Raw genomic sequence first — 72,089 nt, 5'->3', positions numbered from 1 at the left:
CTCTTCGGTGACCATATTTAATCCATGCAATGGCTCGTAGCAACAATTTAAAATCACCTCCCACCACAACAGCATCTTCAGGGTGAATATCAATGGCTTCCTCCAACTGGGTAATAATAATTGATTCCTTTGAAGGGTCTCTGGGTCTTATATATATGTTAAACAAGTAAAGCTTGTGTTTGTTAGAAAATTCAAGTCTAAGACCCAGGATATTATCAGAGGCAGTAGGAATAATGACTATGGAGGCATTGATTTTATTTATTATGCAAATTGTAAGGCCTCCAGATGGCCGTCCTCTAGCTGGTTGATACGCCTCTAGACTGAATGTCCTATAGCCACATTTGAATAATGGTTGCACTGCCCAGGATTCTTGGAAAAGGCAGATATCAAAAAAGTCAACATAAGTCTGCCGGTCCGGTTCTTGCAATTTCCTTGCAAGACCGGCTATGTTCCAAGATACCATCCTAAGATGTGTGTGAGAAGTTGGCCTGATGTATGATGTCCACAATTCTGTGGGCACCTTGTATCAGTCCAAACAATCCCTTATGGTGGTGATTGTAAGTCAACCTTAAAAAGACAAGCTATCCTAGGGGTAGCATGGACTAAGCAACCTTCAGGCTTAACTCAAGAGGGTATGTGAAGCCAGCTGTTTTACCATATGCAATCCTGTAATATCAAATGAAAGGACACCACACAAGTTATATATTATAAAAATATATGTATTTATTCTCAGAATAATCCCCTGTACTCTTTATGAGTATAGAAGCACAAGCGTTTAAACAAAAGCACAATATAACATATGAAAGTTGCACGTTTATGGATGAGGCCGGTGGCCACTCAAACCATATATCGAAAAAGTGGTATAAGTATCACTAATCGAACAGTGGTAAGGCCTAGGGCCTTGGGAATTGCTGGGACTACACTGGACTAACAGCAGTTAGGACGGGAGTAGCCCGCGGGATTCGGGTGCAGCGCTAAAAGCACACGCATGCACCAATTCAAAGTCAATGGTGCGTAAAAGTTATCGAGTTACAGTTTTAAGAGTCTTCCGACTGGACTAGAAATACAAAACTTTAGACTTAGACACTAGAGGCGTAAACCACTACAGGAGTACTGGCGTTCAAGAGTTACCTCACCCACAGGATGCGGGTACACAGGTGCCAAAGCGTGTTGGGTTTTGTTGTGTAGATCTATGGAGCCTGGAGATGAAGATGCTGCAGGCGGCCAGAAGAGAATTGTCCTGTGTGATCCAAGGGTGGGTCGAAGATGTAGAGTACCTGAAAGCAGAGGGGACAGAGTCTGGGTCACTAGCCAGTGACCAGGAAGGAACCAGGCGATGTTGGACGCAATTAGGTAGTTGACATGAAGCTTGTCTCCGCTGCCACGTGGACTCTGGGGCACTGAGGATGTCCAGGAGTGGATCTCGAGCTGTCCCACAAAAACTCTCGCTGTCGGCGGTGTCGGCTTCCAGATCGGAGTTAATAAGCCTTGGCAAGGGCAACCCACGCAGGATTCAAAGATCGCTTCTTACTCGGACCAGCAAGGTCAGAGCGGGTGCTCCTTTTCAGGGGAGCGAGTGTCATGAAATGCATTCATCTACGCTTGCATGTACATGCAAGCGTAGTTTTCCCACTCAAAAAACCCACCCCTGTCCCGTGCAACCAGCACGCCAATGTGAATGTTAATGTATATTTGTAGAGTATTCGTATAATGTGTTCAAGGGTATGTGATAATTGAAGTGCATAAAGGAACTGTGTTTTCGACCTTTTCATTATGTCATGAATATTTGCATTTACCAAGAGTTGTTGGAGTATTTATAATTCTGTTGCCGATTCTTTAAAATAATGTTTTGGAGATTTAGGAATGCTTCGCTTGGTCTGGCTTGCCTGGGAGCGAGAGCGGGGAGAGAGGACAGCTCGGGGCAAAGTCGGGTTTTCATCTTCAACGCGCACTCTGAAAAACGGTGCGCGCTGAAGAAAAACGGCACGCAGTCATTTGGCGCATGATGCGTCAACGTTCTCTGGGTGTGGCTGGGTGTGGCCTTCCTATAAATAGCCACACCCAATGTAGATCGGCGCTTTGCCTTCTATCATCGCCCATCAAGGATCCACGCAGCTGCAGACGATTCAAAGACGACGATCAACACAGCAACGCTGAAGGTCATCTTTCTTCTGCAGTCATCTGAAAAAGAAGGAAAGACAATGATAAGCTAAGTTACTGGCTTTTCTTTTTTATTTGTTTTATTCTGGCGCCCAACGCAAGCAAGACATCGGTCTACCATAGAATCAAGACTTACCTGAACATTGTCAAGAATTTAAAGACTGTAGAAAACCTCGCAGAAAGAGCGTATTTACAAGAACTGTTGGAAAAGACTTTTAAAGACTTTGAGAAGTATCAGAGTTAAACTAAATGTCATTATTGTTTGCAAAACTTGTTTTTATGTTATATTGTTCATAATAGAAAGTGAAGGAGAAGAACAACTTGGTGATCATTCAGAGTAAGTGAGAGGAGAAGTTTAGAAGGCTCAGTGTAATGCAAATATTATAGAAAAGAAACTCATACTCCCTTTTCACACATTTCCCTTTTAGAGAACTTTCACTGGTTAAAGTTACCTACTGCACCATCAAGATACCTCGTCAAGACTTCACCCTTCACGACGACAACACGGACGCGACGCTGCTTACTATTCAGTCGCAGGTAGGCTTTCTTTCAGGAACAGTGACAAATCTTTAGAAGCACACTAGGGGGTAATTCATTAGAAATACAGGAAATAGTTTTTACAAAGGTTTTCTTATTGCTTCGCAGGTCGACAATCAAGGAACCAGGTAGCGTCCACGATCCGGCCTACCTCCCTGATTTCTATTTAATTACCTCAGTGTAATTTAACAATCACTAGGTGTTGCCTAGAATTTGGGGAAGTTGGTCCATAACGTCTCTGCGAAAACCCACATCAAGCAACCTACAGGTAAGGGTGCTTGTAACCTTGTCAGAAGGCAAAGCCCACGACGATATTTTCGCCCAGACGTTATGGATCCTTCCATTGCAAGTTCTTTGCAAGACATCACAACCTTATTAACAGCTATTCAAGCCGAAAACGTAGCCCTTCGTAGAGATATCACTGATATTCAAAGCAATATGCAATCCAGTTCAGGAGCGTGGGGGTTTACTCCAACGCAGAAGTCAGTGTTGAAACCAGCCACGTTTCAGCCAGGGTTCCAAACCTTGCATTCAGATTCCAGTTCTTCCACCACTCCTACTCAAATTCAGGTAGTGACGCCAGTGGCAATTCCTCTAGCACCACCCGAGCGATTTTTGGGAGATAACAATAAGTTCTCAATCTTTTTAAATCAATGCCATTTGCATTTTATAGCGAAACCAACAGCTTTCCCAGATGACTCTTCTAAAGTGGCCTTCATCCTCTCCTATTTAGGGGGGGACGCAGCCCTTTGGTCAGTGCCAATTGTAGAGCGAGATGACCCGATTCTTTATAACCTTAGACTTTTCAAGAACACTATGAAAAAGTTATTTGCCAAACATGTCTTTGTTCAGTCCGCAGACCATGAGCTATTACACCTCAAGCAAGGGTCTTCGGACTTATTGCATTACATCTCTCAATTCAATAGACTCGTTATTGAGGCCCGTTGGCCTGAAGAAAAGAGAGTTTCCATATTTTACAAAGGGCTTAGAGATGAGTTAAAAGATATGGTAACGCAAATCCTAGACCCACCTGATACCATCGAAGACTTCATAGATCTAGTAGTAAGACTGAACCATCGGTTATTGGAACGTAGAGGGGAGCGTGGTAGAGCTGAAACAAAAGTGTTTTCTTTTAAAGAAAGATTCAATAGTGTTAAAACAGAAAACATATCTAAGTTGGACTCAGGGGTAGAACCTATGCAGATAGGAACTATCAAAGGCCCTTTGAGTAAGGAAGAGAAGGACAAAAGGAGAAAGTTGAACCAATGCTTATATTGCGGCAAATCAGGGCATTTCGTCAAGGAATGTCCAGTTCGCCCAAATAAACCCAAAGGCAGGAATTCTGAGGTAGCTTTAGTACAGCAGTCGGAAAACTAGCGGGCTCGACTAATCAAGAGGTCAGATTGTCGAGTGAGTTATCTAGCTTGGCCTCAATTACCCCAGAGATAGTTTCTCATCATCTTAGCATTAAAGTTACCTTACAATCTGAGACAGAAAAGGGAAAAGAATGGACTGTAGACGCATTGATCGACTCAGGGGCTACAGGCAATTTCATAGATACCATGTTTTTGAAGGAATTGGATTTTAAAACCAAGGCCAAACAGCATCCGGAGGTGGTCAAGGCTGTAGATGGTAAAGAGTTGTCATCCGGTTTAATCCAATTTCACACCGAAACCCTTGTGATGACCTGTTTGCTTAAACACAAAGAGAATATCACTTTTGACATTATAGACGCCCCCCAATTTCGCTTAATTTTAGGCATACCTTGGTTAGTTAAGCATAACCCTAAGATTGATTGGGTGGAAAGAACTCTGCAATTTGACTCTGAGCATTGTTTATCTTCTTGTTTGACAACATCAGATTCCAAAGTATTAATTCCAGGAAATAATTTCCCCTTGACATCAAAGAGCATACTATTACTAGAAGGAATCCCTAAGGAATATTCAGACCTCCATGATGTGTTTGACAAAAAGAGGGCCAACACTCTTCCACCCCACCGGGATTTCGACTGTCGTATAGATTTAGTGCCAGGGGCTACCTTGCCATGTAGTAGAATATATGCTCTTACTGAAAAAGAAAACGAACATTTAAGAGAGTATCTAGATGAATACCTGGCCAATGGGTTTATCCGACATTCTAAATCCCCTGTATCCTCCCCCCTCTTTTTTATTCCAAAAAAGGGAGGTGAGTTGAGAACATGCATCGATTATAGAGCCTTAAACAATGTTACCATCAAAAATAGGTATCCGCTTCCTCTGATCCCGACACTTTTAGATCAATTAAAAGATGCCACCATATACACTAAATTAGACTTGCGAGGAGCTTATCATTTGGTGAGAGTCCGCAGCGGGGACGAATGGAAAACAGCGTTCCGTACTAAATTTGGTTTGTACGAGTATCAGGTCATGCCATTCGGACTCTGTAATGCTCCAGCAGCTTTTCAATTTTTCATAAATGAGGTTTTGAGGGATTTTTTGGATATCTGTTGCATTGTGTACATAGATGACATTCTCATCTATTCTAAGAATTCCACAGAGCATGTACAGCAAGTGAGAGCTATTCTTCGAAAACTACTTGACAATTCCTTGTACATTAAGCTGGAAAAAAGTGTTTTCCATACCACTAAAGTAGACTTTTTGGGATACGTCCTAAGTCCAGATGGCATTGAGATGGATCCTAAGAAAATCCAGGCAATTTTAGATTGGACCAGCCCCTCTTCAGTCAAACAGATACAAAGTTTCTTGGGGTTTGCTAATTTCTATAGGCGCTTCATATGTAATTTTTCGCATGTGATAACCCCAATCACTAAATTGCTAAAGAAAAATGCAAAGTTTGACTGGAATAAAGAAGCTGAAGAAGCCTTTCAAAATCTGAAGAAATATTTCACCTCAGCTTCGGTGTTAATGCACCCTGACCCTTCCAATCCATTTATTGTAGAAGCGGATGCTTCCCAGTTTGCTATTGGAGGTATTTTGTCTCAAAGGCACAAGGAAACTGGTCAGATGCATCCAATCGCATACTATTCAAGGAAATTAACTCCCACCGAGCAAAATTATGCCATAGCTGACAAGGAGTTGTTAGCCATAAAAGCAGTCTTCGAAGAATGGCGTCATTACTTGTTAGGAGCAAGACATCCCATAACAATCTACACGGATCACAGAAATCTGCAATTCCTGCGTTCTGTGAAAGCTCTTACTGCTAGACAGTTGAGATGGACGTTATTTTTTAATGATTACAATTTTGTAATAACCTATCGTCCTGGGAAAGAAAATCTAAAGGCAGATGCGCTTTCACGTTTAGGGATAGTTGATGAGAAAGAGAGTTCTCTTGAAGAAGCTCAAGCTGTTCTACCTGATGGATGCTTCAGGGTGGGAGTAGTGATTACTGATGTAGTAGAAAACATAAAACAAGGTCTTCAGGAAAAAACCTTTCAAGAATGGAAAGTTATGTATCCTTTAATGCAAGTCAAAGAAGGGTTATTGTATATGAGTGAACAAATTTTTGTACCTACACAGGAACTACAAAATAAAGTTATACAGTTTCATCATGATGCTTTAATGTGTGCACATCCTGGAGTTGCTAAAACTAGTCAGTTAATCAAGAGAAAGTTTTGGTGGCCCACTTTGTTAAAAGATGTAAAAGCTTATGTAGAGACTTGTGTAATTTGTACTCAACAGAAAACGCAAAATCAGACTCCCAGTGGTCTTCTGCTTCCTCTACCAATTTCGCCACAACCATGGCACACGATATCGCTAGACTTTGTTGTGGAACTTCCTGAGACCAAAGAGGGGTATAACACTATTTTGACAGTGGTTGACCATTTTTCTCGAATGGCTCATTTTATCCCGTTAAAAGGTATCCCGTCCGCAAGAGAATTGACTCAAATCTTTTCAAAAGAAATAATTAGATTGCATGGAATTCCCTCTGTAATCATTTCTGACAGGGGCCCACAGTTTGTCTCTCATTTTTGGCAAAATCTAGGAGAAACTTTGAACATGGACATTCGCATGTCCTCTGGTTACCATCCTCAAACAGATGGTTTAACTGAAAGAACAAATCAGACCATAGAGCAATTTCTAAGATGTGCTTTAGCGGAAGATGAAAGAGATTGGTCAGATTTACTGTGGGTATTAGAATTTGCTTTCAATAACTTAGACAATGCTTCCACCAGTCTTTCACCTTTCTTTTGTACTTATGGTTTCCATCCTAAAAACATCCCAGAAAAAGTACATGTCCCTTCTGATATGCCGTCTTTGGAAGAACATATTGCTAAATTAGTTCAAGTACAAGATCTGGCCCAATACCATTTAGCTCAAGCAAAAGAAGGCCAAAAAGAAACAGCAGATTTACATAGAAGACCGTCACCTAAGTATTCTATCGGAGACAAGGTTTGGTTATCCACAAAGAACTTGCGGATGTCAATTTGTAAAAAATTACGTCCCAAATTCATTGGCCCATTTTTGGTAAAAAAGATTATAAACCCTGTCAGTATTAAACTCACTTTACCTAAGAGATATAAATTTCATTCGGTGTTTCACGTGTCATTGATCAAACCTTGTAATCCCATGACTAGGTTTAAAAAGAATCCACCACCAATATTGGTTGATGGTGTCCCAGAATTTGAAGTTCAAAGGATTGTGGATGCAAAGAGGGTTCGAGGGAAATTATTCTATCTAATACATTGGAAAGGATATGGTCCTGAGGAACGAACATGGGAACCTCTTTCTAATGTTCAACATTCAGCTCGACTACTCAGAAATTTTCATCTTCGTTATCCAAATAAGCCAAAACCAGTTCCACAGATTTTGGGAGGACTCTTGAGAGGGGAGTACTGTCATGAAATGCATTCATCTACGCTTGCATGTACATGCAAGCGTAGTTTTCCCACTCAAAAAACCCACCCCTGTCCCGTGCAACCAGCACGCCAATGTGAATGTTAATGTATATTTGTAGAGTATTCGTATAATGTGTTCAAGGGTATGTGATAATTGAAGTGCATAAAGGAACTGTGTTTTCGACCTTTTCATTATGTCATGAATATTTGCATTTACCAAGAGTTGTTGGAGTATTTATAATTCTGTTGCCGATTCTTTAAAATAATGTTTTGGAGATTTAGGAATGCTTCGCTTGGTCTGGCTTGCCTGGGAGCGAGAGCGGGGAGAGAGGACAGCTCGGGGCAAAGTCGGGTTTTCATCTTCAACGCGCACGCTGAAAAACGGTGCGCGCTGAAGAAAAACGGCACGCAGTCATTTGGCGCATGATGCGTCAACGTTCTCTGGGTGTGGCTGGGTGTGGCCTTCTTATAAATAGCCACACCCAATGTAGATCGGCGCTTTGCCTTCTATCATCGCCCATCAAGGATCCACGCAGCTGCAGACGATTCAAAGACGACGATCAACACAGCAACGCTGAAGGTCATCTTTCTTCTGCAGTCATCTGAAAAAGAAGGAAAGACAATGATAAGCTAAGTTACTGGCTTTTCTTTTTTATTTGTTTTACTCTGGCGCCCAACGCAAGCAAGACATCGGTCTACCATAGAATCAAGACTTACTTGAACATTGTCAAGAATTTAAAGACTGTAGAAAACCTCGCAGAAAGAGCGTATTTACAAGAACTGTTGGAAAAGACTTTTAAAGACTTTGAGAAGTATCAGAGTTAAACTAAATGTCATTATTGTTTGCAAAACTTGTTTTTATGTTATATTGTTCATAATAGGAAGTGAAGGAGAAGAACAACTTGGTGATCATTCAGAGTAAGTGAGAGGAGAAGTTTAGAAGGCTCAGTGTAATGCAAATATTATAGAAAAGAAACTCATACTCCCTTTTCACACATTTCCCTTTTAGAGAACTTTCACTGGTTAAAGTTACCTACTGCACCATCAAGATACCTCGTCAAGACTTCACCCTTCACGACGACAACACGGACGCGACGCTGCCTACTATTCAGTCGCAGGTAGGCTTTCTTTCAAGAACAGTGACAAATCTTTAGAAGCACACTAGGGGGTAATTCATTAGAAATACAGGAAATAGTTTTTACAAAGGTTTTCTTATTGCTTCGCAGGTCGACAATCAAGGAACCAGGTAGCGTCCACGATCCGGCCTACCTCCCTGATTTCTATTTAATTACCTCAGTGTAATTTAACAATCACTAGGTGTTGCCTAGAATTTGGGGAAGTTGGTCCATAACGTCTCTGCGAAAACCCACATCAAGCAACCTACAGGTAAGGGTGCTTGTAACCTTGTCAGCGAGGACCAGTCTGGAGCAACCAGACTAGCAGAGCAAATTCAAAGGTTCGTCGGTACTGGGGCCGCTAGCCAACGGGCAAGCGACCAGACCAACGCGTCGAGCAGGAAAATGCAAAAGGTCCCCACGCAGCACTCGGGGAGTGTGGAGGGGAGAGCTTTGGTACAAAAGCTGCTCGGGGCTGGGGCTTTTCAAACCCCAATGCAAAGCATCAAGGAAGCCTTGGGAGCTGCACGGTCAGCACTTTGTAGTTTTTCCAAGATGGCCGGCCCCACGCTTCAGGTCACCTCCACGGGTCTCCGATTCGCTGGCACTGTGGATCAGGCTGTTGGAAAGCAGGAAAGCTGGGTCTTGTTGATCTCTGTTGCTCGAGTTTTGGCGGGAACTGCAACAAAGCAAATGGTGAGACGCTGGATGGTGCCTGTTTGCACAGGGTGGTCACTCCTTCACCACAAGGGAGATTCTTCAGTCTTCTACGTCGAGTAGGATGTCAAAGAGTCCAGAGTTTTGTTTCATAAGTTTCAGTCAGGATAATCTGATGTGCATGGGCACAGCTCCTACCTTTATTCTCAATCAAGGGGCTGGATTACCTGCTAGGTCCCTCCTATGGGTGGAACCCAGGAAGGGGGTGGTTACACCCCTTTCCCTTTGTCCAGTTTCAAACCATAGCTGGGGCTGGAGTGCCCCAGCACCGGTTTGAACCGGACTATGCATGGGAAGCCTTGTGCTCCCAGGCAGTGTCTAGTTGCATTCAACCCTCCCTGCTACAATCCACTATCTCCTGTCTGGGGTGGTGTAACACCTCCCTGCGACAGGATATCTATTGTCCAGGCCTCCCCTGCCGGAGTTTCGGTCAGCAGTAGGAGGTCAGACTTGTGTCTGTGGCAGCAGCATCCATTTTGTGATGCTGAGGCTCTGGTTAGGATTAACCGCGTTTTAAGTAAAGTAACATGTCTTCTCCCTCTAGAAGGGTGAAATGCTACCCCCATCGCCAAAACTGGCGAGGGGGTAGTATTCCAAAGTGTGTGACACCTTACATGACATGTTTTGATAAAGCCAAACCAAAGTTAGCAATAACCACGAGGATTATAATGCACTTGAGAGTATATGGTATGGCAATATCCTGGAACAGCAGTAAGGAAATGGTTCGGACCTCTGCAGACAGGCTCACCTCATGCTAGAGCAGCATCTCACATAAAACCAAGCACTCTGGCTCCAGGATTGTTAAGGCCTGCCATAGGAGTGACTGATAGGTATATATGTGTCCAGATATAGGTTTAGATACAGGTATACTATATCTAAGCAAGAGGTGATTACACCACCTTGCCCCAGCTGAGTGATCAGCCAGTTGTGTCGATTTGGATAGCCAGCCAGGGGTGGCAAAAGATAAGCTGCAGCCCCTGGTAGGTCTTGGATGCACCTATGCCCTGGGTACCTATAGTACACTGTACAGGGGCTGATACGGTGATCCAAGCCAATTAGTTATGCACCTAGGGTACATGGAGTCCATTTTAAGGAGAGAGCAGATAGCCTGGGGCCCTGATTAGCAGGGTCGCAGGCCAACTAAGTCAAAAACCAGCTAAACACTAGGCAAAAAATCTGGGGTAACCATAGTCAGGTATCCACCTTCCTACATAACACCCCCCCCCCCAAACGAAAGGAGATAAGGCTATCCTTAGCCAGGTAAGCCTATATTGCCTAAGTGGCCATATAAGGAAGTACCTGCATTAGCATGGTTACCCCCTGTCTCATGGTCCACTAAGCAATCCCTCACCCTAGGGGTATCAGAGGGTCTCCACCATAGGGAATCACTACCTGTGGTGTGTTTTGGCAAAGTAAAAGGCTGGTGTCGAGATGGAGTACTGAAGTGAGGCTCCACTAATGTAGGGCTCAGCTTCCGCCAATCATCTTCCACCATGTGTGCCTTTCTTTCCTTGACTGAGTTGCACTGTGCTCTCAGGGTCAACCTCTGGCTGCCTACAGCTGGAGGCTGGGTCCCTTTTGTTGGCTTACTGGAGGGACAGGTCAGGTTTGGGGCTTTTAGGCCCCAGGTTTGGCTGTGCCTAACAGTGTCCATCTGGGGAGGTCCCTAACTAGTTGTAAGGGGGATCCCTCAGGAATTTTAAAAGTTTTCACCTTGCTAGGGCTGCTAAGTTTGGTGCCCCTAATCTGCTGATGGGGGTGTTTTATTGGACAGGGGCCCCTTTGGGGTCCACCAGCCTCCTTGACCTCTGCAGCCCTGGACTGACTGAGGCAGGGTAGAGAGGGGCAGATTACCTGCTCCAGACTGGGTCCCACCTTGGAAGGGTCCACTGACATCAGGGGCTCTGCCAGGCTAGGCCTGACTACCTCTGGGGCAGTTTCTTCACAAGGGGTAAGATCAGTTCCCTGAGGAGGCTGATCCTTTCCTAATGTCTGGTGGGAGGGAGATTTCTCTTCCTCCTCAATGCTCTCTGTTTGTGTGGAGTGATCCATAGTTTCAGGCTTCACAACACATGAATCAGTTTGAGTTTGGGCTGTGGCTGTGGCCATCACAGCCCCACCACCCTTTTCAGGAAGGGACTCAGTTTGGGTATGGGCTGTTACCATAACAGCTCTACTAACTTGTTCAGGAAAATAATCTGTTTGAGATGGGGCTGAGACTAGCACAGCCCTACCAACCTTTTCATGAAGGACATCTTGGATTGGGGCTGTGGCCATCGCAGCCCCACTAACCTTTCCATGGAGATTTACCATTTTAGAATGGGTTTCCTGTTCAACCTCAGCCCAGGCTGAGATTTCCAAATCATTCCCAAGTATACAATCTACAGGCAGGTTTGCTGACACTGCCACTCTCTTTGGGCCAGTGACACTTCCCCAGCTGAGATTTACTACTGCCATGGGATGATTGGTTTGTATTCCATCAATATTGGTCACCTGGTATGTGGCACCAGGTAAAAGTTGCCTTGAGGGGACTAGATTCTCAGTCACCATAGTGATGCTAGCCCCTGTGTCTCTATAGGCCTCAACTTTCTGACCATTGATGTGGGGCTCCTGCCTGTACTTGCTCAAAGTGTTTGGGCAAGCAGTAAAGTTTGCAAACCCCATGCCATTTTCACAGACAAGAGTAGCTGTAGTAGGGGACCTGGCTATGCCAGAGCCCACCTGAGCTCCAAAAGTAAACCCAGCCAAATTCTTGAGGGTGCTCCCACCACCTGGGGGATTGCTACTAGTAGTAACAGGAGGTATTGGAGTGTTACTTGGAGGAATATTTTCTTTATTGTTATTCTTTGGGCAACTGCTATCAGTCTTCCAGTGGCCAGGCTTTTTACAAGCATGGCAATAAGGCTTTTTCACTGTAGAGGAAGTGTCTTGGGACCCACCCCCATCCTTGGAGTTTTGGGGCCCTGGGGAATTCTTGTCTTTAGATTTATCCCCACCCTTCTCTTGAGCCTTGAAATGATCCTTCTTTTGGTAATTACCCTGATTCTTAGGCCTAATCCTGGTTCTGACCCACTTGTCTGCCCTCTTACCCAATTCTTGTGGAGAGGCCAGATCTGAGTCCACCAGGTACTGGTGCAAAAGCTGGTTTTGACAATTACTAAGGATCTGCTCCCTCATAATCAAATGATACAATCCTGTATAGTCATGTAATTTGCTGCCAAGTAGCCAACCTTCCAGAGCCTTAGGAGCACAATCCACAAAATCAATCCAGTCCTGAGTCTGAGCTTTTTGGGTATCTCTGAACAACAACCTGTATTGCTCAGTGGTTAAGCCAAACCCATCAATAAGAGCACTCTTCAGGACTGTGTACTATTTAGCATCCTCAGGTCTAACAGTGAGGAGCTTATCTCTCCCTTTCTCAGAAAAGGAGTACCATAAAATTGCAGCCCACTGTTCTTGAGGAACCTGCTGTACCATGCAGGCTCTCTCCAGAGCAGTCATCCATTTGTGGATGTCATCCCCTTCCTTGTAGGGGGTACAATCTTTGTCAGGGTTCTATTATCATAGGCCCTGTCTTTCTCTTTAGGAATTATGCTGCCACCAGTAGGTATCTCCCCACACAGTTTTTGTTCCCTTGCTAAAGCAAGTTTAGCTTGGGCCAGGGCTACCTCCTCCCTCTCTATCTGGAGTTTGACAGCTCTCTTCCTAGCCCTATGCTCTTTACTCTGGGGGGAAGTCATTCCCCTTTGAGATTCCCTTGAGGCACTAGAAAGGTGAGATTCCCTGGAAGGAGATCTCTCCCTTCTATTGCCTGGGAGTATTCTGTTATGGAATCTGGGGAGGTGCTGGCCCTCTCCAATCCCATATAGGTCCAAGTTGGCTTGGTTAAACATTCCAACTGATACCTGGTTAACCCTTTGGTCCTGATCTGAATCATTACCTTCTGATTCTGGGTCTACCTCCTCATCTTCTGGGGTGGTGTTCTCAGTATCTGGGGGTTTCACTCCTTCTCCTGAACTACCTGAGGGAACTGCACTAGCTTTCTCAAGATCATCCTTCTCTAGGATGGCTATCAGGACAGAAATGGTGGGGTTGTGACCCCTTTTCAGCTTCCTTGCAACACACAAGGCATTCAAGTCCTTGAAGCTGAGTTTGTCATAGCTGGAAGGTGCCTTGGTTAGGTCACCCACCACAGGCAGAGAGCTGGAAGCTTCACCTGTGCCAGATATGACTCTAGTGAGGTGTAAGTGGTGCACTTACCTACACTAAGTGTTTTCCTACTGTACCTTGCTAGTGAGTTGTAGGCAGGGTGTGCTAAGCCCTTTGATCTACAACTACTAAGCTCAGTATAACTTAAATATGTAAGCTTTGTTTATATGTACCTATGGTACTTAACGTGATCTTTCAATTTGATAAAAAGATTGCAATGATAAAACAACAGCAAGCTCAAATCCCAACCGCTGCACACCAATGTGAGAAGTTGGCCTGATGTAAGATGTCCACAATTCTGTGGGCACCTTGTATCAGTCCAAACAATCCCTTATGGTGGTGGTTGTAAGTCAACCTTACAAAGACAAGCTATCCTAGGGGTAGCATGGACTAAGCAGCCTTCATGCTTAACTCAAGAGGGCATGTGAAGCCAGCTGTTTTACCATATGCAATCCTGTAATATCAAATGAAAGGACACCACACAAGTTATATATTATAAAAATATAAGTATTTATTCTCAGACTAATCCCCTGTACTCTTTATAAGTATAGAAGCACAAGCGTTTAAACAAAAGCACAATATAACATATGAAAGTTGCACGTTTATGGATTCCACTCAAACCATATAAAAAAAGTGGTATAAGTATCACTAATCGAACAGTGGTAAGGCCTAGGGCCTGGGGAATCACTGGGACTACACTGGACTAACAGCAGTTAGGACAGGAGTAACCCGTAGGATTTTGCATCCCCCATCCCCTCTAGAAGGGTGGAATGCTACCCCCGTCGCCAGAACTGGCGAGGGGGTAGTATTCCAAAGTGTATGCCACCTTACACGACATGTTTTGATAAAGCCAAACCAAAGTTAGCAATAACCGCGAGGATTATAATGCACTTAAGAGTATATGGTATGGCAATATCCTGGAACAGCAGTAAGGAAATGGTTCCGACCTCTGCAGACAGGCTCGGCTCATGCTAGAGCACCATCTCACATAAAACCAAGCACTCTGCCTCCAGGATTGTTAAGGCCTGTCATAGGAGTGACTGATAGGTATATATGTGTCCAGATATAGGTTTAGATACAGGTATACAATATCTAAGCAAGGGGTGATTACACCACACTGCCCCAGCTGAGTGGTCAGCCAGTTGTGTCGATTTGGATAGCCAGCCAGGGGTGGCAAAAGATATGCTGCAGCCCCTGGTAGGCCTTGGATGCACCTATGCCCTGGGTACCTATAGTACACTGTACAGGGGCTGATACGGTGATCCAAGCCAATTAGTTATGCACCTAGGGTACATGGAGTCCATTTTAAGGAGAGAGCAGATAGCCTGGGGCGGCCCTGATTAGCAGGGTCCCAGGCCAACTAAGTCGAAAACCAGCTAAACACTAGGCAAAATATCTGGGGTAACCATAGTCAGGTATCCACCTTCCTACATAGTAGAACTATATTATCAAAATTATCACCCATAGTAAATACTTTGAGTTGCATGTCAAAATTAGAGGACATTGCTCCTCCCAAAGCCACATTAGTATTCGGTTGGTTACACTCAAGCCTAGAACCTTCAGATGGAAAAAGATCAAGGGATTGATCAAAAGTTGGAATCAAAGATTGAGTTATGACATTCATTTCAGAAAAGGTGACCATAGATTGTGATAGTCAGTCAATGGCTTTGAGATCACTATAACATTTTTGGCTGTTAAAGTGGTTGAGATCACTAAATCCCTCAGCTCTGTTTCGCCTAATGCCAATTGTGGATTGGAAGAGGAAATGGGATCTCAGGTTCATAACAATTAGGTTCTCGACAATATCTTTAGACCAGAAGGAAACCATTATATCATCAAGGTTCCCAATGTCCTGGGGAATCCTTTCCACATTCTTTATGTCAGATCGTATTATAGAGCGGCACTGCCTTACCTTCCTAAACCAGTGGGTTAGTTTGTTTACAAGAGAGTCCCTATCTTCTCTAGTTTTTGGGGCTAGCCTTGGTACATTGGTTAAATACACGCTATACAGATTTTGCCCATGCCTAGTTGTAGTGTGACAAGATAGGGGGGTCTATAATCCACCTCCTTATTACCAGTCCACCATCCCCAACCCGGTGCCCCCATTTGGGCCCCAGTTCAATGTTCAGTCTCCCAATTTCTATTTACATACCTATTCAATCTATTTCCCATGCTATTTTGTTCCCCCTGGAAATGCAGATTTGTTGGGTCAGGAATATTAAGAAGCTCCAGTTGTTCTATTACTAAAGTTTTCTTAAATTACTCCGAAGTTTCCAGAGGATTAGTTTGTAACCTTTGCATGGGATAAAACTTTTGGTTGGCAGCCTGATAGATATTTTGGTTTGCATTGAGACTATCTAAAGTTTTTGATACCCGCTTTCTTGCATTTGGGGGGTCAACCTTCTTTCCCATGTTACGTTTATCCCCTGATTCAATAGCTCCTATTCTGGGATCAATTGAGGAATGCCTAATTAATGCTTCTAGATACTATTTTTTCTCACAAAAGATTCAACACATTTTTTACAATCTAAAAACGACAAAACCAAAAAATGGGGTAAATTGTGGACAAGGGGACTGATAGAAAATCACACAGCCACTCATTCGCTCAATCACATTTACTATTACACAACATACCACTCTCATACTACCGCGCTTACCGGGCAAACAGGCATTCGTTATACTTAAATTAGGACCGGTTTTAACTTGCATCCCTTATTTGCCTTTAGCACGGAATCAATTAAGGGCAAAGAAAAAAGAAGGCTACAAAACTCCACGCCGTGAGGCGTTTGGAGATTAGATGCTGTTGCCCTGACTGTGACTACAGAGTGATCACATTGCTCAAGAAAAGAATAAGGACATCGGGGGAGGTCCCTAGAATCACCGGCTAAGATCATTTAGAAATAAAGCCTTTGTTGGTATCTGAGATACTGATTGTTGTTGTCCTGAAGAGAATCCCAAGACTGTAGGGATTGGAAACGCGTAGACCATCGGTTCGGACAAATTGTTTGTTTTCTAATGTGTCGTGACAGTGCCACACTGAATGTATAAGAGTACTTTATGTTTAAAGTGTCCAGTTGTATTGATTAACATCTGCCATGCATATGATGACATTTTGTCGATAATTGAGTGTTTTTGGCAGTCCAGGTGCTCTTCAATTGGTATATTTAAATACTCTTGCTGTGTGTGTACCTAGTGGGTTGTATGAGAGTGGTATGTTGTGTAATAGTAAATGGCAGGACTTTTTACCTTAACAGTATCAGCTTTTTCTTTCCTGCTATAATAAGAGGAGATTTTACTTTTTCCCTTTGCATTGTTCTCTTTCCCTGTTGATAACATACTTTCTACCTCCTCAATCAACTCATAGATAGCATCAAGTGTACAATTCTCAGCTGCTGAGCTAACTTGTTTTTGTGTTTTTGCAATCTTTTTCTACCCCATAATCATGTCAGATGCTTTTCTTTTCCCCATTTCGTCTAAACCATAGGTGATGACACCTCAACTATATTAGATGCAATAATTATAGCTGAGCAAGGAAAAAAAAAAGCTGATAAATTATTTCAGAATAAGTTGTCTATGCTAGGGCACTTAGTTATATACCCTTAAAAATATATATTTTTAACTATCTATATTTATAACATAAAAAGGCTACAAACTAACTAACAATAACAGATAAAATATCAATACAAAAAAGTTTACAAGCAAGATGTGAATCCAGATGCTTCCGAAATAAAACAAGAATAAAATGTTCACACTAACAATATTCGTGGGATCTAGTAGGTTCTTCTTATAAGTACGTGTAAATCTATTCGGTCTTACCGCCGATATGTGTAAGATCCAGGTAGAAAGAACCAAAAGGTATGGCCCAGCCCAGCCATCTCCTGGCTTTGACGGGCGTGGATGGGCCCGCCCTTGGCCCGGGCTTCACCCAGGCAGCACCCGGGCACGCCCGCTCGCGTCCCGTGCCGCGGGAGCCCTTGAGAGTTCTTGTAGCGCCTCCTGGTGCTGCCGCTCTGACGCGGTGCTCGGCGTCAGCTGGGGGCCGATGGAAGTTGTGGTCCCCCTGCTGATGGCTGCACACTGGAGTTGTGGCGATAGTTGCAGTCCCCCCCCGGGACTGGTTGGCAGGCAAATGGATCCAGTGGGTCTACTGGCGAGAGGCAGCAGGCTTAATGGGCATCCCGCGGGAGCCCACAAAAGTTCTTGTAGCACCTCCTGGCGCTGCCGCTCTGACGCGGTGCTCGGCGTCAGCTAAGGGCCGATGGAAGTTGTGGTCCCCCTGCTGATGGCTGCGCACGGGAGTTGTGGCGATCATTGCAGTCCCCCCTGGGATTGGTTTGGCAGGCAGATGGATCCAGGTAGGTCTACTAGCAAGAGGCAGCAGGCTTAACGGGCGTCCGGCGCCGCAGGAGCCCACGAGAGTTCTGGTAGCGCCTCCTGGTGCTGCCGCTCTGACGCGGTGCTCGGCATCAGCTGGGGGCCGATGGAAGTGGTGGTCACCCTGCTGATGGCTGCGCACAGGAGTTGTGTCGATCGTTGCAGTCCCTCCCGGGACTGTTTGGCAGGCAAATGGATCGAGGTGAGTTTACTGGCGAGAGGCAGCAGGCTTAACGGGCGTCGGAATATGCTCAGCTGTGCTGCAGCAGCACTGCCAGCATATTCCTGCCCCTTTCCAATGCACCACAGCTTTGGGATCCTGTATCCCGGTGGAGGTAGTGATCTTGTGGCGGTCCAACCACCACATTCGAAATACGATGGGGGGGACCTGCAGTGGTCGGACTGCCACAGAGAGCACGGTGGTCCTCAGCATAATGCCTTAGGATGCTTCTGGCTTCCACATGGGTCCCTCTCTTTGGGAGGGTTGAGTTTTAGCCACGGACAAGGGTTGTTTGCTCGGTTCCTGGTCTGTTTCCTGAGGAACAAATTATCCCTCTTTTTTGTGCTGGTACAAGTCTCCTCTTGGTCATTCTTTGAAGTAAGTTGTTCAGATTTTAGGTTCTCGTATTAGGGGGGTACCTAAGAGCCTAGATTCAGGGGAGTTAAGGGTATGGGAGCTATTCGCCTGTGGATAACTAGTCCCTGAAGATAGTCCTCCTCTGAGGCAACCACATCCAATGATGTCGGTCAACTTTCAACCCATATCCCACTATTTATTCCCTTTTAACGAGAGCAGAATTCAATTTTGGTTGAACAGACCAGGCTGCCACTCTAGGGATGTAGCCAGGCTTGCTGGGGTTGTACACCTCCTGCATAGCTAATTTCCTTTTAGCCCATGTTCAAATGCACTCGGGCTAGGGGAGGGCTGTTACCTCCTCTGGGGGACAGCTCAGATGCATATCAGAGGCTGTGCAGTCTACTGGTGGGAGGCAGCAGGCTTAACGGGCATCCCACGGGAGCCCACAAGAGTTTTTGAAGCGCCTCCTGGCGCTGCCGCTCTGACGCGGTGCTCGGCGTCAGCTGGGGGCCGATGGAAGTTGTGATCCCCCTGCTGATGGCTGTGCACGGGAGTTGTGTCGATCGTTGCAGTGCCTCCTGGGACTGTTTGGCAGGCAAATGGATCCAGGTGGGTTTACTGGCGAGAGGCAGCAGGCTTAACGGGCGTCGGAATATGCTCAGCTGTGCTGCAGCAACACTGCCAGCATATTCCTGCCCCTTTCCAATGCACCACAGCTTTGGGATCCTGTATCCCGGTGGAGGTAGTGATCTTGTGGCGGTCCAACCACCACACTCGAAATATGATGGGGGGGACCTGCAGTGGTCGGACTGCCACAGAGAGCACGGTGGTCCTCAGCATAATGCCTTAGGGTGCTTCTGGCTTCCACATGGGTCCCTCTCTTTGGCAATGTTGAGTTTTAGCCACGGACAAGGGTTGATCGCTCAGTTCCTAGTCTGTTTCCTGAGGAACAAATTATCCCTCTTTTTTGTGCTGGTACAGGTCTCCTCTTGGTCATTCTTTGAAGTAAGTTGTTCAGATTTTAGGTTCTCGTATTAAGGGGTACTTAAGAGCCTAGATTCAGGGAGTTAAGGGTATGGGAGCTATTCGCCTGTGGATAACTAGTCCCGGAAGATAGTCCTCCTCTGAGGCAACCACATCCAATGATGTGGGTCAACTTTTAACCCATAACCCACTATTTATTCCCTTTTAACAATAGCAGAATTCAAATTTGGTTGAACAGACCAGGCTGCCACTCTAGGGATGTGGCCAGGCTTGCTGGGGTTGTACACCTCCTCCATAGCTAATTTCCTTTTAGCCCATGTTCAAATGCACTCGGGCTAGGGGTGGGCTGTTACCTCCTCTGGGGGACAGCTCAGATGCATATCAGAGGCTGTGCAGTCTTTGAAGATCACTGCCCTGATGTGCCTATTCACTAGCCTGCTGGGGAGGAGGGAGGAGGGAGGAGGGAGGAGCGGGGTGGGACCTCCTTCCTGTCCAGCCTTTGTTTTTTGCTCCTGGGTGCGATCACATCACCTGACAGCAGGTCAGAAACCTGTCTTGGTGGCTGCAGGTGTGGGAAAATTAGAGCTGGTCAGCCAGAGCACAAGAAGCTGGGGCAACCAGGTGGTTACTCTCTAATGTGCTTCCTGGATGCAAGCCAGTAATCCCTGGACACCAGATTTGTGTCAGAGGAGAAAAGGCATGTTGTTTGACACCAAATTTGACATATCTAGGTGGTACCATAAAGAAGCTAGAAACCCTGGTTTGCCTGGGTGCAAGTCCGATGTTATCCTATAGACGGCCTCTCGCTTATGGTGTATTTTATTGGTAAAGGCACTATAGAGAGATAAAAGCTTGCACTTACATATCTACACTCTTATTATACGGCACCCTGCTTCATGGGCACAGGAGGCCTTCTCTAGGGGTTACTGACATTTGCTAAAAGCAGTGCATTTGACTATGCCACACATGGAGAGGGCATAGTTGATTATGAGCAGTTGGCACTGTTCCTGCAGTCTGCATTGGCAGTCCTGGTCTCAGTAGTTTGCTTAGGTCACCCAGGGTGGCACAAATCTGTGGTGCAGCCATGGGGACCCCTTTACCACTTATTCCCTGGGTACCCCGTGGGGTGGGATCTAGTCGCCTCTTGTTTTTGGATTTTGGGGTCCTGAGGGAATCTCTTTGGTGGGCCTTCCAAATCCCTCCTTTGCTATTTGTGGACCTAATCCCCCTTCTTGGAATCACTCCCCTGCGATTTATTGGTTACTCTTGTCCTTACCCACTCATCAGCTTTCTTAGCCAGCTCTCTGGGACCTGAAAGAGATGAATCTACCACATGTAACTTGTCTGAGGCACAGTTTGTCAAAGAGTGCTCCTTCATAATCAAATTATAAAGCTCATCATAGGTGTCCACCTCATTGCCTTTTATCCAGCCTTCCAGTGCTTTAACTGAACAGTCTACAAAGTCCTCCCATTTCTGGCTCTAGCTTTTATGGGCATCCCTAAACTTCAGTCTATACTTGTCTGTGATGAAGACCATTTTTAAGGACTCGTAAAGTGCGGGAGACCCATAACAAAATCTCAGAACGCACTGCATTTCTTCTTTTAAACCACTATCTTGAATCCAGAACTATTAAATTGATCACTGGCTGTACGAGTATCTTTTAATCCACTTATGACCCCTACATCACTAATCACTACTGCACTAACCAGGGGCATACCTCCAGGTGGAGGAAGCACGACCACTAACCCCATGATGATGCTGTCATGTGATTAAAAGGCGGAGAACCAAGATATACCGCCACACTCCATCCGTTACACTTGAATGAGGGTTTTTATTGAGACACAGAACACGATGAATTGCTAACCCAGGTTATGCAGGACAAGTGATCCATTCCCCTCTTGATTTTTTTGACATAGTTTAAGGAAGCTGAATGGATCAGGTCTCCTTCCTTCTCCCTCCTCTTTGATCACTTATTTTGTGTCCTTGATTTGCCTGTAGAACTCAGCCACATCCTCTTGAAGGGTTGGAAGGCTAGTTCTGCCCTTTACTGAGAACAACTCCCTAAGTAGAGAGCCCCAGTGTTGATGACCCATCCTTCTCATTTTGCAGTCTCTCTCAAAGGGTGCAAACCATTTGTCTATGTCCTCGCCATCACTAAACTTGAGCACAATCCCTTTGGGTCAAAAGACTAATCCTTCTCTCTTGTACTATTGTTGCTGCCATGGTCTTTGGGCCCGAGTCCCAACATAACTTTTCTTACCCAAAGGGCTAGTCGCCTCTTCACAAGTTCAAGCCTTCTGTACTCTAAGAAGATTTGGTCATGCTTGTCCTCAAGTGTTGGACCCAACAGGTCTTGTTTAAAAACCCCTCACACACCAACCTGGTTGGCGTCATGCTTTATCATCAGGGTCCAACGAGGCAGCCGAGTGCTGCCTGGTTGTGCTTCTACGCCTGACTACAGCAGAGCGGGTGTTATGCAGCAGTGTGATGTGGATGGAGGTGTGGTTACTATAAAAACACCTCTGGGAATCCTTACCTAGAGCTTTATTCGTGGCGGCCCAGGGTGTAGGTTAAAAACTATGTGATGCAACTGCAAGTAGAGAAGTTATGACTACGAGTTGACTGTGTGTTGGTGATCTACATGTTTCAGTCCCTTCAGATATTGAGCGGGACTTTCATCAGAACCAAGAAGAACGTGAAATGAGTGGCAAAAGTTGATGCCACGTGTTGTTGTCTCCTACACATCCGCTAAGGTGTGTGGAAAAAGTGAAAAGGTTAGTGCTTCTGTATACTTACAGGCACTTCAGGGTTTGTGCGACTAAAAATCCTGTTGGGGAGAGAAAAGACAATACACAACATATATGTTTTATCCATCCTATACGTTCCTGGTGGCATGCATGACATTAGATTGTGGTCATAGGTAAGTGACAACGGCTCACCTAAGGCGGGGCATGCACGCGTAACAATTAGGCATGTCCTGTTTTGAGCGGCGGTTGTAGTTAGCATTTACCAGCATTAGCGGTGTCATTGTGGCGTGATCACGGGGCCAACCCTGTGGTATGTGTGTGGGCCCCGGTGATGTTTATATTTAGAATGTAACAATTAAAAAAGCTACTGTGTGGCTCATACTCACATGTGACAAAACAGACATTTAAAAATTATAGTGAACGATGGTGAAAAATTGCCGTAAGTGTATTTTGTACAGAAATGTCGCCGGTACGGGCAAAAATGCACTACATTACAAACACACATTTAAAAGTTACACTGAAATAGTGTGGCACCAATATTTACTTTGCTACAACAGTTCATTCCAGAGATTCGGGCATGGGGGAGAAGCACTTCTATGACAGATCTGTAGGAAATCGTAAAAAGTTAGTGGCCAGTACCGGTATTGGGCAATGGAAGCGGTGATACCAGCGGAGGGCTGGATAGGGGTCAAGACCTTACTTGATACATGGATGGCCTCTGCGGGAAACCTGAATCAGGTCCCTCAGCGTCCCAGCTGGTACCGGAGGTCCCAGGTGATGGCTTAAATGTAAGCGTATCCGGGTGTCCTGCCGGGATCCGCCTCGCATGTGCGTGCCTGCGCACTAACGGCGGAGATGGTGGTGGCCATCTTGGGGTGGGCAAGGGTCTCGGCCACAGAAAGAGATGATATCTTTTGCAAGGAGTGTTGGAAAGGTATTCGGCCATCTTGGCATGGGTATCGCTGGGGGTCTTGTACCCAGGTTAGCCTAAATCAGTGAATAGTCAGCATTAAGGACATGTGACAACTGTTTTTCTTTACAAAGTGACATGTTGCCTGGGAAATAGTAGGTATTACCGTCATGCACCAAGGTGTGCAATCCAAAAAATACTATTAGGGCGAGGCTGGGACTCACACATAACTCCACAGAGGGGGGTTAAATGGATCGAGGAGAGACTTCCATTAATAATGTCAAAAGGACCAAGTTGGGACTTTCATTAATAATGTCTAGGAGAGGCAAACAGTTCTAAATTGGAGAAATAAATGGGCGTCCACCTGTTGGATTAATGATTGCTCAATCTGTTCCATGGTATGTTGTCATTTAGGCCTGTCTTATGTGTAGACAGACGATATAGCCACCTCTGTTCCTTGTTCAGTAGTTTTTCTTGGATGTTTGGCACATTGAGGTCAATGCGCTCTATCACCACCCACCTCATGTCGTTAGTGGTGTGGCCCATTTCAAGGAAGTGGTTGGTGAGTTTGGTAGTGTTTTTCTTGCACCGAATGGTGCTGCGATGTTCGCCGATCCGTGTCTTTATTTTTTCTGCTGGTCATTCCAATGTACCACAGGTTGCATGGGCGTGTGATGTGATAGATCATGTGGGTGCTGTTACAGTTTGTGTGGTTACGCAGTTCCCATAGTTTTCCTTGTTCTAGTACCAGGGGTTTGGTTGTGCTGGTCAAATGACAGACACTGCAGTCCCCACAAGCGTAGTGGCCTGTGACGTTGGGGAGGCCCCATGCGTTGGTGATGGTGTTTCTGGTGGTTTTTGCGATTCTCGGTCTGGTTGAGACGATTGCGTCTTTTACTGATTTAGCCTTCTTGTGAGAGATGAGTGGGGGGTCCCATTCTAGGTTCCCTGTTCTGATCATATTCCATTGTTTTTTGATGATTTTGGATACTTGGGTGGAGACTGTGTTAAACGTGGTTACACATGTCAGTGGTATCGGTCTTATTTCGCGTGGGCAAATGTCAATGAGTATCTCGCGGTTTTGATGTTTTGCACGTTTTTGCGCTTTTTCTGTGATCTTCTTGGGGTAACCTCTCTGGCCAAGTTTGGCAGAGAGGTCTTTGGCTTGTTTTTTATAGTCAGACATCTCGCTGCAGTTTCGTCTGAGTCTTAAGTATTGCCCGTAGGTCAGATTCTCCCTCAGGGGTCTGGGGTGAAAGCTGGAAAAATGTAGAAGGAAGTTGCGGGCCGTAGGTTTGTAGTAAAGTAATTAATTTGCACAGTTAATTAAAACCAATGCAATACAATACAAAATATGAATTGGAGTAAAACACAATATAAAATCACGTATAATTTAAAACCATCATAGTGTGAACATTGCTGTTCTGTTCATCCTAATTATAAAAAGATAATGTTAGCCTCTCATTTGTCACACAAGTATTTAGACAGTAGACTTTCAGCCTGATTCATCATAGACCCGTTTTGCGAGTCTATAATAGCGATTCATAAGGAATCGCTATTACAGACTCGTAAAACGGGATTCATGTAGGAATCGCAAAAAGATTTGCGATTCCTACACAATCCTTATTTGCGATTAGCAAATTGCTAATCGCAAATAAGGAATAACTCCCCATTCATTCCTATGGGCCAAAAGGCCCATAGGAATGAATTGGGAGTATTCCTTATTTGCGATTAGCAATTAGCTAATCGCAAATAAGATAGCGATTTAAAGGGTGCCAGGGGTGTCCAAAGGACACCCTGTAGCACCCCTTAAATGCAAATTGAAACAGGTGTTGCGCACACACATGTCGAAAGGACATGTGTGTGTGCAACATGCAACTTAGAAAAATGCTTTTAAAAGCATTTTTCTAAGTTTTCACTATTTACCACGAGGTTTGACCTCGCGGTAAATAGCTGGCCGAAATTGCGAATTCGCAATTTTTTAATGGATGATGAATTGCATTTAAGGAATCTCAAATAGAGATTCCTTAAATGTAATTCCTCGCAAAATTGCGACATCGCTATTACCGATTTTTGCATTTGGGATGATGAATCCCAAATGCAAAAATAGAGCTCGCAAAGGGCCAGATTCTCAGAATCTGGCCCTTTGCGAGCCGATTTCGGCTTGATGAATCAGGCTGATAGTTTATATTATAACAAAGATTAATCAATCGTTTCAAGAATCAAGTCCTGGCAAATTTTTCTCCACAGCCTTTAGAAATTTTACAAGGCTGCAGCTCAGTTGAGGGTCCTGGGATGAAAAGCAGGTAAGGACTGCACTCCTTCGTGTACGTGTCCCGTGTCGAATAAAATGGTGTCTCAACAGAAGTTTCCGCTCCCCTTGCATTTTCTCACAAGAGCATAGCAGATGAAGCATGTCTTCTTGCGTGTTACCACATAGCCAGCATAGCGTACCTGCTTTCTTTTTTAGCCAGTGTGGGAGATGCTGAATGTAGGGCAACAGGCCTAGCCTGTACCTTAAATAGCACATTTTAGTTTTTTGGGCATATCCCAAGTCAAAATAGTTCTGGGGAGTTTTTGCCGAATTTGAACTCGAAATCATCCAAGCGTGCTTTCTTTTTGAGAAATCTACTTTATCTTGTACCCACGACTGTTGTTTAATCGACTTCGTTACCAGTTTATTAAACGTTTTGTGATCTGAGGAGGAAGCCCAGAGTTGTTCCAGCCCAGGATTTACAAGAGTTTTTGCTAAATATTTAGCTGCTGGTGAGGTCGGAGATTGCTTTATCTCCCTCCACAAATATTCGTTCAGTGTTCCTTGTGCAGATTTCCTCACTTTGTCCCATACACAGATATAGGCCCCCTGACTTGCCAGGAGCTGTTGTTGGATGCCAAACTCCAGCCTGATCTGTGATGGGGAGGTTCGCTTAGGAAGGCTAAAAATGATTCTATATGCGGCTATGATTGTGCTGTCGAGTACTGTTACATCTCTGCCTCGTAGGACCTCACTTACATAAGTTATTGTAGGCAGTATTTTGGCTCGGATAACTTGTACCAAAGGTGTTAGAGATGGACCAGTTAGCTTGTTATTCAGTGTTTTTAAAGCAATTGCCAGAGCAAGTCCTTTGCCTCTAATGCTAGACCTTTGCACACTGAATCGACCGCCGTTGTCAATCTTCACGCCTAGATATTTATATGTTGGCGTGTCTTTGATGCGAGAGTTGTTCCAAAACCACGAGAAGGTTTTTCTTTTTCTTTTACTGATAGTCAAAGTTTGGGTTTTCTCGAGGTTTACTGTTAGGACGTTTGCCTTGGAATAGCTCTGCGTGGTGTTCAGAAGGTTTTGAAGCCCTACTTTAGTGTGGCTTATTAAAACAATATCGTCCGCATATAAGAGGCATGGTAGATTAAGCCCTCCTAATATAGGAGCATGTGAATTGCAGTTGATCAAAATTGGAGCCAGGTCACCCAGAAACAGATTAAACAGTGTTGGGGCCAAGACACAGCCCTGCTTGAGGCCATTTTTGGTCTGTATGCGCCTCGACAGCAGTGAGCCATCCCCCACCTTTATCTGTATCCAAGTCTCTGTGTGCAAGTTTATTAATAGGTCCAACAATGGTTTTGCGATCCCCCAGCCTTTTAATTTTGACCATAGCAGATTCCGGTTAATGTTGTCAAAAGCCGCTGTATAGTCTGTGTAGCAGAGATGTAGGGGCAGTTTTTTGTCTCTGCCTTGTCTATTAGTAGGCCCATGGCTAGTACATTGGTCGTCGTTGACACTGATTTAACAAAGACTGTCTGATAAACCGGTATCAGAGATTTCTTTGTGGCTCATGCCTGTAGTTCTTCCAGCAGTAGGCCTGCGAAGTACTTCGCCTCATAGTCGATTAGGGCCACTAGTCGATAGTTTTGAGGAAGAGACCTATCCCCTGCTTTATATATTGGGGTAATAATAGAGCCCTTCCAGGAGCCTGGCAAGATGTTTGAGCTCCTGATTTCCAAAAAAAGGGGTTCAAGAGCTGCTGCCCAATAATCTGCATCTTGTTTGAACAGGATTGGTGGGATCCCGTTTGGTCCCGGAGCTCCTTCCCTTCTGCCTTTTTTGATTTGGCATTTAATGTTGTGTTGCAGTTTTGAGGGATTAATTAATTCATATCTGTCTTTAGTGTTTGTGCACAGTTGTGTTTGTTGTGCATTATCGACTTTGTGGTCTGTTCTGATGTTGGAGTTAGATGAGTCGCGGTTGTTGGTTGAGTCTTGGTTGAAGTGCTTACCAAGATAGAGTGCCCATGTTTCCTCTGTGATATTAGATGAAACCCCCGAGTTTGCTGGGCATGTTAGGGAGTTAACGGTTTTCCAAAACCTTGCGCTATCATTCTGTTTAATATCTGAATGGAGTTTTGCCCACAAGTTGTCCTCCATTGTTTTGGTTGCCTCCCATTTCAGCTTTTTTAGTTTGGATTTCAGTGTTTGAAGATGGTTTTGCTTTACTTTTTCATTGGGATCCAACTCTATTTCCCTCATTAAACGTTAAATCATGTTTTTTGTTTCCTTAATTTTTTCTCTGTACTCTCGAGATAGGTTATCAATATTGCTGAGCTTTGCATATGCTTTGGACTTCGTTTCATAATTCGACATGATGGTTGTGAATTCTTCTCATTTTATAATTTCATTTGATCCAGTACGCTCCATAAAGTGTTGTTGTGCCCTTCCTATTAAAGTTTCGCCCATCGCTACCGAGTACTTAATTTTTTTGAAGTTGATGGTATGTATAGTCTCTTTTGGGGCATTTGATCGCTCGAATATAGGTCTCACAATGTCCAAGGCAATTTCCTGAGGGCAGTGGTCATTGTCAGTTTTTTTTTCCTATCCGGAACGAGGTTGTGCAGTGAAAGAGAGGAAGTGAGATGAAGGTATAATCTAATATACTGTTTGCTCTCTTTGAATGATAAGTTGGGGCTGGCGGGCTGTCTCCCGCAAATCGTAGGTTTGTAGTGGGTTTTGCTTTTTAGCAAGCCTGCGGATGCTTCTATGTCTAGATCCAGAAAGGTGGTTTTATGTGTGTCATAGCTGAAGGTAAATCTCAAATTCTGGTCACATCTGTTTAGCCATTGGCAGAAATAAGTGAATGACTCTGCATTGCCCTCCCAGATCAAGAGGATATCGTCTATGTATCTCTTGTAAAACTTGATTTCTGGACAAATTTGGACATTGTTGGTGAATAGATGTGCAGATTCGAAATGGTGGACGTATAGTTCTGATATGCTGGGAGCAAAGAAGCTCCCCATGGATGTTCCATATGTTTGTAAGTACAGTTTGTTTTCAAATTTGAAAATGTTTTCTTTTAGTGCCAATTTCGCACAGTCCCATATGAATTTGGTAGATGTGCGGTGTGGCCAGTCGGTGTGGGCTAATGCCGTTTGTAGAACCACAAGTGTGTCGTCCTGTGGTAGGCTGGTGTAAAGGCTTTCAACGTCGAGGCTGACCAGCAGAGATGTTTCAGGATTGTAGGTTAAACCGTCTAGGAGTCTGAGTAGGTCTTTTGTGTCCTTCAAGTATTTGTCAGTGGATTTTACCATAGGCTGTAGGAAAAAGTTGCAGTAGCGTGAGAGTGGTTCCAATAGCGAACCTATTCCGGAGACGATTGGTCTTCCAGGCGGTGGGGTCTTGTTCTTGTGTATCTTCGGTATAATGTAGAAGTACTGGATTTTTCCTTCCGTGGTGGTGAGGAATTTGGCTTCGCTGAATGTGATAAGGCCTGATGTTTCTGCATCCTCAACCAGGCTAATTATACTCGCTCTCAGCTTGTTGCTTGGATCTTCTTGTAGTCTAGGTAAAGCTTTGTAGAAGAACAGGACGCTAACAGGTACATTCAAAATATTTTCTCAGATACAGCAGTTTCAACAAAAGCAGTACATTGATGGTATGTCGGTTCTGCTTCCTTGTAATTTAAAATGCCATGGAAAGAGGTACACGGGCTGATTTGGTGCGAATAAGCAGAAAGTGCCTTTTTATGGAATTTCTTCAAATGACTACCTACAGATTTATCATGCACTGAGAGGTGCAGGTATTACAACGGCTGAGAGTGTGACAAAAGGGACCAGTCACCTCGGTTGTGACAGGGGGAACAATGGGAAAATGAAGCACATGGAAAATTATTTAAAATGAGAGTAGAAAGGATTATCAAAGTCAATTTAAAATAGTCTAAAAAGGCCTAATCCAGAAATGGTGTAATTTAAGTGAAAATTCGAAATATGCATTATGGGCTATTGGAATAGTTGTTGCTGCATTCTATGCAGTTAGGACTGTTTCCTAAATTAGATAAATTATGCGTGTTTGTGAAGGGACGATTAGCAAATAATCCCAACAGGCTTAACTATGGAGCAGACTGAAGAACCGGGTTTTAGAACCCAGCGGCGCCAGGTGCACGCCCTCGGGTTCACCTGTCTTAGAATACAGAGACACAGGATACTTCTCGGTGACTTCAAAGACCAAATTTATTGGCTGCAACCAGGAACAGAGGTCTACGAAGCACAACACGGGTGGTTCGTCAGAGACTGTACAATTTAGTAGAGCGAGACATCGTCTTTTATGCTAAAAATCACATTCCTGACTAGCATCAATTACTTACGAACTGTCCAATCACACAGTGACATTTCAAAAGATATCGCATAACGACAAGCCCACTTTCAGTTGTCGAGCCCACCATAAATGACAAGGCAAAATCCAACATTCTTGCTCGGACAGGCCGGACGAAACCCATAATAAAAGGACCTCAACCCAAACCATAAATAGGCCATAAAAGAAGGAACAGAAACAGATGAGAAGCAAGATAGAAGGGTGTGTGCGTGTACCATAAACTCAGCAATGTCCTGCTCTTTGATCTCTATCTGACCAGCTGCCTAACAAGGAACTGGCTCAACAGGGTCAGCTTCGGGCCATGGAGTCAGTTCGTTCAGGTCACACAGAAGTCAGCTAAAGGTGTACGTGTCCCAAAGACTCGTTCGGCCGCAGTCATCGGCCTATGTGAGGGCAACCACAAAATGGCTGCCCTACACAAAATGGAACCCGAAGGTTAGAACGAAATCCCTGAATACACAGTGTATCCATCAATCGATTACGACGAAAACACTCGTACATACCGCACTCGTCATTTGCGGTCCGCTGATACCAAATTCTTCTTGATACAGTGACCTTTATTGAACGGGTTCAGAATCACGGAACCTCAAGACAATGCGTTAATTACAAGAGTCACAAATTAAGTCAGTTTTTGTAATTTGCTGTTCTACATTCTCAAAGACCAGATTTAATTTACCAAAGTAAGAACTCCGGTGTCTTTCTTTCGCCATTTGTGAAAGACACTTTTTTCTGGAGTATTATAGGTTTCAGACCCAGTTATGTAATTTCTTTAAGCTGTTATTCCAAGCAATTCCATTATGTTCTTTGTCATAGTTTATAGCTATCCCATTTCTTTCCTGCAACATATTTTTCTTTACAGATTTGGACACATGCCACAAATCAAAGCCAACTAATCGTGGTTATGAATTTCTCACACACATTGTTCAAATTATTTTAAGGTTTTAGTGTAAGATTAGCAGTTGAAGCATTAACCAGATGAACACCAAGGGCATGTGAAAATATTTAACAAACGGTGGTATTTTATAATTTTAAAAAATAGGTACTTTTTTGTTGCATTGCCAATGAATGTTTCCCATATTCCAAGAGTATTCTCCTGCAAAAATTAATTTGTTGTGTTTTCTCACAGTAAAATAATTTGATAATTGCAGTTGAGGAAGGAAGTAAAGACCTGGGTTTTCCTAAACTAGGAATACAGATTAATACTGGCATTGCCGGCTTCAGGGCACTGCGACTAGTGCGATCGCACTGGGCGGTGACCTGAAGGGGGGGCACTGACTTCAGGTATTTAGTAATAACCTAGGATTTAAAAGCACCTGCTGCGGAGATCCTTGTGTGTTCAGCTTTGAGGCAGCAATAAAAATGTAATGATAATGCTTGATTAATATTCCTGCTAAAGAGAGATCCTGAGTTTTTCCTAGTGGCAGTTTTGACTTGCTATAAAGTAGCGGAGAAGGTAAATATACTTGTTGAAAGAACATCTGTATTTAAAGTGGATAGATTAGTGGATTCGTAAACTGTGGCATCCGCTATTTAACGCTAGGAAGGGTGTTCATGGGGGGGGGGGGGATTAAAAAGAAAAATCAAACACTTACCTGTGTGCCGCTGCTGCCGGCTCTCAGTCCTCTTCGCTTGCTTCCGGGGCAGGAACACAGGAAGGACACAGGCTTCCAGGCTCCCCTATGCCAATCACAATGCTGCAGTGCAGCATTGTGATTGGTCTGAGTGCTGTGGTTTGGCGCTCAGACTGGGACAGGGAGCCTGGGCATGTTTTCCACCTAGGCTGTGGAGTACATGCAAAGTGCGCATGACGGTTTGGCAGGCCCAAGATGGCCTGCCAAACCATCATGTGCACTAAAGACAGTGCAAACCACTCCTCCTCCAGCTCCTGTCAGCTCCCAGCCCCACCCCTACCCACCTGAGCAACAACAGAAGAATAACATGATAATAACAATGAGCTAGTTTCATTTTATTTTTTCCTTTTTGACCTGCTCAGTCAGGTGACCGGGGAGGCGCCCCCGTTAGTAAAGCAAGCCTTTACCTGCACTTAAAACAAATTAAAGTATTTGAGAGAAGGCTGTGGAGCGTTCCAGGGCCCTTTTGAAGGGGATCCGAAAATGAGGTCATATGGTGAGGGGGGGGGGGCACCAAAAAAGATTGTCGTACTGGGCGCCACTAGCCCTAAAGCCGGCCCTGCATACTGGCATCTGGGCATCACAAAAATGAATATTCTGAAATATCAGTTTAAAAAAAAGACTCTGTAACTATTTAAATTGTGCTACCTTACCTTAATGAGTGTATACTAGATATCTCTCGTGGTTTGTGCCAATAAGACATGTGTCCCAGTTGCCTGTATGTAGTGCAGACCGAGGGTTTCTTTTCTATCTTAAAAGATGGTCCCATTGTACATTTAAAACATGGAAACCTATACTCGAGACAGGCCCTGGGATGCGCATATATATTTATTATAGCCAAAGAAAGAAGCAACACTCCAAATGGGTTTCTGTGACAGCTTTATTTACTGTTCACACGGATATGTAGTATCCGGGTGAACAGTAAATAAAACTGTCACAGAATCCGCTTTGGAGACATCGTTTGTGTGTTAGAAGAATGTCTCCATAGCGATACATGGGATTGGCTAGGAAGCAGCGAGGGTGGCCACCCTCACTGCTTACTAGCCAATCCCATCCATTGCTATAAAGACATTCATCTAACACACAAAATACCTCTTCCTGCCTGTCGCGGTTCTGATTGAAAACTCTAAAGCATTATAAACGTTGTCTTTGCAATAGAGTATAGTATTGTATTATGTGGTACTTTAAGTTAGTACAACCGGTGGGTCTTTTCCGTCACTGGCCTCTCCAGGACCATACAACGCAATACCACACGCTTACAACCAGGCACCCCCTCGGGCTGTAACGTGCTACCATCCAGTAACGCTCTAAGGGTTCATGATTAACTAGAGGCAGATGACTAGTTGTGGTTCGAGGTCCTCTAAAAATGAGCTGCGCTGGCCTGTGAGTCAGTGACTGATTTATCCAGCACATTGGGTGACTTAAAGGGGAAGGGGGGAGAGAGAGACTGGAGAGGAGTAAACAGGACAAGGGGAATAAAAGTGACGAAGTAGAGGAAACTGGACAACGGTTAGAAAGAGTCATGGCAGAGAGGGTGAGACAGGTGACAGCCTGACAAGGGCTGTGTGAGCGAGAAAGCAGAAGAAATGTTACATTGCGAGCGGTCAAAGACGGGAGAGGAGAGAAAGACAGGGGGTGAAAGACACGCCAAGTAAGAGGGCTGAGACTGGCACAGGCTGATGCGAAAAGCAGGTAGTGCTAGCCATAGGCGTAGGAAGTGTGGGGGACGCGGGGGGGGGGGGATATATCCCCCCAAATTTAGTAGTGGGGGGACACGGGGGGGGGCAAGTGTGGGTGGGGACAAAAGAATGTCGCCTCTCCCTTCTGTCAGTCGCAGGGCCATTGGCACCTCAAAGCACTAGTGCTTTGAGGTGCCGGGAGAGGGGAAATTTTCACGAGCGATTGGCCCTTTCCTTTTGTTGTGCTGCAAACCTCCAGGAATGTTCGCACCTCGTCCTCCCCGCCTGCACTCTGCACTTCTAGGACAAAGAAGGAGAGACAGTTTGTTAATTGCTGTCTGCATGCTGCACTCCCTCAGTCCTGACCCGACCCTACTTAGTTATTTTGACTGCGTAATTTAGCCGCTCAAAGGCTAATGTTTTGTGAAATGTATATTTTGAGCAATTGAACCTCACCAGGGAACATGAAAAACAATTAGTATCAGACACCGTCTGAGCCCACTTCTGTTGAGTGTCAGATAATTTGGTGTTTTCTAATATTTACGTAAATAACAATTTAGATACCACTAGTTTGTCTGATTTCTCTTATAGCACCACTCAACCCAATCCAGGGTGTCAGAGCGCCTTACATCACACAGGCAAATTGGCAATAAAGCATATGTTATAAAATCAATTTAGTGGATGTGTTACATAAGACAGGGTTACAATTTGAGGAGTCACATATCCTGTCCTTCATAGTTCACTGTGCTATAATAGAAGGATTACAATTTATAAACTGTAAGTAACGAATGAATCTCTGTGTTAAAAGCAATAACCTACTTACCTATCCATATAAAATAAAGATCCATCATCTGTGTGTCACATGATGTTCGTTGTGGGAGGCACATTCACCCTCCATGCTACTTTAACAAAACTGGAACTAGACAAAACACCTGTCTCTCCAGCAAGTGCATTAACCTCCAGAGTTATTTTACCATTATTATTCTCTCAGATTTACTGGGTACTTAAAGATCTATGCAGCAGGCACCTTAACGCCATAAGATATTTTAGAATGCAGACTTTGCAGGCAATTAAGCAGAACAGATACACTGCCACGTTTCTCCTTGTTGCCAATTTCTTTCTGGCAGAGTTTTAATAAATAAATCTGTAATCTGAGGCCTAGATCTTGCGCTGGGGTTGCAACACTTTTTTGGTAAAACTCTGACGCAAGATCTAATTTATTAAATATTATAATATGCTCAAATGTACTCATGACAGACCTCCTTAACATATATGAGGTCTTAAAACCTGATTTTTTTGTGATAGCACTTCCTGTGAGGTTGTGGGTTGTGATGTCACATGCTGTGATGTCACTTACATACTGCCTAACTTGGTTAGTGCCCCACTTCTTTTTTTAGGACTTGTATCCTGGTGGGTAAATTACAATGGAGAATTAGTGTTGGTGGTTGTAGGAGGCTGGTTTAGTATATAGTGAACGCTCAGGAGTGATGCACCTTGCACTTATCCAGACAACCCTTATGGTGATTTTAGTGGTCTCAAAGTGGTAGCTGTGTAGAGCAACCTTCAGGTTTATCTTGAAGGAGTGTAAAGATTAGATGAAAAAAAACCTAGACAGTGTTTATAAAAATAGGTCTATATATTATGCAACACAAAGACTAACAAATTGGCATAACTCCTACCCAGAGATATCAATAATACACACAAGAATACTTCAAAATAATGAAGTCAGTAGCACAATCATACACTGGTCTCCAGGGGAAGACCAACCGATATACTAAGAAAGTGGAATGTAAACTGCAAAGGAGAATGGGACTTGGACCAGAAGAGTCGGAGGAGCTGGGGACACAAGGAACCACCCAAGGGAAGTACCCAGGACCCCCCGGAGACTGTGTGCAGAGTAGGAACACAGCCACATGCCCAATGGAAGTCAATGGAGAGGTCACAGTTGCAGTTTTAAAGAAGAAGAACCCATCCCAGAGAACTCAGAAGAAACCCTTTGGAAGTTTGGAAGTTGCAGACCCACCCCACCTGGAATCAGGTTACTTGCACTAGGAAAGCCAGGTGTATAGGGTGAAGTGACATCGGAACCTGCCGTAGACGACAATAGAAGACTTTGAAAATGACTCTGGAGAAGCCTGTGAAGGAGTTTGGTGGAATCCAAGAGAAGACTCTTCAAGAGGAGAACCTGCAAGCAGAACGGACAGAGTCTATGCCACTTGGAAGTGACCAGGAGGCATGGAAGCACAACGCCAACCTATGACTGGAGGTTTAGGAGTGAAGACAGTTACCTTGTCCCTGCAGCTGTGAGGACCAGGCAATGCTGAAGAAGACCAGGAGCTGTGCACGAGCTGGCCCACATCAGGTGTCAGTGCCCAGGTGTCTGGTGTCTGGCGGGAGCAGGAACAAGCCTTGGTATCCGCAATTGGCGTAGAAAGCAAAAATATGCAAACGTTGGGACCAGCAAGGTCCAAGGGACTCACCAACAGCAGGAGAATCAGAGCAGGTCCTGAGCAAGCAGGGGAGCCCACTGCAGCAAAGGAAGACCTTGAAAGGACCCACAGGACCTCAGGCAGCTCAGCAAAGATGGTGGCCCAGGTTGCAGAGGATGCAATGAGGATGCTGATCTTTAACGGATGAGGTATTGGAGGCTTGAGCTTCTTGTAGCCCAAAGATCTCTGGAATACAGAGCCAACAAGCATTGGCAATGGCAAGTAGACAGGGTGCACAGGGGTTCAGTCCCAGCGACTCCAACGAGGGATAGTGTCCTCAAAATTGCAGAGAAGGCAGGTCAGGCCTCGAGGGAGCTGCAGAACCACCACCTGTGTTGCTGGGCCTTGGGAAGCCTGCAGAACGACAGGAGCAGCAGACCAGTCAACTTTGTTGCAGTGCCTGCAGATGCAAGGGATGTCCTTGATGCCTACAGGCTTTCTGGAGAACCTGGATGAAGCACAGACACGGACGACTCAGTAGACCAGGAGCAGCAGGACTCTTCCTTAATGCAGTCTCGGTTCCAGTCAAAGCCCAAAGAAGTTCAAGTATCCAGACGGTCGAAGAGCGTTCTCTTGGTTTCAGAAGTGATTCTTGTTCTACGATGAGTATGAGGACCCTCCCACAGTGGAGAACTTCGGTACATATAGAAAGCGTTAGAACTTCACCACGGTCCCTCCTAGAGGAGGGGCTGGACAGAGGGGATGATCCTGTCCTTTGGCCTTTCTCCAGTTTCTTGCCAGAGCAGGAAACAAGGGTTCCTGAACTGTCTCAAACTTGAGTATGCAAAGAGGGACTCAAGTATGCCCTTCATAACAGTCTGGATGCCTGGAAGGCAATCCCAACCCAGCCCAATACACTAAATCCTGTCTGGGAGGGGTTCACAATTCCTGTGACAGTAAACCTATTGTTCTACCTTCCCCTGTTTAAGCTCAGCTCAGCGGCAAGAGGGCAGAATCATGTCTGTGGTTGGCAGCAGCACTAGATTGCTGGCAGACCCTAAGAAACTGTTACCGGGAGTACATGGGGGTCTCCTAAAGAGCCCCCCAGTACATGGGATCATATTTCTAGCACCGGACATTGCTGATTTGGAGCAGAGCACATGGTTTGTTTCTGGTAATCAAATGTCTTCTGACAGCTAACTGTCCACTGAACTTTCTTAGGCATTCTTTTGGGGGTAAGATCATTAAGGGGAGTTGCTATGGATCCATAGCCCTTAACAAACGTTCTTTTGTACTCACTCAGGCCCAAGAAAGTTCTGACCTGAGTCTGAGTAGTGGGAGCAACCCAGTCCATGGTGGTCTAAATTTTGCTCTCCAATATTGGAAGTTGGCCTCCAAATACAAGGTGACCTGAGTACACAACTTTACTCTGCCCTATCCGGCACTTCGTGATCCCCATAGTGAGGCCTGCCTTCTGCAGGGCCTCGAGTACATTTCTGAGGTAGACCAGGTGATCCTCCCAGGTGGAGCTAAAGACAGATATATCATCTAGATATGCTGCACTAAGATATCCAGTCCTGTTAAGACTTTATTCGCCAGCCTCTGAAATGTGTCAGGTGCATTTTTCAAACCAAAAGGCATCACAATAAATTGATAATTTCCACTGGGGTTTGAAAATGCTATTTTTGATTTGGTATCCTCATAAAGTCTAATTTGCCAATAACCAGCAGTGAGGTCAAATGTACTGACATATTTGGCAGAATCCAAAGTATTAATCAGTTCATCTGTCCCGGGAATTGGATAGGCATCAGTCCTAGTGACTTCATTGAGACCTCTATAGTCAACACAAAACCTAATCTCTCTCTTATCATCCTGGATATGAGCTTTTAGTACAATGGCTTCAGGGCTAGCCTAAGGGCTATATGAAGGCTCAATGACCCCCTCCAACTCCAGCATCTTTTGGGATTCTTTTCTGATGCAATCTCTGACATGGTCAGGCTGTCTGTAAATGGTGCTCTTCAGAGGCAGACTGTCACCTGTGTCCACTTCATGGCTACACCATGTGGTTTGACTGGGTGTCAGAGAAAGAGACCAGGAAACTAATTGAGAACAAGTCTGTAATCAGCTTGCTGTGGATCAGTGAGTCTGTCTGCCAAGACTACTCCTTCAACTGACCCATCAACAGGGTCCTGGGAGAGGAGATCAGGGAGAGGGTCCCTTTCTTCCTCCTGACCCTCATCAGAGGCCATGAGCATCCTCATGTAAGCCTGATCAATTAACGTTTTCAGGTGATTCACATGATGCACCCTATGGGGACTTCTTGGAGTACCTAAGTCAACTAAGTGGGTGACCTAAGGGGCACTCCACTTGTCTTGAAAAGCTGCATTTCTCCCTTCACAGTCAAGAGTTTTTCTCTACCTTTGTATGCCAAAGGATAGCTGCTCACTGCCCCTGATGAATCTTCTGAACTTTACAGGCCCTCTCTAAAGCAGTAACCAACTTATGGATGTCATAACCCTCCTGGTAAGGAGAGACTATCATGCTCCAGTCCAAGTGTCAAAGGGATATTCCCTAACTCTAGGTTCACTGGTCCTGCCACCATGGGATTATTATACTAAATTCTTCCTAGCCCTCTGCACTTCTAAAGGGTCCTTATCTAGGCCAACTCCTTCTTGATTCTGAGCTTGGATTGCTAAAGTTTGAGCAGGTGGTATTTCCTTTCTAAAACATTTCCCACTTCTTGCCAGAGAAGCAACTCCCTATTGAAGTGGCAGAGGAGGCTGAATTAACTGAGGAGGACCTGGACTTCCCCTGAACCTTTTGTACCCTCCCAGGAGGAATAACGGGGGTCATACCTCTAGGGCCTCCCTCTGTGTCACTAGAACTATTCCCTGGGGGACTAGAGTTCTCCAGTAAGGTGGCTCCAGACTCCTCCTGGATATGCTCAGAAGCAGAGTTTGGCTCATCTTCAGGAGCATCCCCATCCATATCCAAGTTACCCTGTCCATCTGACCTTTTTCTTGGTAGCAATTACTGTTCCCCAAAGATGACTTCACTGTTAATACCCAACTCTCCAAATGTCTCTTGTAAATAAATCATCATAGTCTTAAACAAGGCCTCCATGCCTTCAATTCTTGTATCAATTAAATGCTCAATATGTTGGCTAGAAAAATCCTAGCATGAGGCATATTTGCTAGTTTGGTCATGTTTATAGTTTTGGTAAGCCTCTCATATAACAACGTTTTTGTGCTTTACTGCATCCCACTCACTTCTCATTTGCTACCTTCCACCCACTGTATTCATGTGTAAGCTTCACAAACAAATTTTGTTTCTGGTGTTCATCACTAACACCTCATATCTGAGCTTTGCAACACAATTCATTCTGCATATCTAACTATATCTATCTTCTGTGAGAATATCATATGTGTCTCTCACAGCAGGCTGTTTTACATTGGTAAGCATCTCTCTTCCACACAAACACTGTAAATCTAATTTTTGTGACATCCCACACAAGGATAATTCTTATTGCAAATGTATCTTATAGGGTGTCTTATATTCCTATGTAAGATAATGTGGTTTGAGTGCACTCTACACTTATGTCATCCAGCTGCAATAGCGCTTCTCATAGATTAGACAACAAATGTTTTTGTATTGGGTTGTACACTTTGCGAAGCATTGAGGGTTTCTCCACCCTCCAGCCTCAGGAATGCAGGCGATAAACTTACAGAGTTTGAGAAACTATTCTCGCTCTCCTTCTAGTGCCCTGCTAAACCTGGGACTTCCAAAAAGGATCCGACTGACTTCGCTACTCAAACAGACACACAGAATCCTACACCATACTGTTAGACCTATCAGCCTTAGGATGGACTTTCCCCAAACTCTTTTGCCTGCTTACCTCCTATTTTTGTGTTTAATTTTGTTGGCCTTAGGACCCTGAGGAGTTTACCTCTGCTCACCAGTGCTAAAGTGCATGTGCTTGTCCCTTAAAAATGTAAACATTGGTGTATACACGATTGGCCTTTTATATTTACTTGTAAATACCTTGTACAGTGTTAAACCATATACCCAGGGCCTGTAAATTAAATGCTACTAGTGGGTCTGCAGTACTGATTGTGTCACCCACACAAGTAGCCCTTTAAACATGTCTCAGACCTGCCACTGCAGAGCCTGTGTGTGTAGTTTTACTGTCAGGTTGACTTGGTATTAAAATCCCCTTGCCAAGCCTTAAACTTCTTTGTATTATACATACATCACCCCTAAGGTAGGCCCTGTGTAGCCCATTGAGGAGGGTGCTATGTTGCTAAAAGGTAGGACATGTACTTTTATGTTTTGCATGTCCTTGTAGTGAAAAACATCTACATTCATTTTTTACTAATGTGAGGCCTATTCTTCTTATAGATTTGACATTGGGAATTCCTTAATACACTCTTTTAAGGTGGAGTTCCTGGTTAGAAAGGAGTAGCAGATGCATGTTTTAGAACTTTGGAATGGCAATGATGAATCCTTTTTACTGGTAAGGATGGATTGTACATTACTATTTAAGATATGCCACTTTTAGGAAGTGGACATTTATCTGCTCTTACAGCTCTGTGTGCATGCAGCCTGTCTCCAGTACACTTCAATATTAGTCCAATTGCATTTTGAGAATAGGAATGTCGCAAAGAGCATTCCGTTTATTTTTCCTTTTTTTCGTTCCACCTTTGTTTGCTTGATGCATGACAGTGTAAGATTCAAAAACATGTTTTTTCACATTTGGTCTAATCACTTTATGAATGTAAATAACAATTAAAGCATATTTGCAAACAGTGACTACATGCCTGCCATTATCAATGTTACACTACAAAACTATGCAATTGTATGTTTTTTAACAGAGCGTACGGCTCTCAGACAATGGCCGATTTGTAAAAGGTCACTGGAAAGTCCAAAAGGTTGTCCCTGTCCCCCCCAGAATTTTAGTGTCTCCTACGCCCCTGGTGCTAGCGCCGGCATTTATGTGGCTGCCTGTGATTGTTTGTACTACCGCCCTATTAAGGGGCACCAGAGCTCACAGCATGCCCATATCCACCAGTGGGTTAAACAACTGCTGCATCTGCCCCCGCTCCCCACCCAGCTGACCTGTCACAGCATGACCATGGTGATGATGGCTCAGCTCGTGCTCTGACTCTCTCGGCCAATCTAAACACCTGGCTTCACTCTTCTCTTAAATTCCCTGCTTGCCCACCTCTAGCTCTTCGGTGCCTGATCAGGGATATGAAGCGCTATATGGATTCCATTACAATACAGTACAGTGGACAACAGCGGACACAACTTTAGGGATGGCAGAGTGCACCTATGGACAGTTTTCCTGAGCAGTTCTTGTCCGTCAACTTCGACTACAGTGGAGTTGTGGCGTTTGAAAAGGTTGTCATTACGGAGAGAGTTTCTAATGTGAGCTTTACTTACAGTGTGCCGTGTGCGGCTCAATAGTTTGCAAACCTAGTGCGCCTTGTGCCTGTTCATTGTGCCATCCATGTGGGTGCGTCATGCACTGGAAAAATGTCGGTGGGCAACGTGCACGGAAAGAATGGCGTGCACGCGCCGTTGGACTGGAGGCTACGGCACACGTATGAGACATACATACTTCGGTTTAATATTCATCTCGCGTGATCTTGCTGTCGGTGCTTGAACGAAAATTATAGCTCCTGTGAAAGGTATTCATTGAATGCCCCAGTGAGGAGGAAGTTTCAAGCGGTGGTCTCCATGGCCCCCCTTCTCATGAATCCGAATGGGAGGAGCAGCACAGGCTGCAGCAGCTGCATTGCCTCAGGCTGCTCACCTTCAGATTATCTAGCGGTGAGATGCAGAATGCCTGCCTTTCCGGAACTCATCCGATGTCATTTTGCCAAGGACCCGCAGCAGTAAGCAACAGGAGCCTGTCCGGCCCCCTTCTACCCAGGAGCATCAGCCTCCGCCTTCCGGCGCCCTGCCTGAGGCGGCTCTAAGCAGGAGCTGCTGCACTGCCAGCGCGAGCCTCTTCTCAGGAGCCCAACCTGCATGCTACTGCCCTCGAGGCCCATACGCAGGAGCTGCTGCACTGCCAGCGCGAGCTCTGCGCGTGAGACTCTTCTCCTCAGGAGCCCAACCTGCAAGCTACTGCCCTCGAGGCCCATACGCAGGAGCTGCTGCACTGCCAGCGCGAGCTCTGCGCGCGAGACTCTTCTCCTCAGGTGCCTAACCTGCAAGCTTCTGCCCTCGAGACCCATACGCAGCAGCTGCTGCACTGCCAGCGCGAGCTCTGCGCGCGAGACTCTTCTCCTCAGGAGCCTAACCTGCAAGCTTCTGCCCTCGAGACCCATACGCAGGAACTGCTGCACTGCCAACGCGAGCTCTGCGCGCGAGACTCTTCTCCTCAGGAGCCCAACCTGCAAGCGTCTGCCCTCGAGACCCATCTGCACTCCTCTGCCCGGAAGCTGCAGAGCCACTTACAGGAGCTCAGGCTGCAGGGCCACTTACAGGAGCGCAGGCTGCAGGAACCTGGACTTGAGTTGCCTGCTGTAGAGCCCGGCTGCCCAGGAGCTAGGACAGAGACAAGGCACGCGCGCACACCCCTCCGACTGTGCAATTGCTCACGACTAAATACGACACCAAAGAACTGCGTTATTTATCAGAGAGCAGGGATGCTGCCTTGGAAGAGAAGCAAGTTTGTCCTGGTGGAAGAGGAACCCAAGTCAAAGGAGAAGAGCCCTACAGTCACCTACATGTCCATTCTGTCCTCCTTCATGCACTCCTGCCCGGGTCTTCTGCCCGAATGCCGCCTGGAGCGACTGGGCAGCGTCTTCAAGACCAAGCACCAAAAGGTGGAACTCAACAAGGAGGACCCGACCTACAGCGTCTGTTACCTGGGCAACGCCATCACTCTCCACGCCAAGGGGGAAGGTTGCACCCAGGAGCCCGTGGAGAAAATCTGGGCAAAGAGCGATTTTGGCTGCAGCAGCTCTAGAATGAGACTTACTCTGGGGCTCCATGGCATCCGAATGACCCCCAGTGAGAAAGGGACCAACCAACTTAGCCATGCCTACCAACTGCACCGCATCACCTACTGCGCCACCAATGCCAGGCACCCCAAAGTGTTTGCCTGGATTTACCGGCACCAGGCCAAGAACAAGGCCGTGGTGCTGAGGTGCCACGCTGTGCTGGTCTCCAGGGAGGAGAAGGCCCGTACAATGGCACGACTCCTGGCCGAGGCCGCCATCATGGCCTTCAGTGACTTCAAGAGGCTGAAGAGGCAGAGTGACGCCCGCCACGCCCAGCAACAACTCCTGGGGGACATGGCCGTACCCCGGCAGCCACTGAGAAAGGTCCTGAATGGAAAGAACACCTACCACCCCACTGCGTGCAGGAGCACACCACAGCTCAGCTCTATCCTGGAGGAGGAAGAGGAGGACGGGAAGGAGGCGAGTCCTGATGGAGGCATGCCAGAATCCACTCGCCTCATGAGGATCTCAGCACAGATGCAAGTGGGGTATGCACACCAGCCACCTGCGGGAGCCAGGCACATGTTCCAGCCACAGGTCTGTGGCAGGGCTGTGCTACAGCAACAGGTGCACAACAGGAAAGACACCCAGATTCTGATGAGGAACAGGGGCACGCTCCAGCCACAGATGGGAGTCAGGTGCCTGCTGCCAGGGGAGGCAGCACGGGGCAGGCTCCAAAGGCAGGCCATGCAGCCGTTCCAGGCGACTGGGCCCCGGAGCGCAAGCAGCTGCCGCCGCCATTGCCAGGATATCTCTCACTTGAAAATCTCTAGGGGGGCTCAGGAAATCGCGTGTTAGCAGGGTGTGTGTTTAACAGGCATCTTCTATTACTTCTGGCCGCCTTGTGTTTTGGGCTTCTCAACAGTCACTCTGCCTGTCCCAGGTGGAAAGTGTGGCATTTCCTGGCAGTCTTGTGCATTTGAAATGGCTGTAGTGTTGGAATGTCATTCAAAAGTGGAACACAGCATCGGGCGCGGCCTTTCCAGATGCACAGCCTGTCGGTAAATCTTCCACTTTCTCTGGTTGCCAACCCTCTACCATCAAGTGGGATATCACCCATCTCTCTACAGACCCTTCACTTCTTTCATGTGCTCTCGTAAGGGTTATTTGCTGGCACTCTAAAAGCAGAGAGAAGTTGTGATAGCAAAGGGTGCCTGGGCGCAGGGTGTATGGAGTGTAAGGCCACAGGCACAAAGTGGGATGTCCCTCCGATTAAATGGTGCCTTTCATTGCATAGTATGCAAGACGTCATATGGCATGCAGGATCCATGTTGGGGGTGAGGGAGCGCGTAGTCAGATTTTGTAAGAGTGTGTGTACGTATGATATATATATATATATATATATATATATATATATATATATATATATATACATACACACACACACACACACACGTTTACAGTATTACATTTAAACAGGAATCATTTGAATTGCAAGTTATTAGCCTGGAAATAATGAAGTATCAAGTTATCTAGGCTCGGGGGAAGTGTACCAATTGCACCTACCCCTTTTTGGCACCTGTGTTTGTTTCAACTGCTTTTAATCGGTTCAGGGGTGACTCCACCCCCCCCCCCCTTCTTCCCCAGACTGCTGTGTACTCATTGTGCTCGAAAATCTGGCATGGGTCCAGCCCTCGTGGACACAAACTGGACACTCCTGAGAAAAGGAAGCTAGCAGTCATATGAGTGCGTTTTCTTCAACAGTGCACAATGGGAAGCGACACTTCTAGGCACTTTATACATTAATAGTATGTATTAGATGAAAATGAATGACTGACGCTACCTGATTTCCAACTAGGATGTACCCATGAGCAATCGAGTAACTGTAAAATAACTAATGAAGCTATCACTTCTACACTTATCCTCACTAGCAGGGCATCTGAGCCCCTACAAGAACATCAGGGGATTACTTCCTATCACAACTAGATTTGTTTTCTAGTTTATGGGGCCGGCCCTGTGCTCTCAATCAAACCCTACTAAAATGGGAAATACTGTGTTAATTCTCATGTTATTATTATGCGAAAAATGATTGTCCCGTAGGGTGTAATTTAGCACCCAACAGATCTGTTATCTCAATTACATCTGGTGAGCCTATCCTTGGAAAATCCTCTACCCGGTTTTCTCAGCAAGTAGAAATTAATTTAGCGGGGGAGGTTAGGAAACATTATACTGTGGACCGGGTCTCCAGGGGTCTGAGCACCGGCAGTTGTTTAAACGAGGCCTCAAAACGGGTCTCTATCGGGCTCGGTTTTGAGCCCTGGCGCAGTCGGATACTTTTTTTCCGGACTGCAGTGACAGCAGTTTGTTGTCACTGCAGTCCGGAAAAAAAGTGCCAGGACGCAAAACAGGGACCAGTTTCGAAACTGCAAGCACATGTATGTGCACTTCTCACACTGCTCACTTCTCACTAGTGGAGAAGTTACTGCATGACGTCATGCCAGGTGAGCATTGTGGGGGAAGAGAAATCCTTTAAAGAGTCATTTTCTTTCTGGATTTCCCTTCTCTTTCTAAAACGCAAGAGCAGCAACATTGTGGTAGGGTCACCAGGGGTTTAATTGGAAGCTTTTTCAATAGTATATGTAACAAGCCATAGTTGCAGCTTATCTAATACAATTAACAACCATTGACAAAGCCAATAGTCCTTACTTGTTGTAGGTATGATGTAACTTGTTGTATCACATATCTGAATGCAATGACAGAAACTGCAAAATACAAGTCGGGCGGCACACTATGCTAAACACAGATTTTTTGCGCAAGTGTTTTAAAGCCAGGCCCCTAATTACACTGGCCACGCCCCCTTGAGAGACCCCCCAGTTTTTTCATCCCACTTAATGCCCTGCACATAACATGACATACTGTGTATTTGTATAGCGCGCCTACGCCAAGGGTATCTTGGCGCTGGTTAACAGATGTTTATTGTACAGAGTCAGATTTGAAAGAAAGCAGTGGGGGCTCCCACTGCTCCCAGCCAGTGGTATCAATCCCAGTGGTAACACTCTTAGAGAAAGTCCACACGGATAAAAAAGAAAAGCCAAGGAATGCAGCACGGGGACAATAAGGAGGTTAAGATCGATAGGGGAGGGAGTCGGGGGACGGCTAGGCTACGAGGAAGGAGAGACAATCGGTGAGAAAAAAAAGAAACCTTCACTTGAGGCGAAGGGAAAAGGAGAAAGTGAATTGTAAAGATGGTCGCCATTGGGACTGAAGGTGGGAAGAGATGCGTAAAAAGAGGAAAGGGATGAGAAGGGTGAGGGAGGAGGAAGAGGAGGGGTAACGTGATGATTAGGAAGAGGAACTCATTTTTGAAGGAATCGAGGGCGAAAGACGGGTTCCAAATAGTAGGGAAAGCAAGGAGGTAATAGAAAGGACAGTAGAGCGGAGGGGGTAATAGAGGAAGCAGGGGAGGCGGAAGTATGGAAAGGAGGGGTGAAGGGAGGGAAAGATGAGGAAATAGTAGGGGGAAAAGTTAAATGTTCTAGAAGCAAGAAGACGGCAAGCCAAGGAGTAGAGGCGAGAGTTGCAGAAAGAGCGGTTCTAGGCGGGAAGGGATGAAAGAGAGAGAGAAAGATTGAAAGACAGTGTGTCAGGGAGGGAAGGGAGTCTTCATGTCGTGTGAGAGAACTGAAGGAGCGTTTGATGAGGGCGCCTCTTTTGTGCTGTAAGCTAAGTGATTTACGGCGTGCATGCCAAGCACATTTCAACTCCTTTGCGCTCATTCACCCCTCCCCCACTCACTGAACTCTGCATAGGTCTCGTTAGACGTCTACCGCGATTTCTCTGCTCCTTGGCTGCACAGGTGCTCTGTGCACAGGATGGATGAATAGCGACGAGTGTTGGGCTCTCTGTGCGTCCACTTGTCTCAAGAGGCGGGGATGGACCCGGATTCATTAAGTGTGGGAAGGGGTCCAATCAAACAATTCATGACAAGTGGGGGCTTTGCCAATGTATACTCTTTGCCTCAGTCTCCTAAACTCCACTAACCTCAAATCCACTGCTCTCACAGCGAGCATCATTCACTCCAAGACCCGCCAACCCCAGGTTCCCAGACCTCATGCGCCCTGCACTCGGGTTGAGGGTGGGGGTATCCCACACTATACTGCTCTTCCCAATAATTCCACCTTTGGAATCCCAAACCAAGACTCCACGAAGTGCCTGCATTTTTGGAGGTTCCTACTCTCCTGATTCTATCTATCGATGTACAAAGCAAGCCTGACATTTCTTTCAATATTAACGACGAGGCTGCTTAAATAGAAATGGAATCATATCAGGTATAATAACCAGCAATACCTGTTCTATTTCCGCGGAGCACCTTTTTTCAATACTTTGATTCAGATTCCTGTGCCACCCGGCATAAATGAAGGGAAGAGGGCCCAATATCTAGATTTTTTTGTACCCGGAGCCTACAATATCATTTGATAAGTCTGGAATCCCACCTCTTTGCAGCATCCAAGGGATTTCACACACTTCACTAACTTCGCCCAGGGGTGCACTACACCATTCTCCGTTCCTTTTCCTCTAGCTCTTCTCTTTCATACATGGCTTCTATGAAGTGTGCATTTTGTGTTCCAGACTCCGCGTCCACTTGGGAAGTCTCATATGTTATACATTGGACCAAAGAGAATATTTTTGGGCTCAAACATTTGAAAAAATATCAACACTTTTAAGCACTAAAAAACGGTGTTTTACTGGTATGAGGACCTGTCCTTGAAGCCCACTCACGCACACAATCCAGCACTGTGAGGACCAAAGTCAAAACGTTGTGCATGTGCCTATGCACAATTTCTTTCTCGTAGCCAATTCTCTAAGTTTCTGTTTGCCATATACAGGTTTTTGCTTCTGTTCATGTTTGGCGAGCGGGCTTTAAATCACAGGTCACTGCCCTACCACCTCTATTCACCTGTGGAGATTCGAAGGGCTGGGACAGCGCCCACTGATTAACTATCACTAAGCACCTTCCCATCAGCATTGTATCTGCTGAGAAAGTAATGCAGTATGACCTCTCTGCTGTAACCCCGGAAGCGCTAATGCCTGGACTCAGCCACTTCCTGTACATTCCTGACCCAAAGAATCAATGGAAATTCTTTATGTTGAGTAAATTGTGAAAAAATCAGAGTTTATATATTTGTTTTTTATGTGTATTCATGTTTGTTATATTCATGCCAATATTGTGAAAGTAAATATGGCGAATAAACGGTGTTGTCTTCACAGAAAAAGGACAAGGACATGGCGCTTTCTTAATAATGTGAAGAGAAAGGCAAAGGACGCATAATCTCAAAGAAAGTAAAACTCCACATGTTGACACTGAACGTGAATTCAGAGTGGCTCAGTTTGGTAAAGTGAATGAACAGCCTGGGAAAAGGATGAACGAGAGAGTGAAGGGGTGAATGTGAAAGGGATGAGGCAGCGAATGAGCAGTGAATGAATGCGTGAGGATGGTCCTTTAGAGATCCATCTCGACACTTGTGCAAACAGAACAATCACCAGCATATCTTCCTACCCCTAACACTCCTTAGCACCCCATCCTCCCTTAGTGATATTGATGGGCATAAGGTAGTTGGCACAGACCTTTTCCCCCCACATGCTCACTCTAGCATGCGGATGTCCCTTGAGCTCACCCCAACTATCCCATGGCCTTAATACATCAGTGCCCGTCTACCTTTGTGGGTTCAAAAAGCCTATTTTTCATTACCTAACAAAGACTGTCATTCCATTGGCTCCCTGATAAAGAGAGAGCCCAACAGGCTCTCTTGGTCGCTAGTGAAACATTGTTTACCACGGCCATACGGATATTTGGGGCAAGCAGGTGCACAACACTTGTATGTCGACCTGACATTCATCACATCAATTCCTCGGTCATAAAAGTCCTTTTACTCTCTGGTATTGTGTTCCTTGGCATACATTTCTCTTCCCCCAGGATCTAGAAACTCTTCCAGCCTCCCTATGGCATACAGGCTTCTCGCACCTTCTGTATCGCACCTTCCCTGGGGTGACATAATGATCTATGGGCGAGATGTATTAGTTGATGAGAAGGGCTAACCCCTTATGTTATTTAATTCACGGACTCTGCTACAGCTGTGTGTTAGACGGGGAGTTGGCATCTGGATGAGTGCTGGTCTCATGCAAGTGTCAACCTGCCGTGCAGTGCATCGCTGCTTGCGCGAGTCCAGTGAATCCGGGTTGCTGCGTCTTCTCTCAATCTCTTCTTTTCTTCTTGGCTGCTGAGGCAGCTCGCACAATTGACCCCTCCAGGGAAGCTGCCAACAAGCAGTTCAAGCCATGCTGATGCTGTACTCTTTGGTTCATAGGTCCAGGAGGGTCGGCTTCCGTTCTCTGGAGAGGTCCACCGGAAGAGATTGTCCCTGCGACCCTGGGTCTCACATGGCCAGAGCCCGCTTGTTCAGCAGCTCCCTTAGAACTCCCAGCACAAACTGACTGAAAGCACTCACACATTGCATCTGCAAGCCGATACTGCCGCTGATTCGCCAAATAGCTCTAGTGACTGCTGTCACACTGGACCCATCCCAGGACATACTGTGGACCAGGGCTTTAAGTGAGCCGGGTCGCACCGGTGCCACCGGCAGTTTTTAAAAAGGGGCCTCGAAACGGGTCTCTATCGGGCTCTGCTTTGTGCCTTGGCACATGCGGTCAATTTCCCCCCGGACTGCAGTGACAGCAGGCACATCGATGTGATTGTGCTCGTGCTCACATTGCTCACTTCTCACTAGTAGAGAAGTCACTGCGGACGTCATGCCAGGTGAGCGTTGTAGGGGAAGGAAATACTTTAAATAGAGTCATTTTCTCTCGGGTTTCCCTTCTCTATTTGAAACTAAGGAGCAGCATCATTGTCGTGGTGTCACCAGGGCTTTAAGTGGAAGCTTTTTCAATATTATATACAAGCCATAGTTGCTGCTTATTTATCTTATGCAACTAACACCCATTGACAAAGTCAATAGTCCTGGCTTGTACGTGTATTAGTTACTTCTTACATTATATATCTGAATGCAATGACGGAAATAGCAACACACAAGTCCGGATCTTTAGCTTATGTGTGTTTAAGCCACACCCTTAATTACATTGGCCACGCCCCTTTCAGAGGCCCCCCCAGTTTTTTCATCCCACTTAAAGCCCTGCTGTGGACACTACTGTCTTCCACCTTGGCGATAATAGTGTGTCACCTAATGTGTGCCCTACTTAGTGGCACACTATTTGTCAGCCTTCGGCACCTGAGCAGTTCCAAAACCTGTCTTCCCACACCTTAGGACGTATGTGAACTAGACACCAGGAGTCAACCCAGTGGAATTGGGATCAGATCCCCTAAACTCCTTGACCTCTTCCTCTGCAACCCCCGGGTCGGCCTCTTTCCAACCTGGGGTCAATTCATATGAGATTTTCAATTCAGAAACATCCGGCCGCCCCCCCCCTCCGCACTAACATTCTCTCCCTCCCTCACACACACACAACATTCTCTCTCTCACACACACACACACACACCCACACACACACACACACACACACCCACACCCACACACCCACACACACACACCCACACACACACACACACACACACACACACACACACACACACACCACACACACACACACCCACGCACACACACTCTTCTCTCTCTCTCTCTCTCTCTCTCACACACACACACACACAAGTCGCTCTCTCTCACAAACTCACACACACACACTCTTTCTCGATCTCTTTCTTTGTCTAGCTCTTTTGCTCTCCCTAGCCCCCCTTCTCACCCCGATATACCTCCAACATCATCACCGCCGTTCACTCCACAGTCTTTTGAGAATCGCACCCACTCAGTAAACAGGCAGACCTCCAATAAATGATCACATTTCTTAGAAGGGGGAATGATCGGTGTTATATCTCATATCTCCCTCTTAACTCTTCTCCTGAACAGGGTCCATGAAGTATTAGTCACCAATCACGTATATTCAAAGCCAACAAACAATCAGCCTAAGTCAATAAACTGGGCTGAAAAAGCCATCGAACACATAAGGTCAAAAGCCTTATACAATGGCAGAACTGGGTAGAAAATGAGTGGTCGTTTTGAAAATGAGGAACTCTGAGGCTCAGCACTAGTCTGCCAGAGTTCATAAGAAAGCGGGGAGTGGCACCTCACAGTTTATAGCACTTCAAGAAAAGCCTTTACAAACCAAAATACCATAATGGAGACAGCAGTTCCCTAAGGCATCTACACCTCTGATGGAACTCTCGGCGCCTTCCTGTGAGACTTGCAATCATTGTGTTAATTTATAGCTTGTTCTTCCTTGACTCCAATTCTCAGTCTTTCCGCACAGATGTCATATGTTCTGCAGGACGCTCCCTGATGACAACAATCCCACCATCCAGTAACTGCAGCTCAATCTGCTGCTGCTGTCAGTCCACTTAGGCTCCACTCAGTCAAAAACCATAATCTGGAGCCCCGGGTGTCATATCCCACAGGGCGGAAAGGGGGTGCAGGTACCTAATTCTGAGGGTTAGGATAATTTGTCACAGGTGTCCTGGGGTCCATCCTGCTAGGGCTCTGCAAGCTGACCCAAGTACAATGCAAACAAGGATGAAAAGCAGGCGGAATGAGGCGTGGCCTTCTTTTAGTGAGCACAGGGCTCAACTAACCAGTGAACAGTCACATAACATTCTAGTAACATTCCTTGCAAATGTCAATCTGATCAGCATGGGCCTACCTAGGTAGACCATATAACAACAACGGTTTCTGTACTTCCCTCAGTATCAAGGGCGAGCCGTCTTAGGCTTCTCAGGGAGTATTATGGGGTGCCCGAGCTCAGTACTCACCTATCAACCAACAGACACATTAACTTCAATGTTCCATCCAGTGCTTATCTTTTAAGAAAAATAAATTACTTTTTAATTACACAGTAATAGTAAATACTATGCAATCAAACTTAGCATACAGGGCAGTAACCCTAGGTTTGATTCTTTCATGTGGCGCTACCTCCATAGAGCTGCCCTTGAGCTAATTCCTACCTGGTAACACCTTGATAGCTGGTCCAGCCCAGAAGTCAGGTAAAAGCATGATCAGTCTCAGGTGCAGTCTTAATTTTTTCTCCACAAGTCAAATATCCTCTTAGTTCACAGTTTCTTTCAGTTCTTATTCCTGGTGGCGTAATGGGTATTTAGTAGTCCTTTTCATAGCTCCTCTGAAGCAAATCTGATGGCGCTGTTGCATTCCCTCAGTGGGAGCCATGATAAGCAAAGATAGCACTAGAGGCCTCTGTTTAAGTTATGTTTAAAAGAAAGAAGTCCCAAAAGAATGGACAGTTAAGGATATGCCCGATTTCAATATGTACTCCTAAGGGTATATTTATTTAAGACAGCATGCCATCAAACTCTGTTTAAGTTAGCCACATACCATGTCTCTGTGCACACAACCAAGATGTTTAGCCCTACAGTGTAGAGGCTGTGGTGCACTAATGCAAATGCAGATCTGGCTGTAGTGGCTTCCCTGGGCAACGGGTTAGTGGTTGGCCAAACCTGGGCCAATAATGGTAGATGAAAATCCCAAACAGGTCTACTCGGTAACCATAGGAGTTGCAGCCACCAACTTGGCAGATAGGGGGATACAGCCTTGATCAGGCAGACCCAGTATCCAAGACAGAATCAGCCTGTGGAAGGCTGGCTTAGTATATGGGGCACACTTAAAGGAGTGATGCACCTTGCACTAATGCAGGCAACCCATGAGGTGATTCTAGTGGTCTTTGATAACCCTAAAAGCTCTCAAAGTGGTAGTTGTGGAGAGCAGCCTCCAGGCTTATCTTGAAAGAGTGTAATGCAGCTTGTTTTACCACATTTAAACAAGAGTGGAGATTAGATGGGAAAGAACCACACAATGTTTATGAAAAATAAGTCTATTTATTAACAGAACACAGTCACTATCAACTGGTTTATCTCCTATTTGGAGATATCAACAATACACGTAAGAATACTTCAAAGAAATCAGATAAGTAACACAAATATACACTGGTCTCCAGGGGGCAACAGAACCATGTACTAAATAAGTGGAATGTGAACCGCAAAGGAGAATGGGCCTTGGACCAAAGGACTTAGAAGAGCTTGGAAAACCAGAAACCACTTAAGGTAAGTTCTCAGGAACCCCGAGGAGGCTGTGTGCAGAGTGGAAACACAGTGCGTGCTCAATGGAAGTCATGGTTGCAGTTTTAAAGAAAAGGGACCCTTCCCAGAGGACCCTGAAGAAACCCTTGGAGGACGGAAGATTGGAGAGCAACCCAACCCGTAGATGCCCCATGAACCAGGTTACCTACACCAGGGAAGCTAGGTGCATAGGGGTGAAGTGATATCAGAACCTCTCCTAGACAGAAATGGACAACTTGGGAAGAAAGGCCTCTGGAGAAGTCTGTGAAGATGTCTGGTGGAATCCAAGGGTGGAGTCTTAAGAGGAGAACCTGTAAGCAGAGGGTACCGAGTCTAGGCCACTTGGAGGTGACCAGGAGGCACGGAAGCACAATTCCCACCCTTGGCAGGAAATTCAGGAGAGTCAGAACAGGCCCCAAACAAGCAGAGGAGCCCACCAAAGCAGAAGAAGACCCTCAAGAGGACCCACAGGCTGAAGGCACAGGAGGTGCAAGAGTACCCCAGGCAGCTCACCAAAGATAGAGGCCTACGATGCAAGGGGCTCAGGGGGTATGCTGATCTATGAGGGATGAGGTTCTGGAGGCTGGTGCTTCCTGTAGCCCGACTATCTCTGGAGTGCAGAGTCAACAAGCATTTGCAACAGCAAGAAATGCAGTGCACAGGGGTTTCGGTCCAGCGTCTCTGATGAGGGATACTGTCTTCCAAATTGCAGGGAAAACAGATCAGGCCTGTGGAGAGTCACAGATCCACCACCTGTGTTTGTGAGCCTTGAGAAGTCCGTAGGGCGACAGGAGCAGCAGACCTATCAGCTTCGATGTGGTGCCTGCAGATACAAGGGAGTGACTCCTTCACTCCAAGGGAGTTTACTTTGGATGTCCTTGAGGACAACATGTCCCTGGAGATCCTGAGAGAAACACAGACACAGCCAAGGCAGAATACTTGCAGAACAGCGAGACCAGGAGCAGCTGTAGTTTACCTTGATGCAGTCTCGGTTTCAGGCAAAGTCCAGCGAAGTCCAAGTGCCCAGACAGTCAAAGAGTGTCTAGGTTTCAGATGTAAGTCTTCTTCCATGACAAATCTGAGGACTCACCCACAGGAAAGGGTTTGAACAACTCAGGGATCCCTCCCCGAGGAGGGGCTGTCCTTCGTCCAGTTTCACGCCAGAGAGGGAACCAAGGGTTCCTGAACTGGCTCAAACTGATGTATGTAAGGAGGGCACCAAATGTGCCCTTCAATGCAGCCTGGTGGCACTAGAAAGTGCCCCCACCCTAGCCCAATGCACTAAATCCTGTCTGGAAGGTGGTCACACCTCCCTGTGACAGAAAACCTATTGTTCTACCTTCTCCTGCTTGAGCTCAACTCAGCAGCAGGAGGGCAGAACAGTGACCAGGTTCGGCGCAACCATTATATGGTTAGACATCTCGTAATTACTAATGTTCACTATATGTCTTAAAATGACTGGCTGCACTTACAAAGCCTGGAGAATCGACTCGGGGGTTCGTAGGTGTTCCCTGCTCATGCAGGGGCACCCTAACACTTATACCAAGCATCCTACCTGCAGTACTGAAGGGCCTACCATAGGGGTGACTTATAGATTTTAAGTGTAGTGACCTCAGATATAAGGAAACTTATATCTGTCTTGAGAGGTGCAAGCACCATTTCACACAGGCTGCAATTGCAGACCTGTAGTCAGAGTTTAAGTGGACTCTCATGGGTGGCACAATACATGCTACAGCCCATCCCTTAGGTACTTTAGTACCATATGCTAGGGACTTATAAGGGTACACCAGTAGCCAGCCGGATTGGTCTGATGCAAATGCAGCCTCAGTAGGGCCAATAGACAGCTGCAGCCCCCATCAAGCTCTTGAAGTAACCATAAAGATGTAACCCTTACATGGCTGATTGGTCTGATGCAAATGCAGCCTCAATAGGGCCACTAGACAGCTGCAGCCCCCATCAAGCTTTGGAAGTAACCATAAAGATGTAACCCTTACATGGCTGCCAGGCGCAAATACTTGTATAGGTTCCTGCCAGGAACCAGTTTTGAGAGGTGAGGAGACCTCACGCAGCACAGGTCTGTCCTAGCTCGCTCTCAGGTAGTCTGCACTCTCTGGATGCCCCTCAACCCTTGGGCATGATGGACCTCTCTCTCCTGGACATCCATCCTCCTTCAGTACCAGGCAGACTCCTTCCCACTCCCAGTAAACAGGCAGACTTCCAGGTACTTCAGGCAGCTCCTCAGCTCCTCCAGTAGAATGTGCAGACTTCAGGCGATGTTTCCTCAATTCTGGGAGTCCAGCAGCCCTTGCCCCACAGCAGTCCCTAAAGTACTCCCCAGGGCACTCCCTATCCAGGCCATGAAGGACTTGGAACTGAGACCAAGTAGGGTAGTTTGGGTCCCATTATTTATATGCATTTTCTACACAGGGGATGTACATCTACTTTCTCAAACTGCAGAATTGGTTTGAGGTGATTCGCTCTTCAAGCTCTCTTCTGAGGTCCAGGCACATCCTTTGTGTAGATCAATGCTTGTCATAGCTAGCAGCATTGAGACTGTCGCCAGAAGAGATTATCCACAATACAAGCATGATGAAGTGTGAGATTTCTGCACCTGGTTGTCATTAGCCGAATTGAAGCAGTAGTCTTCAGTGAACAAAAGTTCATGCCTGATTGAAAAATGCCCTTCCCATTCACAACAGAAATTGCTGTCACACCCATCACCCATACCATCAACCAAATGACAGTGGTCAGGAGGAACTCATCATCTCATCCTCTATACTTTAGTGTCTGGATCTCTTCCCTCTATCCACAAGAATGCAGGCAATACACTTCTGCTGCCAGGAGAGAAGTTCTCACGTGCCGTCTTGTGCTATGCCAGGCCAGGGGTATCCAATGTGTCCTACTGATGTCAGAAAGAAGGCTTGTTCACACATGTAACACTATCACTGTACATGTGATACACACTCTACATGTCGTGCATGTGTGGGATATCAGAGCAAAGTTCTGGGGATACACATAACAACAGGGTTTGTTTGCCTCTCTCCTAATGATACAGGTAAAACCATCTAGTCACGTTATTAATCTTACAAAACAGAGTATGTTGTCACCACTGCTTTTTGCTCAGTATAGTGACAGTAGTCCTCTGCCCACAATGAGAACCCATTTAGTGCAGCCCACCAGGTCACTGGAAAGGTCCAGGACGGGAAACAACCTTTACAATGCAACCATTACATTGCGCTACACTTACAACGCAGGTATTACATCCCAACATCCTTTACAACGCATGACACTACAACACAGGCATTACAACGCATACCACTACAACCCATGACACTACATCGCATGTTACTACAATGCAGGCCTTTCTACGCATACCATTACAACGCATACCATTGGAGTTAGAAAAGTAATTTTTAACCCCTACACTATCCAACACTTACCCTACTGTTGCACCCCCTGGAGCTAGAATAGTAATTTTTACTCCTACACTATCCAACACTTACCCTACTGTTGCACCCCCGGAGTTAGAATAGTAATTTTTCCCCCTATTCTGTCCAATACTTACCTTAATGTAATGGTATGCATTGTAACGGTATTTGTTGTAAAGGTAGTATGCGATGTAATGGAATGCATTGTAAAGGTAGTTTTTAAAAATGCAATGTAGTGTCATGCAATGTAATGGAATGCCTTGTAGTGGATGTTGCGATGTAAAAACTGCGTTGTAAGTGCAAGCATTGTAAATGTATGCGTTGTAACATCATACATTCGTCCAGGACCTCACATGGACAGGGGAAGGCCTAGGTATCCATGCACTATCTTAGATTAGCTTTACACTAGAGCCTTAAAAGCCAGAGTACCAGGTACACTCACATTTGAGCTCCCACAGCAAGGCAACATACCTGCACACCTGCAGGGAACATTCCTATCCAATCACAGGGCCTTTCTTCTTAATAATCTTACTTCTTCAAGATGGTAATTAAAATAATCTTATCTCATTTCTTATTAATGATCTTATTTTTTAGGAATACATTTGTATTAAATGATAAGTTAATAAAACTGCAATGCATTTCAAAATAATTCTTCATAATAAAGAACAAATCCTGGTTATCATTTAAAATGTAACAGTTTTGACTTACTTTTATAAATGATTTAGCCTTTTTTCCAGACCTCAATAACATTTTCTTCAATGCTCATGACACTTCAAGTTCTTACTTACCAAAGGAACTGGTAAATCCAAAATGTAAACTTCACGCTGTAAACTAAGCTTTACAACCCCATACCATTAACAGGGCAATCTGACAATAACCTCTTAGTTCATTGTAGATATAGCTGCCCTGTGACTCTCTGGAATTAGGTTCCCTGAATAGTCTTATCCTTTGGGTCTTGGAAACTCATCTACCCTACTTCAGGCCATATGGTTTCTCTCACCTTTCCTCTGAGGATGCATGGGTCGGTGTTACTATAGTAAGACTATGATCACTGTATCTTTAATTGTAGCTTGATATCAGGCTGAGTGTTGGCCTGGAATTAAGTCCCACATGTACCAGCTTTCAGCCCCCCTGGGTTGTTACTTTTACAGAGTTGATCTACAAAGCATACTGCTTGCAGGAGTCTAGTGTTTCTGGATCCAAGAAGTCCCTTCTCCATCTTCAGCCTTACTCATGGTTGCTGAGATGGTTTCAGTCATGGAGGCAGCTGGTGAACTGTCTGCCAGAGCCGTTAGACATCCTAGTTCTATCCAGGATGGGCTTCATGCCCCTGTAGGTCCTGTTCCATGTTCTGGAGAATTTCTCCAAATGCTGTCATCTGAGGCCACTTGGGGTCTGGCATGACTAGATCCCTGCACTCACAGGTCTGGATCACTCAAAATGCTCAGCACAATTGGACTCAAAGCATCAAACAATCTTACTTTATTCAAACACAGACCCTTCCCTCCTGCACAAACATTCATCTATCAGCAATCACTGCCACTCACGCCAAACTCAGCCTATGTAGCCACTGTGACACACTCCTCTCTCTGTCACCCTGGAGACAAGGATACTCCTTCCTTGGCCAAGTCGCGCTGACTCTGGCCTCCAGCCGCTGCTCAGCAGGAACATTGTGATTCCACAGCTGCACAGAAGTTTAGACCTTGTGTTTCAAAACACAGTCTGAGTAGGAAGAAGCTCTCCACAAGAAAATGTAGGTTTAAGCATCATACAAAGCAGGAGTGTGATGAAAACTTTCCAGACTTCTCTTCACATACCAGCGGTTGATGTCTGCAAGAGGCCTTTGATGACAACTGGAGGATTCTTCTGCACAGGTTTTCATTTTTGAGGAACTGCAGCTTCCCGTTTGCTATTTCACTATTGTAGGCGTGATTATTCTTCTGTTAGGTCTAAATCTTTGTCTGGGCTCAAAATATAGGGGGAAGCTGAAAAAACAGTGCAAACACAAGGAGATGATGGACGGAGCATTGAAACTTTTCAGACACTCACCCCCAGTCACAGATCTGGGTTGAATCCATCATCGTTCTTTAGCTCACTTCGCACCCAGCAATATGCAAATCAGTATTGATCATGTGCCTCACGGGAACAGTCCATCCCGAACTGCCAAGCCACGTCTTCCCTGAACCAGAAACAAGCATGCTGGGACCGGTTTCGAGGTAACACCCCTCATCAGCCAGGCTAGCTTGAATCCAGTGGCAAAGTGAGCAAGGGACCAACATCTGGGCATACCCTGCCAGCTTAGGGTGAACAAAGCAAACACAAGGAGATGATGGACGGAGCGCTGAAACATTTCAGACACTCACCCCCAGTCACAGATCTGGGTTGAGTCCATCATTGCTCTTTAGCTCACTTTGCCACCTCAGTTTAGGACCAGCATCCTGGGACCGGTTTCAGGGGTAACACTCCTCATCAGCTAGGCTAGTTCGAAGTGAGCTAAAGAACGATGATGGATTCAACCCAGACGAAGGCCAGGTGGCTGAAATGCATTTGTTAGTTTGTACTTTCTAATGGCGCTGGAATACATTTGGTGAATAAAAAATGAGCCGGAGTGCGCAGTTTCGTATGTTGTGTGACTACGCTGTTGAAATTTTGCCACAGAACGGGCTCTGTGTACTGCGCACCCATTGTGCTGAGAGCTGCAGATGAGAGGTGGTTTACGTTGTTGGATATATATATATATATATATATATATATATATATATATATATATATATATATATATATATATATATATATAGAGCAAAATTCTGTTCCCAGTTTAGACCACAGAAGTAACGGACCACCACACGGTTTGGCAGAGTGTCACAGCGAACTTTAATTATCCATTTGTCAGCAGTTTAGGTAGGCATGACGCGTTTCGGGCAGGAACTGCCCTTGATCACCTATATATATATAAGAACACAGATTTCCCTCTCTCCAGATCTGCGAATGCGGTCAAAGCCTCCACGCCAACCACAGGAAGGAAAAATGGACCACCAATTCAGCAAGCATATTTTGTTTATTTCATTTCACAAGCCATTTCCAGCGACGCGTTTCGAGCACGAGTGCCCTTGTTCACGCTGCAGTGAAAGAATAAAGCAATCACAAGCCATTTTTAAATGCAGTGCACCTGTATGTGTTACCACCCCCTGGTGGTGATTTGCCATATCACGTGAGTGATAAAAGTGAAAAAAGACTATCACTGCAACATCAATATATCTAGAGCACACTTAGAGGAGCTAATCACAGGTTAAATCCAGGATTGCGTAAAAGAGTTATTAAAATAAACAAAGTAACTGGTTAAATCCATCTATTAACTCGATCCTTCACTATCATGAATACATAAACAATAAATTGTATATAAATTGATGTTACTTATACAGTGGTAGGGATCTAAAATTTACAAAAACCAGTAAACTATAGCATAGTGTGCAAAATTCAGCAATGTTGTAGTAGCAGCAAATAGACCTTAATAAAGTGCATGTGTGAAAAAAGTGCAAAAATAGTGATTGCGACGAAAAAATATATATATACATATGAAAGTGCATGATGAGCCGCATTACCACCAGACAAGAGAAGCCAAATTAGCAAATATTTCATAATTCAGAGCCCTGAATTAAAAATGATCATAAATACATATACGCTATCAGTGTCATAAATGGTAAAAGTTAATGTCAAAAGTGTAAAAAAGTGTTAAAAAAGTGTTAAAAAACGGGTGTGGAAGTATACAAAGGTTGGTAAAACTATCAGTATTTACAAACCAAAAGGACAGATCACGTTGTCATAAATACATAGATAACTCGCACAGATGTGCAAATTGCAGGTTCATGAAGTGCTAGTAAAGTGCAAAGTCAAAAAGTTGTCATATATACACAGGAATAAATATTTACAAATTTACAACACGACTAAAATGGAAAAAGGTGTTAATTTCTAAGTACACACATAGGGAACCTAACTTGTGTAAAATAAATGGTCTAGCAGATAAACGAACTACGTAATAAGATGTGGGCACATTCATCTAAGTATCACAAATAGGGAACCTAACTTGAGATATTTATACTCCTGCAGCAGATGTCGATAAGAGATGAAAGAAATATTAAGGATGGAATTTTATTCTAGATAGTGATGCATCTCTTCAATATTGTTAAGCCCATTGGGCCAACGGCTATCTAGCTCTAGGATGAATCTTGATTCCAACTTTCTCAATAACAACTCTCTGTTGCCGCCTTTCCTTAACAAGGGTACGGAACCAATTACAAAATAAGAGAGGCAAGACAAATCTCTTTTATGGGTATGATCGAAATGCCTTGCGACCGGATAAGCCAGGTCATAGTGGAGTATGGCTCGTAAATGCTGTAGTATGCGCATATGTGCCTGAAGTTTGGTACTCCCCACGTACCGGAGTCCGCAGGCACATACCAAAACATACACGGCATAATCAGTTTTGCAGGAGTAATTGCCCAATATAGGTTTATCTACAGAACTAAATGGAGTCGTGTAGTGGGTAGTGGACATGCCGAATTTGCATGCCCGGCAGCTGGAGCATTTAAAAAAACCCCTAGAGGGTTGTAGCCAAGTAGCTTTGGTTTTTAATTCAGGCGCAGGAGTATCTAAGTAGCTACCCATGGTTTTTGCTCTCCTGAAGGTCACTTAAGGAGCAGGAGGTAATACTGAATTGAGAACATGATCACTTAAGACTATCGGCCAATTCTTGTTAAGGATAGCCTTAATCTTTTTTTCTTCCCTACTAAAGGTAGTGATCATTCGAGGGCCAGAATCTAGGGACTTGCTGGTAGTGGGGTTCTCAATATCAGGATTATTATCTGGAAACAGGCTTTCTCTTGTACGGGATAAGGATTTTTTATAGGCTTTTTCTAGCACTGCCTCTGAATATCCCCTAGCTTTAAGGCCAAATTAAGATCCTTTAAACATAATTCGTAATCAGAGGTGGAGCTGCATATTCTTTTAAGCCTTAACATTTCACCGTAAGGGATGCCTGTAATAGTGTGTCTTGGGTGCATACTAGTAGAATGTAATGTGGCATTTCCAGCTGTCTTTTTCCCGTGTAAAGTGGTATTGACTTTGTTATTTTTTATGTACACTTCTACATCTAGAAATTGAATTCTCTCTTTTTCTACATGTGCAGTAAAGTTAAGGTTGAGATTATTCTGATTGATGTCATTAATAAATTCAATTGCTTCAGCCTTAGTGCCCTGCCAGGCTATGAAAATGTCGTCAATATAACGTAAAAAACTGATGACATGGTTGTCCATCCAAGCTTTGTGGCGCGTCATGAGGACCTGCTCCTCCCACCAGCCTACGTGTAAACACGCATAGCTGGGAGAGAAGCAGGCCCCCATTGCCACACCCCTAAGCTGCCTAAATATGTCCTTGCCAAAAAAAAAGAAATTGTGATGGAGACACCATTCCATTAAATTAAGGATGACCTTATTATGTTCGTAAAGTTTGATGGAGCGCTTGGATAAAAAGTGTTTTACAGCCAAGAGTCCTTGCTCATGATTTATACTGGTGTAAAGCGCTTCCACATCAAGAGAGATGAGCCACATGTCAGGATTCCATGCGATATTCTCAATTCTCCTGATAAAGTCACTGGTGTCTCTTACGAAGCTGGGTAATTCCTTGACAAAGTCTTGGAGAAAGAAGTCGATGTATTCTCCCACCTTTTCCCCCACACTTCCAATGGCAGACACAATAGGTCTGCCAGGCACGGGTGTGACGGCTTTATGGATTTTTGGTATCAGATACAAAGAGGGCAGTACGGGGTTGTTAATGCACATGAATTTGAATTCTTCAGACGAGATGAGGCCTTCTCGCTTCCATTGGTCTAGCATTTTGTGCAGTTTGTTTTTAGCACTTTCGTAGTCTTTATGCGAACTTCTCGCGTAGCAGTTGGAATCATCGAGTTGTCGTTTGGCCTCCAAAATGTAGTCCGCTTTAGGCCAAATCACCAGGTTGCCCCCCTTGTCCGATTTTTTGACGACTTTTTCATGGTTCTTGCTTAATTTTTTCATTAATGCATCAAACGCTTTTTTTCTATGTATTTCTTTTTTACGAAACTTGTTGTTGGATCTTGTATATAGTTTTTTCACATCATTGACAATGCAGTCATGGAACACGTCCACAGCATCTCGCGGCATCATTGGGATATATTTGGACTTGCTGCGAAATGGACTTAGTCCAGCTCCTGTTTGTTCAATGGATATTTTGCGCAGACGATTTTGTGTTGCTATATCAGGATCTGTTTCTGATGGATCCACGTCGGCTGCCAAATAATAGGTATCCAAGAAAGTGTGAGTGTCCGCTGCACTTAAGAGGGCAATGCCATCAGTGGTGGTCACAGGATTAGCAATGTTAATTTCATCCGTTGTTTTAGTGGGTTTCGAGGCAAAATGTTTTATTAACTTCAATTTTCGTATAAAGCAAAATAAATCCACTCTAGTCATTGCATAGTTAAAACTCTGTATAGGTGAAAAGTTTAAACCCAGGGAGAGAAGTTGCTCCTCTGCTTTGTTCAAAACTATGTTGGATAAGTTTACGATAGTGTTATCCACTACCGGCGTTTTCCCCAGGTTTTCTTTTTCTTTTTCTGTGGCTGCCCTCCGGCGTTGCTTCCACTTATGTTTCCTTGCCTTTCGGCGCTGGTTTCGCCTTTGTCTGCTTGTGGATTGGACTGCCATGATCACAGAGTCTGAAGTCTCTCCTCCACTACAAAATCCATTTCTTGCTGTAAGTTCAATCTCGCAAGTCCTTGTAAGTTTAAATCTGATGTGGAGGAGCTCCTAGATGAAGCGTCACTACTATAATCACTTTGCAGTGGTGTGGAATCATTACTATTATCATTGGAAATAGAAGTTGTTACATTGCCAGAGCTGGTTTGCTGAGTGGGAACAGGTAAAGCACTATTGTTAGAACATTCCCCGGATTTTTTGTTAGAATAAGCCTGTCGCTTGGCATTATTATATTTCCTGGAGAATGTGAAGATGCGGCCTTGGCTATAGTCATCTGCGTCCCGTGCAAATTTAGAGGCCTTTCGCTCTTTTATTTTTTCTTCATGTTTCCGAAGGCGCTCAGTCATTTTTTCAGTGAGTTTCTGGACTTCCTGTTGATCTTGGTGGGCATTGATTTCAAGTTCCAGAGCTTTTATTTGGTCTAGAAGTTTAAGGCGGTCACTTGCAGCATATTTAATAATATGCAGACCAAGTTCATCGAAGCCGCCAGGTTGCTCTCCCCCCACTCCAGTAACATGGCCGGGTCCGGTTTGTCAAAGCTGGGCGCTAGTAAGATGCGCAACCCACATAAATTATGCAAAAAAGGAAGCAAGGAACTCTGATTAGTTCCCAAGTTTAGGTGGAGAGCAGCTCCAATGTATAGCACCCTACAACACCATCAACACCGAATCTGCTCACCTCAAATGTCTCTTTGACATATTTCAGCTTGGCATGGATACCAATAGATATGGCAAAAGAAGCTGTCACTTTCAAGCTCAGCCTGGATGACACTGCGATAATCCTATGCCTAAACACTATAATAGAAAAACAGACATTTGAGGTGAGCAAATTCTTCAGAGTGTGGCTGGTGTTGTAGGGTGCTCTGTATTGGAGCTCTTCCTAAACTTGAAAACTACACAGAGTTCCTTGCATCCGTCTTTATATATATATATTACCTAGTGCTGGTCACCACTAGGTGGTTATAGCTAATTCTGCTTTTCCATAGGAGGAGCGTTTTTTGGTTTGCTAATAACTTTGGCCCCGTTTGATGAATCTTAAAAAAAAGTTTAAGTTATCCACCTCCGCTCCTTCCTGGAAAGTTTTGGTATGATCCATTAAGCAAGACTAGAGAATAAAGTGGGGTCCCAAAACACAAAATGCTCATGCATTTTCCACAGAAATCTTTAAACAAGTCTACAGCAAAACTGCTAAATAGAATTACACCAAATTCGTAAGGAAGCTAGATCTTGGTTCGCAGATAGTGCTTTTAGTGACTTAGTGTAAATCTGTTCAGTCATTTTTGAGAAATTTATGGTAAGAATTATTTGTATATTTTGGCCGTTGGGTCTGTGAGAGTCAGTTTAAAAATAGAGCATTGTGATTGGCCCAGAGAGCTTTAAATTTCCTTGGGCCATCTATCTCTCATGGGAGCCAGACTCCCTTGAGAGAGTGCTCTCTGATTGGCTGCCAGCAACAGGAGAAAAATGTTGCTTGCAGCCATTACAGGACTCGGGGATTTGGTCCCCGGACCTGAAGGTAGAAAAAAATTAAGATATATAGGGACAGGGTTACCCTGGCACTTTCGACCTCATTGGGGGAACCCAGAGGGACACCTCCGGAGCCAAAAAGGGCAAAAAACAACAGAAAACACTACAAAACAGCAGGACTCTTGTGGGATTGAAAACAAAAGAAGATAAAATGGCGCAGGGCAGGATTTATTGTATTTATGCCTGGGGAGCCTACTTACAGGACATATTTTATAAAGGGGAAGGAGGCTGCATGTCCCACCCTTCCCGAACCTGCGAAGGCCCCAGAGAGCCTGCCTCAGGGTCAAAATGTGCTTATATTTGAGGGGGTATGGCTGGCTCCCTCCCTGAGCCTCGAGAGGCCATGGGGAGTCCACCTCCAGGGCCAAAATTAAAGAAAATTGGGAGGAGAGGCCATGCAGGCCCTCTCCCCAAGCCTCAAAAGACCCCAGGGGCCCACTCCTTGGGCTGATTATTTGAAGAAAGGGGACCACATATCCCTTCCCCCAGAGCCTCTATAGGCCTTGGGGACCCCACCCTAAGGGCCAACTTGCAAGCTATGTCCTAGGGCACCCACCTCCCGGATATAGCTGTTTCCCTGCCCCCAATGGTGTGGGCAGAAACACTTGTGTTTTCTCTCACTAGGCAGGAGCATTTTCAAACCTACTGACAAGGGGGAGCAAACTACAAGTCCACTCCTAGCTGGCGTGAGCTCCAAAAATTCATCCACCCACTGGGAGTGGACTTTTGATATGTTTCCCTGCCTGCACTGATGTAGGAAGGGAAACAGATCAAAAGATCGCTCCTGCCCAGAGGGAGCAATATTAGCAGCTGCTACCTGTAGGCAGGAGCAATGCCAGCTCATGCTGTATGTGGGGAGCAGGCTGAGCCTGGGGGGCCTTTGGGGCTCTGTGAGCCCCCCATCGACAGTACGGTGGGTGCCCTGAGTGGGCAATAGGGCACCCACCTTTCACAGTGCGGGCTCCAGCGAATTAGGTCCCAGGTCCATAAGTGGCCCAGGAAAAGGGGATATGTGCCCTCCCAACCTTGAAAAATACACCGGCACCAAGGGAATGGGGTCCCAGGGCTGAAATTGGCCTGGGGAGGAGTGGGCACTGCCCCTCTCCCTAAACATACCCTGGGCTCCAGGGTATAATGTCTCCAGGGCTGAAATCAGCTACGTTTTCCTCTCCCCTGAAAATAAAGCTTGTCCCTGGAAGATGGGGTCCCCAGGGCCAAAATCAGCCCTGGGAGGGGGGCTGTGTGCCCATCTACCTCTGAAAAATGCACTGTGCACCATTTAGCGTGTTCCTAGGGCAGCACAAAAAATGGCCCAGGGAGGGGGGCTGCATTCCCCCTAAATATAATGCCAGGCCCCTAGGAATGAGGTCCCCACAGCCAAATTAGGCCCGGGGAGGGGGGGTAGACATGTCCACCTTCACACTAAACATAACACCAAGCCTTGGGGATTTGGGTCCCCGGGGATGAAACCGGCCCAGGGAGGGGGGATCGCGTGCACCCTTCACCTTAAAATCATTTAGGGCCCAAAGGATGGGATCCCGGTGGCCCAAATTAGCCTAGAGAGGGAGACTAGATCTGCATCCCTCCACTTTCTTTAAAAGAGTGGTCCTGGGGGGTGGAGTTCCCAGGGCCTAACAAGGCTTGTGCAGGGGCGGCCACACAGCCCCCTTTCCTTTATTTGAATAATTGGCTCAAGAGCCAGAGTTCCCCAGGGCTGATAATGGTTCAGGGAAGGGGGATGCATTGCCCCCCCCTTTTTAGGTTTCGCTGGGGGGCGGAGCTGTAAGCTCCGCCTCCAGAGAAATCTCTTGATTTCAGTAGTGACTCTGGAATACGCCCCCCTGTCCCATTGGCTAGCTCCATAAATGGAGGCTAGCCATTGGAACAGAGAGGCGTCCGTCATGGCTGGACCAGATTCGGGGGCGTTCCCGAGAATCTTTGGCTTTTGGCTACGTCATGATACGTCAGCCAAAAGCCGGGAACGCCCCCGAATCTGGTCCGGCCGGGCCGTGCTTGCTGCTGTCCTGCCTTACTCTGTGTCCCTCCTCCCGCCGTCCCCCCTCCCCCCTCCCCCCTCCTCGCTGTCCTGTGCACGTTTCCCGCCGGCCGTCCGTGTCCCCTTCCCCTCCCACAGAAGCAAAACAACCCTTGTGTCCCATTGTCTTTGCAGCATTCCCTCCCCTCCCACAGCAGATCCCCGCCTCCCGAGCCGCAGCTGATCCCCGCTCTCCCCGCCTCCCTCTCCCCTCCCACAGCAGATTCCCGCCTCCCTCTCCCCTCCCACAGCAGATCCCCGCCTCCCTCTCCCCTCCCACAGCAGATCCCCGCCTCCCGAGCCGCAGCCGGTCCCGATGCCGTTGTAACACGGCCTCCGCTCTCCCCCTCCCCTCCCACATCAGATCCCCGCCTCCCCCTCCCCTCCCACAGCAGATCCCCGCCTCCCGAACCGGCCGAAATAGATACATTATCAGAGCCGTTCTTGGGCGTAAAACGTCTGAGGAGAAAAGATACGCCGTCGCTCTGAAAGGAATTCGCAGAGCTGCAGCGTGTTTCCAAGTCGTCTGCACTCACACACGTTCTGTATATTTTTTTTCTTGAACTTCCTGGTCTTACATAAATGCTGCAACAATAACTCGGCAGGATGCCCCCACCGACCAGCCCACCTGTGGTCTATACCCCGGATATGAGTAGGGAGGTGCGGCTTTAAAAATTCGGGGGCACAGTAGTTTTATGACAAAGAGCTACTTTGAAACATATAGTCTACAACAAAGGAGTACGATATTTTTGTTAAGCACTAAAAACAGAAAAACATTTATTTCCAGAAGCTAAAACTAAAAACACGTCACCGATTAATAATAGTAAAACAGAATTGGCACACACTACTGTGAAATAATAAAAACTACCAAGCAACCCTTACTTATCAGCAAACTATGCAATGACATAACAATAACAGGCCGACCGCAGTGGGAGGACGTAGTCTGTCTGGCATGTTATGGAAAATTCAACAAAGGGTCACGTGCACACCCGGGGCTGGAAGTAGAGCAGTTCACTTCTAAGGCAAACTTAAAATAACTCTAACCAAATGTTGTTACTGCCCATATGTATGCGAACGCTTGCGTGCAACGGTGTCTCTCTGCTATTCCAGGAAGTGCACAGAGGTTAACTGCAAGAAAGGAGTATTTCATGTGTATTTGTGCATGTCAAAAAATGGAAGGTCCCACACTTGATCTCCCGTATATTCCCAGAGCTCTCTACAGTGAACCGAATCTGACACGCCCACTCCCCTTTCCAAGTGGGCTACAGTGGGCAGCTTACCGTACCATGTGCGACGAACTGTCTGCTACTTATCACCTTTCCTGCCCGTTCCATAAATGCAGTTTAGAAGATTGCACAAGTGAATGCATGTGTACACCATGGAGCTTATTTACAAGCCCCCCATGCGCTGCCTGTGCGTCACTTTTCCCCCATGTTAAAAGTCACGCACAGGTGGCGCAAAGCAAGGGACTTGTAAATAAGCTTCCAGAAGTTTGCGCAATTTTTCTTTCCAATGCCCATTCATTTCTGCCCACACGGTTTCCCGCATCCACGCGTCAGCTCCTAAGTGCAACATTCTCCGCTTAGGTGCACTCTCCCCGACTTCTTTGCAAATTTCATCAGCTGTGTGCACTCTGACACAGTGTCTGTGCGCTTACTTCCACATGCAGACAGACTGCCCATTCTGTCTCCACGCGCTAGACCTGGATGTGGTGCCCCCATGCACACGGTCATGCATGCACAAGTGCCACCCGGCTGGTCTGACGCGCTTGGTGTGGGTGCCCCCATGCAGTCATGCATGCACAAGTGCCACCCGGCTGGTCTGACGCGCTGGGTATGGGAGCCCCCATGCACACGGTCATGCATGCACAAGTGCCACCCGGCTGGTCTGCGCTGCCCACCTGTAGATCTGAGGCTTGCAATCACGGCGGTGTGCACAGCTGATCCTCTCTAAGAGCAGTGTCGCGCGCGTTCGCTCTGCAAAGTCTGCAATGCTGTCCCAGCCCGCGTGCCCCCTGTTTTAACCTGTGAGTGCGCGGAATTCCCAGGCCGGCGCGTGCTGAGCCTGGCCAATCAGAGGCTCGAGCGCACCCTATTGGAAGCCTTCGAGGCAGCATCATTTCGGGGAAATCAGGCCGTTGAAAAATATAGAGCTGCCGGGGAAGTCCGCCGCCTCCTCCCTCTCCTCTCCGATTGAAGCGGCCGCCGTTTCCAAACAATGTCGCTCTGGCTTCCTCTGCTGGCGCCGCGCACGCCCCTCACAGCGCTATAATGCATGTGCCGCGGAGCAACGAGACCCGCAGTCAGCTGCAGGATTTACGCTGGCAGCTGCCCCGGGTGAGGGGCACCTGCAGCGGGGTAGGAACACGTGCAGCACGGAGCAGGGCTTCGGATGAGGGAAAGTGACTGACTGGTCGATAAGAGAGCGGGCGCAGCAGGAAGACACCCGTTGGACCAGGGAGACCAGGGCGGCGACACCGCGGCGGAACCAGGGCTGCTGCCTTCAGGACAGGGTGGCTTGCTTTAGCATGAGGGTGGGCACACGTTGCTGCACTGAGTTCATTGGGCATGCAGTTGGCAGCGCTAGGTTGGGTATGGCAGCACCAATGTGGCCCTGCTGACTGCACCAGGGCGAGGACTGACAACGCAATTTCTCTTTTCAACCTGCGCCTCACAACAACCAAGTGCGTCCTTGTAAAAGAAAGCAGTAGAGACCGGGGCCTTTCTTTTAGAGGGGCACTCCTCTTAAAAAAAAAAAGTTTTCTCAGTCCCGTTTACAATTATGCTGTTTGTTATGAGGTGATGCACAACAGATACTTGAAACTCCACGGGTCTGCAACAGGGCCTCTCCTCTTGATACTCTTCTGCAGGAGTAAATGCACAAGCCAGTTTTCATTGTAGTGCAAAATGATAAGTGAAATAGTTGCAATACAAATCACATTTGCGAGAGATTAAGCTATTGCCATTGTAAATGACAATGCCATTTATTTATCTGTTTTCAAAACTAACACATAAATAAAAAGTTTGTCATTCATAATGCCAATAGCTCAAACTTTTCCAAAGGCGAAACCGTTGCATTGTAAATGCTTGTTTTGAAAGTGTCTACAGTCCTAGGGAGGGGCATACAGCTTAGGGCCTTACAAGGCTCAAAGAGCAGTGGCATGCAGCCCCATTCCCCATTAATTAAAAACAAATGGACCTGTGGGATTTTGCCGCCAGGGCTGAGCCCTTTGGCCAATACCCAACTGCGCACGGCCAAATGTGGGGTTGGTTGTATGGGATGTGTTGACTGCGAGGCCAGGCCCTGCAGCCATCCCCCTTTGGCCGGGGGTTGCATTTATATATGGTAATGAACTATTACTGTGTGTTAAATACTACCTAGAAATTCCCTGAAATAACAAAAGATTAAAGTAATGTTATAGTTAAGTGTGATGAAAAAATAAGTGTTTTTTTAAATAAAAAACTTTGAAATTCACTGACAAAAACTAAAATTAAAGTAGCATTGTAGTTAGGTGAATTTGCCAGTGACAACATTAACTTTTTGAACAAAAAAAAACAGAAATTCACCAGTCATAGTTAGCAGTGCTAACTATAATTTGCGCCCCTGCCATGCACTGCTCTTGACTCACATATGACATCACTCATTACATGTTCTATGACTTCATTTACCACATCATTGATGACATCTCAAATGACATCATTGATGACATCACTGATGACATTACAGATGACATCATCCAAGCTCCTTTTGTACACATTGCTCTATAAACAAGTATAGAATTAGAGCTCTGAATGTAAGTATAAAATAGCTCAGAAGAATATGAGGCATAATTAATGGTATCACAGAATTAACTCACTTAGGTGTAGGAAGCATGGGTTATGAACACATCAGGGGTAGCACAGTTCACATTAACAATCAGCCACAGATATATGGGAAACCCTCATTGCACCTGGTGTTCAATCTGGGTACAACTGTTCGGACGAAGCTACGTTCCTAAAAATACTGAACATCTGTTCCAAAAGTAATGCCCTACTACAGACAGCTTTTATCTGTATCAAACCCCTGACAGTCACCAAACCTACACTGTGAAAATAAGTTGATATAAGTAGAGAAGTAGATAATCTAAACAGTATTGCCTGTATGGAGAAAGTGTACCTGTACCAATCTGTTTGCAGACAGTGACACTCTTATGAGAAATACACTACAGAGTATTAAAAAGTATCTACTAAGAACAGTGTACAATGTAAGCAACACTTGGCAAAAAAGTCACTATTCGCCTAAAATAAGCAATGCCTGAAGGTGCTAAAGATGATACTACCTGCAGCTTCATACTGTGGTGAAAACTTTACAGAGCCCATCTTCTGAAGCAAAACTAGCACACGGAAATAGCTTACTACCCGGTGGACATAGTCTTCAATGTTAATTAGAAACTGTTGCACTGTGATGATTCTGTCAACTAACTCAAGGCTACTTACAGTACTTAGTGTGTAGTACTTAGAATGTTGTCCTGGTGTTTTTTTATTGCATTCTGGGGCTTGGTGTTTTCTGTATCAACTTATATGAAACAAGGACTTGGAGAACCTGTATTGAGAAGCTAATCGTACAGAGTTGGAATATATGTAGCATGACTCATGTTTGCTACAACTGCACAGAGAGGTAGGGTGGCAGAGAGTAGGAGATGTGTGATGAGCAGAGATGGGGCGGGGTGGGCATGGTGTGGCCTGCAGACTGGGTAGAGCAGAGATGGTCTTAGGGAGTGCTGCGGGGGAGGCAGGAGTAAATGAAGAGTGTACAAGGCAGGAGAGTAAAAAACTGACAGTGAGAAGACAGGAGAGAAGACAGGAAGACTGGCGCAGTGGAGGAGAGGTAAGCATGCAAAGGCAGAAGAGCAGAGAGGGAAAAGGAAAGAGTGAGAAGAAACAGGGAAAGGAGTAGAGCAGGGACACCTGAGGGTAGAGAGCAAAGTGGAGGAATGGCAAAGGGGAAGAAGGAAACAGGGATAGAAGAGGGAAAGGAGTGGGGAATATGGGCTGGGAAGGGAAGGGAACAGAAATAAAGGGTGAGATGAGAAAGAAAAGGTGGTAGCATTCGAAAAACAAAAGAAGAGAGCAGGGTCAAAGTATGAGATCCAGAGAGAGAGCAGAGCAGGGACGGGCAACATTCAGGCCCAGCACCCCATTAGCCCCATCCACTCATCTAACGGTTTGCTCAAGTGTTCATAAAATAATCTGTGGCAATATATCACCGGGCACTTGCTGCTCCTGGCTAACACAAATTGGATGTTTTCAATAACAAACCCAAGGAAAACCTGTCAATTATGGATCCATGTAGTTGAGAACCCACAACTCCACTGAGCAAAGAGGAGATGTCACAGTTACCAAACAAATGAAAGAGTTTAACCAAAAACTCCACCAAGTGTAGCAAGTCTCGGGGCTCAAAAGTAGTTGACTCGATGGCCTTTAACACCAATTGAAGGTGACAAAAGATGATTGCAAAACTGAAGGGGGTGGGAGCACACTGCTTCACCTACCAGAACAGTTCGCCCCTTAGCATTATGGTAAATGCAGGTCGTAATACAAACTTGAGATTTTACTGGAGTGTTCCAACAAAGTTGGTGCAGGGTAGTG

General features: G+C 45.7%; 1 protein-coding gene across 1 annotated transcript; it reads left to right on the top strand.

Moving 5' to 3' along the window:
- Nucleotides 1-40,239: 40,239 nt before the first annotated feature.
- FAM43B (family with sequence similarity 43 member B) lies at nucleotides 40,240-43,760 on the top strand. The gene has a single exon (XM_086920191.1). The coding sequence runs from the start codon at nucleotides 42,200-42,202 to the stop codon at nucleotides 43,352-43,354; it is 1,155 nt and encodes a 384-aa protein (XP_086776317.1). The 5' UTR covers nucleotides 40,240-42,199; the 3' UTR covers nucleotides 43,355-43,760.
- Nucleotides 43,761-72,089: the final 28,329 nt, after the last annotated feature.

Source organism: Lissotriton vulgaris, chromosome 5 (genome assembly GCF_964263255.1).
Source record: "Lissotriton vulgaris chromosome 5, aLisVul1.2, whole genome shotgun sequence".
Taxonomy (NCBI): domain Eukaryota; kingdom Metazoa; phylum Chordata; class Amphibia; order Caudata; family Salamandridae; genus Lissotriton; species Lissotriton vulgaris.
The sequence above is the reverse complement of the archived record's forward strand: the minus strand, read 5'-3'. Positions and strand labels throughout refer to the sequence as shown.

Coding starts and splice junctions, on each gene's coding strand:
- FAM43B (XM_086920191.1), top strand. CDS start 42,200: ATGCTGCCTTGGAAGAGAAGCAAGTTTGTCCTGGTGGAAGAGGAACCC.